Here is a 71,691-nt window from a genome sequence, read left to right as displayed (position 1 = left end):
CAATTTATTCATTCATTGATGGACATTTGTGTTTTTCCACCTTTGGTTATTATGAATAATGCTGCAATGAACATGTGTGTACTTGTTTGAGCCCCTGTTTTAATTACTTTGGGTACATACCTAGGAATTAAATTACTGGGAACCTATGATAATTCTGTTTAGATTTTTGAGGAATCACCAAATTATTTTCCATAGCACCTGGACCATTTTACACTCCCACCAGAAATGTATGAGGATTCCAATTTTGCTATATCCTCACAAATCCTTGTTATTTTTCATTTTTAAAGTTATGGACGTCCAAGTGAATAAGAGGTGGTATCTCATTGTGGGTTTGATTTGCATTTGAATAACAACTCTGTTGTTTTGTACTTGAAATGTTTATAATTACTGTATCTTCTTGATGAATTGAAAGTTTTAGCAGTATCTAATGGCCTTCTTGTCTCTTAAAACAGATTTTTACTTAAAGTCTATTTTGTTTGATATTAGTATAGCTACCCCTGCTCTCTTTGGTTACAATTTGCATGGAATCTTTTTCCATCCTTCCATTTTCAACCTATCTGTGATTTTGGATCTAAAGTCAATCTCTTGTAGACAACATGTAGTTAGATCATGCTTTCTTATCCATTCTGCCAGTCTCTGCCTTTTACATGGTGAGTTTAATCCATTTATACTCCAAGTGATTACTAAAAAGGAAGGACCTCTGCCATCTTTTGGTTTTCTACGTGCCATATATTGTTGTCCATCAGTTCCTCCAAAACTGGCTTCTTTTGTGTTTGGTTTATTTTTTCTAGTGCACCTTTTTGATTTCCACTTAATTTCCTTGTCTATATATTTTTTAGTTTTTTTTTTTAGTTACTACTGTATTTGGCATTCTAAATTTATAACAATCTAGTTTGCACTGATACCAATTTAGCTTCAATAACATACAAAAATTCTGCTCCTATACAACTCTGCTCCTCTTGGGTTGTTATTGTCACAAATTACATATTTATACATTGTGTGTCCATTAACCTCACTTTGTAAGTGTTGTTCTATGCATTTCTCTTTTAAATAATATAGGAAATAAAAAGAGGAGTCATAAGCCAAAACTTCAATAATACTGTCCTTTTATTTACCTATACATTTACCTACCAGAGATATTTTTTTATTTATATAGCTTCAAGTCTCTGTCTAGTGTCCTTTCATTTCAATCTGAAGGACTCCCTATAGCATTTCTTGTAAGACAGGGCTGGTAGCAATAAAATCTCTCAGCTTTCATCTGGGAATGTATTAATTTCTCTTTCATTCTTTAAGGATATTTTGGGGGTACAGAATTCTTTATTGACATTCTTTTTCTTTCAACATTTTAAATATGTCATCTCACTGTCTTCTAGCCTGTGGCTTCTGATGAGAAATTGGGTGTTAATCTTATAGAGAATCTTCTGTTTGTAATTAGTTGCTTCTCTCCTGCTGCTTTCAAGATTCTCTCTGCCCTTGGAATTGACAGTTTGATTATAATTATCTTGGTGCGGATCTCTTTGAGTTTATCTTAAATGGAATTCACTGAGCTTCTTGGATGTGTAGGTTCATTTCTTTCACCAAACATGTGAAGATTTTGGCCATTATCACTTCAGATATTCATCTTGCCCCTTTCTCTCTCTTTTCTCCTTCTGGGAATACCATAATGTGTATGTTGGTACACTTGATGGTGTCCCAGAAGTTGCCTACCCTTTTCATTTTTCTTCATTCTTTTTCCTTCTCTTCTGATTATGTAATTTCAATTGTTTTATCTTCAAATTTTCTAATTATCTATTCTGCCAATTCAAATCCCCTGTTGAACACTTCTAGTGAGTTTTCATTCCAGCTATTGTATTTTTCAGCTTCAGAATTTCTGTTTGGTTCTGCTTTATAATTTTCATCTTTTTATTGATAGTCTCTATTTGTTCATACATTGTTCTCCTGGCTTCCTTTAGATTTTTGGTCATTTTAAAGAGAGTTTAGTTAGAGTCTTTATCTAGTAAGTCCAATATCTGAGCCTCCTCAGTGAAAGTTTCTGTCAATTTTTTTTTTCCTATGAATGGGCCATACTTTCCTATTTCTGTGTATGCTTTGTAATTTTTTTTTTAAATCTGGACATTTTGAATAGTATAATGTGGTAACTCTGGAAATCAGATTCTCTCTCTCCCCAAGATTTGCTGTCACTGACTGCTGATAGCTGCAATTATCCATTTGTTTAGTGACTTTTCCAAACTAATATTGTAAAGATTGTGTTCTTTGTCATATGTTGTCACGAAAATCTCTGTTTCATTATCTCAGAGGTCAACCAGTGACATGACAGAGATTTCCTTAAATACTTGGAGCCCAAAAGAAAATTCTACTTCCCTGGTCTTTGCCGTGTGGCTGTGAGCTAGGACATTCCTCCAACACTGTCAGGACATCTATAATTCTTCCTCAGCCTTCACCTCTTGATTTCATGGACCCCACTGATCCACCATAGGTGCAAGCATAGGGTCCTCTCAGATCTTTTCTGAGCACACACCCAGCCCTATGCATATACGTTTCGCTCCAGCTTCCCCAGGTATATATGAGAATCCTTTCAAACCCTTATTCCCCCAAGAAATTTCCTCCTCAGTCTCTGCTTTTCTAGGCTTTTGTGTCCATCTGGTGTTTGCTCCATCCACCATCCCTTACTCCAAGTGACTATAGGTAGTATATGTCTTTTAAACTTTTTTTTTTAACTAAACATTGTGGAATTCATTCACACTGTTGCATGTAGCCAGAGTTCAATTTTTCAGCAAATTCTGCTGCTGTCCAGAAAACCACTGTAGCCCAAGGTGGACAAAACAAAGGCCAGCCTCTGTGCCAGTCCCTCAGAGAACTCCCAGACAGGTCAAAACACACAACCGCATGACTGTAAGAGCAAGTCTGCATTAGGTTCCTGGCACCAGCAAGTCACACCAGGAAAAATAGCCACTGTCCCCATGGCTGCCCCCATGCTGGGAAACAGAGGATGTTAGGCAGATGAGCAGAAACAGGACAGTGCTTTCTTACTAAAATTCAGCTGCCTTTTTCTTCATTAAACACTCCCTTGGTTGTTATAAATTTTTATCAGATTCCACAACTTTGAAAAAGTTTTTCATATGCATAAATATACTTTTTTTAAATAATAGCTTACTAAAGTAATAAACAAAACATTGACACCTCTCCTGGAGCCTCTTTATGCTAATGCAGAGCATTTGGCTTTCCTGAGCACACGTCTATAGAATTTTTTTTTAAGTGTAATTAATTGAATCTTCACCACCCACATCATTTCATGTGATTATCCAAAACATATGAATTTCTTTTGCAGGCAAAATAAGGATCTTCCAAAGATGTGGAGCCTTCTGGGACATTCTAGGTTTTCCAGTCATGGAAAAACTAGGATATTGTTATCAGACTTGGGGGGTAAACAATCATAATAAAAGATGACCCTTAATCACGTTGGAGCACATGAGCCGCTATGAACAAGTGGATTTACCTATATCTATCTACAAACATGGCTGATTTTGGAACCAAGCTGTAGGTTCTTATAGTACAAAATTCCAATCAACAAGCTTAACCTAAGTAAAGATGACAGCTCAGACAGTGGGGTTAAATGTATCTTATACTTCTGGCCAAACATGCATCAACGGTGTATTCATTTGAACAGAAACCATATTGCACTCAGGAAGATGTCAGCCTCGTGGGTGTAGGCATAGGTAGCCTGAAAATCATCACAAGAATAGCTCAGTAACTGTCCTGCTGCAAAGTGTCCTGCTGCAAAGCACAGAGCCCTCTCGGAGACACAGAAAGCTGTTTAAGAATAAGAGAGCTGCTTCTGCCCATTGTCTCAAGAATGCTGAGCTCCTGAGGAAAGGAAGGAGGAAGCCGCAGGATCAGGTGGTTTTCAAACCTGAGCCACAAACCATGAGCTTGTTCTGCCCTTGTCTGGCTCCTTTCTCTGCCCTCGGATGTTTGCTCTCGCCCAGTTGGAACTGTGTATTCCAGTTGTGGAGTACAGACCCTCGTTACGGAGACAGGGAGAAATCATCCCACCCTCGTGTCACTCTACTGGGCAACTATAAGAGGGAAAAAGATGTCCTTGGGGACGTAGACGTTTTCATGCAATACGTATTTGGAATGCTATTTATCTTCATGGTAGATTACTTGTATATCGTTTAGCAATTGGGAAAGTTGTTTTTGTTTTCATTTTCCACGTATCTTGTATCTCTATCCACAACCCAAATAAGACTTTATTTTTCCCATGCTTTTACACGCCATTCTCAGTTCATCCCCGCACATCTGGGTCACACGCCACACCGAGAAAATGTTCACTCAGTATGTCGGAAGGTGTGCAGGGGTCCCACTCACATCCCAGGCCAGGCAGGCACTGGGAAAGCTGACCCCTGGTCCCTCTGCTGACCATTTTTCTAGGAGTCAATGTTCATCTTTTGTCACCTGTGGAGACAAATACTCTGACTTTTAAACTAGAGAAAACATTTTCTAGATACACACACGTATGTACCTATGCATGGATGCATGTGTGTATGTACTTTTCCCCCACGTTGCTGAGGGTAAAGTCAGTGCCTAGGGGTTACACCATCTCTGCAGCCCTTGAACAACACCTAACTGATGTTATCGCATTTGTCCCGATCCCTGACTGCCTGCCTGCTGCTGTGAGGGGGTTGCCCGCTCTCCTGCAGTTGCTGGGACCTAAACCTGGAGACACCCTCAGCCCTTCTTTCTCTCACATGCCCATTCTTTCAGCAAGTCCTGTTGGCTCCACCTTCCAAATACACCCAAACACAATGCGTGTCCCCACCCTTGTCCACACCGCCGTCGTCACTCCCCTGAGCTGCGCTTTAACAGCCTGCAAAGCATTCTCATCGCCTCTCCCCTCCCCTCCCGCCCAGCCTATCCTGCACAGAGCCGCTGGTGCGGTTTCATTGAAACGTAGGTCAGATCATGTCACTCCTCCTCTCAAAAACCTTGCATGGACACCAATCCACAAGTAGCAAAAGCCAAAGTCCACAAAAATGTCCCACAGGTCTGTTAAGTTAGGGGGCACAGTCAAGGCTCAGCGATCACTTAGAAGGACTCAGAACCCACTGATAGCTGTTATACTCACGGTTACGGATTACTACAGTGATTCCATCAGCTGTAACACAGATTACATCAGCCAAGAGAAGAAGGGTTGGGGGGGAAGTCCAGGACAGTTACACACACGAAGCTTCCACCCACCCCCTCCCCGTGGAGTCCTGAAGAGTGTGACATCACACATCGAGTACTGTCACCCAGGGATGCTCACTCAAGACTTGGGGTCCTGAGGTGTTATTGGGGCTCAGTCACAGACATGATTGACTGCTCACATGGCTGTGCTTCATCTCCAGCCCTTCCAGAGATCAGGCTGATACCATGTGACCCAAAACTCCCATCGTAAATTACATTGCTGGACTATGGGTGTGACCCATGACCCAGGTCTAAAATGACATTCAACCCAAGGCCTTATAGATCACCTCCCAGGAGTCGGGGGCAAAGCCAGACCCCTCTTTGGGTCTTTCCTACACAGGGTCTATGATGTCAGGCTCTCACGGCCTCAAAGGCTTCCCCTTCGTCACGTCTCTCCAGCCACACGTTGCAGCGTCCAACAGGCTCAGGATGCTCCCTCAGAGCCCTTGCACCTGCTCTCCCCTCTGCCTGCTCCCCGTCCCCGAGCTGCGCTCTGCTCTGTTCCCTGCACCCTCCAGGTCTCTGCTCAGAATCCCCCTGTCAGTCAGTCCCTCCGCCATCCCGTTTAAAGTAGCAACCCCGCTCGTTCGTGCACACCAGCCTTCCCCAGCTGCCTTCAGCATCATTTTCTCCATGGCTCCACTTAGCACTGTCTGTCGGAGAAGACTTTGCTGACTGTCGCACCCTGTAGACTCCATGCTCCCCGCTGGCCAGGATCCTTGCTGCTTTGTTCACCACTGTTCCAGCATCTAGAACGGTGCCTGGCACAGAGTAGGTGCTCAGTTCAATGAACAGATGATTCTATACACCTCAGAAGCATGAACTAGGAACTCGCCAGCCACATGGGGTAAGGAAAGAGCTCCTGCAGGGGTGGCTGTTGTTTGTTTTAGACATTAATCAGATAAAATCTTTTCTAAGTGCTGAAGAAAGAACTGCTGTCTAACCCGATTTTATACTGAACCTATCTCCTGTCGGAGTCTGCCCATCCTCAGAACCTGGAAGTCTCTGGTTTGTTTTATCTTGTTCTTTCCTCTTTCATTCACCTGCTGGTGAATTTCCAGGGACTTACCAATGACGCCAGCATTTGACAGATGGGAGCGCTGGGCTGGATGATGCGTCAGCTCCTGACCAGCGTCTACAGTCCAGGTTCAAGTTCACCAACTGTTCCTCTTGTTCCTTTCCTCTCAGCCACCGTCACTCTTCTGTCTTCCCTCTCTCACTGTCCGGGCAGCCGCGGCCCCCAGGACACGGTGGCCGTGTCTAAGGGGCAGGAGGAGGGGAACGGTGCCTGACTTCTGCATCAAGTGTCAGCTTTCCCTCCCTGGGCCCTGGGCACGTCTGAGGTGGGCGCGCAGTCTGAGAACGGCTACGCCCTGTGGAAGCCGCCTCTGTGGCGCCACGGAGAAACTGACAAGGTCCCAGAGCTGCGTCTCTCCCAGACCCTTGGGCGGCCACCTACAGGCTCCTACAGCTGCCGTCCACCTCCCTTCTGAGGAGAAGTTGCCCCCTCAGCCCCTATCTCCCTAAGTCATCTGTCAGAGCAGCTGATGCCAGCCAGTCGGCAGGCCAGAGGCACAAATTAAACAAGCCACACAAGGTCGGTGTCACAGAGCCAAGCACAAGCCTGCCCAGAAGGTTCCTGCACGTTAAGAGCCCAGACGAATCTTCGGGGCTCAAGGACTTCCTCTCCACGTCCCCCCAAAGCTTCACATTAGCATCACGGGGGCAGCTTTTCTACAAACTCTGATGCCCAGGCCTGTCCCAGGGCGACAGACTCGCAGCTCAGGGGCAGAAGGGGATGGGGCGGGGCAGGGGCCCGCGGTGGTCAGGGTTCCCAGGGGAACCAGTGTGCAGCTGGCGCGGGCCCTGGGCTACGGCTACCACGGGCCCTCTGGGGCCTCCTGGGGACACGGCGTCCTCACCCCGCCAAGTCACGACCCCAGAGAGAACCGCCCACCCGTCAAACGGGCCCAGCTCTGCATTTGGCAGCTCTGCTCCGTGGACCAAGCGGCAATTTGCAGGGAAGGGCTCAGAACGACGTCCTTTCAGATACTGGCCATTACCCAAAGCCAGGAGATTCTGTTCCTTGCTCGGTCCCTTTACTGGCCCCTCACACGCCCCTCCGCTGCCACCACACCCCCCCTCACCGGGGAGAATGTCAGCCCACAGCCCTGCTTGTCAAGACACAGAAAACCGTCCCAGCAGTGACACCAGGGAACGGGGGTGTGTCTGCCCGAACATCAGTAGCGTCTTCTCAGGTGGCACCAGCAGGTGCTGTCAGCTGCATGGCCCTGTGCCCAGCCGTGCCTCTGCCGGGGACTGAAAGTTAAAGCAAGCAACCCTCAGAACTCGTAGAGACAGGGATGCGGCCCCCCAGATTAGCAAAGGGTCCTACAGCAGAGAGGGAGAGCATGTTTTGTAGCCAAACAGCTCTGGGCCCATCCACCGGGACTGATAGGGTTCTCTGCCGCCTGGCACCAAAGGTCTGACACCTGGAGTCTCCCGATGGGCCCCTGCGACACGTGTGTGTAGGAGAGAGTAGCGGAGAGCAGAAAATGGAAAGGCAGCCCAAGGTTGGCTCATTCTTTTCCTTCAGACCTGTCAGATGACGTATAGTAGATACTGATTCTCATGGGTGTCTGTATCTGTTGAACCATCAGGCATAGACTTACTCAGATTTCAGCCCCCATGCCTGCCACGGACCCACGTCTGTGCCCTTCCTCCCATTCCACTGACGGGTCCCACTTGACCACTGTGTGGCGTTTGACAGCAGTGACTACTTCTTTCTTGAAACTTGCTTCCCTGTGGCTTCTATGAGGTCACTCTTTCCTGATTCTCTCCTGGGCTCTCTGGCCGCTCCGACTCAGCCCTCTGCCTTCCGTTTCCATGTTGATGCTCTTCGCGGTCTGCCTCGAGCCCTTCTCCATTCACACACAGCCACGGCTCCACACATCCCCTCTGCCGAGGACTCGCACCATTTCTCTCTTCCCTTCTTGAGTACCAGAGGGGTGTGCCCCCAAGGTCAACCTGCCCCCAAACTGAATGCCCCCACACCCTGCGTCTTCAAGCTCAGCCAAGAGCACTCGTTCCGTCCTGTCGCTTGGGACGCCACCACCATCCTATTTAGGACCCACTCCTCATCAGGGACCTGCCTCTTCGAGCTCCGTAGTGTCTTTCAAGCCCATTCCTCCCTCGACATCCACACTGCAGCCCCCTGACCTCCAGCCTCCTCATCTGTGTCCGGACTCCTGCGATGGTCTTCAAACAAGGTTGTCTCCTCTAGACACAGCATCTACCGCCCTTCTCCGCGGGTCACCAAAGCAGCAATTCTAAGGAGCAGACTGGATGTGCTCTTCCTCAGCCCGCCTGCAAGCCCTGCACCGGGAAGCAAAGCTTGGGTCTCTATCTGTCATGATGTCGTGAGTCTTGTTGAATGCAAGCAGGAGCGGGGGTGGGGGATCAGTCAGGGTCCAGCCAAGAAAATGAAAACTATTCTAGATATTTCCAGTGGAGGGAATTTAATACAGAGAAGTGGTTACGCAAGTGTTAGGGGGTCCAGAAGACAGTGAGGCAATCAAAGGATTAGCAAAAAGGAGGCAGCGTGACCCAAGCCCAGAATCCGGGGCCACCCAGCAGAAAGCATATCTTTAGGCAGGAGCCTAGAGGAGAGAGTCACTGCTGGAGGAGTTGCCTGGAACAGAGGAAGAACAGAAAACATCCTGCTTCTCCCAACTCTTTCCCCCCAAGCTCATGCCAGCACCTCCTATTGGCCACACCAGCTGGAAGTCAGCTAAGGAAACCTGGGACATGCAGTTCACTGCAACGCAGAGCACAAGGGAAGGGTGGAAAGTAGATGTGACTATTTAAACAAGCAAAGGACTAGCATAGACATGTAGGGCATTCATACATCTGTTGGGGGGGGGGGGGGGTGGTTTCCCAGATAGAAAACTCAGTTACAGGACTGATTGCACACAGGACCTTGGGAAACCTGCCACTTCTTCAGCATCCATGGCTTGTACAAACTTACCTTTCCAAAACTGCTTCAAACCAGGCAGCTCACATATTTGTCCCCTAGACATAGAATGAATTTTTCCTGGGTCAGATCCTTTCCTCCTGCTTGGAATAACATTCTTGCCCTCCTTTCTTCCTTAAATCCAACGCACCTTTGAAATCCTAGTTTACTTTCTATCTCTTCCGCTAGCATTTCCTGACCACCACCACCAGCACAGGGTAGACGCGTGTTACCAATTCTAGTTGAACGTGGTATGGCCGCAAAGTTGCAGGATACACAATTTAAATCTACTCACTGTAACATTTGAGGGACTTCTGATGTTTCCTCCCATGTGACAGGACTTTCATGTAATTTCTGGCCTCTCTCGACCTCTTACTCTCTCTGTCCAAGAGAAGGTGGAGAGGCTTCTGAGAAGAATGTACTAGGTATGCTTGGCTCAGCTTCACCTTTTCTCTCCCGGAGTTGAACTTGACTGCAGGCGCCAGGAGTTCCCGGCTCCTCCACACTCTCTCACCTGGTCCTTGCCCACACGAATGCAGGGTAAGGATGTTGAATTTTGGAATTATTTTGCAGTCCACTTAGTTCTCCTGATGATCTACGCCTTCTAACTGAGCCTTTAATAAAGGACTATTGAGACCCCATCTGCTACTCTGTCTCTGTTTTTTCAGAACTCGAGCAGGTTAGAGGGGGCTCTTTCTCTGTCCCCCTAAGAAACTCTTACATGTGACTTTTATCTCAGACTCCTAGCCATAGATTCTTTGATATCCGCTTTTCGTTTTTTAATAAAATACATCTCAATCTCTGACCTACTTCTTTCCGGACTTGGGCTCTGACTTGGCATTTTTCTGTTTTAAAACATCAGCAAAGTAGACCTTCCTCTCTCCCTCTGCTATGATTACTCAGGTCCTGAGTAATCATATGATTACTATGATGGCTTCAGGTCCTGCTTCCTTGCTCTTTACTGGAACAACCAACCCCAGTGGGACAAGTCATTTCCAGCCCACAGGGATCTCTGGCTCTTTTGAGACCTTGGTGAGGCATCATAGTCTGGTGGTTAAGAACATGAGCTCTGGAACCAGACTGCCTGGGTGTGAACGGCTTCCCCACTAAACAGCTGTCTAGCCCAGGGCAAGACACTTAAACTCCCTATACTACGGCGTTACATAATAATTGTTCTTCATGAAGATGATGCGAACCACCAAGAAAAATTCAAAATCTGTCCAACGTGCTTTGTTTAAGAAGGTAGAAAACACATTCTAGAAACATCTATATCTACAATGGTTTTCAAACTGTTGGTGCTTAAACGACTAAGCTTTGATTATCTTGAAAAACAATTTAGAAAGGATTCATCATTTCTTGACACAATTATATAACTGAAGCTCAAAAGCTGGAACTTTGAAGAGGCAACTTAGTACAGTGGAAGAGGTCTAGATTCAAAGGCAGACCTGAAACTGAATCCCATCTCTGCCACTTAGTGTGAAAATTCAGGTAAGGTATTTTACTTTCCTAAGCTCGTACATAAAAGTGGGGATAGAAATTACTACCTTGCAAAATGGTCTTGAGGCTTAAATGAAATAATGTAGGTGCAAGAAGGCATGTGGGTGGGGAGTCGAGTGTTCTTAATGACCACACCCCCAATTCATTGAGATTTGGGCCATGAGTGCTGTTGGGTGGCTTCTGTCCATCTACCTATTTGCCCCATAGAAACAGGGAGACCCCTTGAAGAAAAAGAGATCTCTTCCCTTTATAATTCAAAACCATTAAAGTTTGTCAAATGGCCTTGAAAGCACCAAGCAAGGCCTGATTACACAGAGTACAAGATACTAATGTCCCTGAGAATGCTTCTCGAGGGTAGGAGGAGGTGATTACAAATGTAAGCCTCTCTCTTATCAAGGGTAGAGAAAGGATGATGAGCATTCACTCTGCGTCTGTGAGGCTTCAGCACCATCCTGACCCAGCCACCATGGTGACAGGCTTATGCCTAGATAAGAGGCCCTGTGCGTGAATCTGAAGAGCTTTAATGAAGCCATATGAAACCCACAGAGCGCATCCGAAGCAGGGCTCCAAGGGAAATGTATAGCCTTAAATACAAGAAAACATGAAATAAAACATTGTTTGATGCAGGGAAAAGCAGACAAAAGGAATTAGTAAAGATAAAATCAGACATAAATTTTAAAGGAAAAAATCATAGAACTAGTAAATATATCAAAGAGTTGGTCATAGGGGAAAAAAATCCCTTTTTTCTATACCTGTTGGGTATGAATGTATTATGTATTCAAAAATTAAATTATCTATCATGAAATCAAGAGAGATAGGTAGATAGATGGTATGGATAGATGATAGATAGATAGAGAGAGAGAGAGATGATAGATAGACAGACAGGATAGTTGTAGAGCTGGGACCCCAGCCTGGCTTAGCTCCCTTGAAGGAGGTCCATAATAAAAGAAGAGACAGTCCTGTCTTATTCTTAAACATGTGCTGTTATCATCTCGGCTTGCTAGCACAAACCCATTTTTTCACGGGGAATGGTCTCTTGAGGGCCCAACAAATGGGGTGGCCAGGCCAGCTTCCATCCACTTCTTTCCTTCTCTCACACCCACATCCAATCTGTCAGGAAATCATTTCTTCTGTACTTTCAGAATATTAGAGAATCCGACCACTTCCCACCACCTCCATCACAGCCTCGCTGGGCCACCGTCTTCATCTCTCACCTGGATTATCATCATCCTAACCAATCTTTCTATTTGCATCATCCACCTCTTGTTAACTGAGTATACTAATCAGGGATCTCCAGAGAAACAGAACCGATACAATAGACGCAGGTTCACAGCAGGACCAGTATCATGAGGGGTTTGGCTCAGGCCAAGATGAAGCCTGAGGAGTCTTGTGATCTTCCGTCTACACTCGGGAGGCCCAGAAAGGCAGCTGGTGTAATTCCAGTCCAAACCCAAAGAGCATCTGAGAGCCGGAGGAGATGGCCAACTCAGCTCAAGCAGGGAGAGTCAATTCACCCTCCCTCTGCCTTTCTGTTCTATTCAGGCCCTCAAGGGATTGGATGATGCCTGTCTGTATTGGTGAGAACAATCTTCTTTACTCAGGCTGCTGATTCAAATGCTCTTCTCTTCTTCAAACGCCCTCACAGACACACCCAGAAACAATGTCGTACCAGGTCTATGGGCATCCCTTAGCCAGTCAAACTGACATATAAAATTCACTGCCACACCAAGGGAATAGTAATCATAATATATTTTTCCCATAGTAGTAGATGCCAGGGAAAACCTCTCCCAATCTCTTGTCCAGTATAATAATAGGATAACATGACAAAAGAACAAATGGTCCTTTTGGTTTTTCACCCTGAAGCGTCTTTATAAGCTGATGTCAGATATGGCCTTTTTGGCCGGTAGAGGCAGGATCATTTCTGTCTTGTCTCTACAACCAGATTCTGAACAGCTTGGTAAGAGGCATCGTATCTCAGACCTTGTGCAAAACTCTAGGATTTGATATTGGGCTCAGGGCATCACAGGAGATTCAACCATGGCATTTCTTTGGATTTATAGTTGGATTGGCTTTTCTCTGAAATCTGTCCCCGGACTTCTTGCTGTAGGAGACCCCACAAGCAATACAAAGGTTATAGCCACATAATGATAATTTTTATATAAATTTCTAGGGTTTTCTGGTGTTGAAAGTCAAGAAATACGGGTTCCTGCCTCCAAAACTTTGAGAAATAAATGTTGCTGTTTAAACTTTAAAAAAAAAAAAAAAGAAGAGGACTTCCCTTGTGGTGCAGTTGTTAAGAATCCGCCTGCCAATGCAGGGGACTCGGGTTCAAGCCCTGGTCCGGGAAGATCCCACGTGCCACAGAGCAACTAAGCCCGTGAGCCACAACTACTGAGCCTGCGCACTAGAGCCTGTGAGCCACAACTACTGAGCCCACGTGCCGCAACTACTGAAGCCCGCGCACCTAGAGCCCGTGCTCTGCAACAAGAGAAGCCACCGCAGTGAGAAGCCCGCGCAGTGAGAAGCCCGCGCACTGCAACAAAGAGTAGCCCCCGTTCGCTGCAACAAAGACCCAATGCAGCCAAAAATAAAATGTAAATAAATAAATAGATTTATTTAAAAAAAAAAATTATAACAAGAAGAAAAAGGAAGGAAGAAAGGAAGGAAGAAATACGGGTTCCACTGGCTCCTTCATGTCAATGATTTATCTGCCCCCTCCCCCCATGTTAAATACAATAGAACAACCCAGATCCTAAGCTAAGTCCTCATGCTTTAAGGAGAGTCTTGAGAAGCAAGAAGGGGGCTGGAAGAGTTTGAATCGGCTTTCAAGCCTACAGAGTAAAGATCAGTTTGACCATTTGGTTTTATTCTGGGTCTGAGTCCGCTGCATAATTGAACTCTGACCCCAGGACTGGCAACCTGAGTCCCTCCCCATCCCCAGCCCTCCCCAGAATATTCCAGCACTGCTCCCCCCCACCCCCACACACAGACAACAAGGAGAAACAGCCCAGCTGGGAGGCCCTGTGCTCGGGGCACAGCTCACACCCCAGTACAAAATCCATTGTTCTCTTTAGAAGAGAAAATCATGCAAACTGGAGGAAAACTGGCCTTCAAGAGGCCTCAGGCAGGCAGCTCTTCAGAAACAATTACCTCCCACACTGTGGAGGCACCTTTTTTTCTTTCTACTCTTTGGCAAGAGAGCCTTTAAGAAAAGTGACTTACTGTTGCCTAACAGGATTAAATTCTTAACTGAAGCATTTTCGTCTAATCCATCCACTACTTTCTAATCCCCTGTGAGTCAGAATGTAAGGAAAAGTTTCTATCTTGACTCAAAACCCACATTCTTAGAAGTCCTCACACCCCGGCACGCTTCAGACCCTCCTTTCTCAACAGGGCGACCCCACCGGCCTCTCCAGCTGGAGGCCTGGGGAAGATTCACAAAGGCTCTGGCTCCTCCCAGCCTCTCTGCACTCTGTCTACCACCCGACCTTGCCTTGGGCCTTGACTTCTCTCTTTTCTTTTCGTTTTTTTTTTTTTAATGCACACACATCAGAGATATTCCTTCTTGAGGCCAATAACATTCCAGGGGTCTTTAAAGGAAAAGGCCCCCTGGAGGAGGGTACGTTCACTCCGTGTTTCATTCTGTGATACAGATTTTATTTTGAAGGTCTTAACCAGAACCATAAAGCAACACCAACTCATTCAGAATTCCCTATTATTAGAAATGTAGCCAAAATTGTATTGAAGTCGGAATTAAAACATCTGGATTTTTAAGCCCAGTTCTCCTACCTACCAGCTGAGTCACTTAATACATCTGAACCTTGGTTTTCTCAGCCATAAGAAGGGGCTAATCATACCCACCCAGGAATCTTCACAGATGGAGAAGATGATCACACTAGCTTTTGTATATGAAAGCATCTCCTAAGCTGCAAAGCACTCTGCAAATACAAGCCATCCATATTTTCCACTCTGAATTCTGCTCTTGTCTAAGTTGTGTGGCGTCCCCTTCGCTTGATGTAAACACAGACTGTTATTCTAGCGTGATCTTCTGCAGGGTCTACCCACCCACAAAAATCCCAGTTATCACGGATCCTCTGGGCCATCCTGCCGGCCTCCAAAAAAATAATATTAATGTTATTGAATCCTAGATTATCAAGCGTTTTCTGTTTGGCAGGTGTTACTGCTGTGTTGGCATAATGTTAGACTCTTAGGCAAGGTAAATGTTTTACAGAAGTATTTATTTCTCTTGCAGAGCAGAAATTTGCACAATTAATTCACTGGAGAGATTCACATTGATATACACCATGAGTCTGCCCCTTGAAATATTGCCATTGCAAAGCAAAAAAGTAAAATCGATCCCTACTAATTGAGAAGCATTTTGGAGTCCCATTGAGGCAATGGGAGGGAAGAGAAATTTGTTCTGAATTTCACAAGTGTTGCTAGAGACGGAGTTCCTGGCCTTCTCTGTGCTGTACTGAGCGCTTCTTTTCCACAGGACACCCAGGGGCCTTGGTGGTTCCCAGCCTCAGACTGAAAGCACACAGACCCGTGTGCCTTTTTGCAGCAACTTTTCACCAAGGCACTTACAGTCCTAGAGAACAAGAAAAAGCACAGTGACAAATGGCAAAAGCCAGGCCACCAGGCCAGCAGGTGGTGTGTCCTGAGGTGTTGGGGCCTGGGTATTCTTGCCCTCCTCCCTCTGGTTGGATCAGAGAACATTCTGGCTGACTTATGGGTGCATTTATCAAAGGACAAGATCCAGAACGTCCCAGCCACATTCATCACCCTCGTCCCCCTCAGCTGTGGAAAGACAGGCTTGCAAATTGTACTCATGACAGGTGGAGAGCTGTGGCCTGCGTGTGTCTTGCAGAAGTGGTTAATCCACTTATGGAAAGAAAGTGGATTCACTTTCTTTCAGATGCTTCTCTGAATTATCATCTGATAATTCAGATGCTCTGGAGAGAAGCCATTTTACAGGAAAGGCAGGTCCCACGTCCTTTCTAGAGCCTCCTATAGGTTAATAAAAGTTGCTCTGTCGAGGCCTGTGGGAAACCTGTTCTGATGTCGAGGTGACATAAATCACACGTAGCCTCGCCATCATGTGTCTGTGCTTGGTGTTTCTCAAAACCTGTGTGTTCTCTTTGATCATCCTTCCCTCAACGGTGGGCAACTCATAGTTATCTTAGCAAAGGCTGTCAAATATGCAAATGTCAGCTTCAGTCCCACGTCTTTTCAACCTGATTCATCCCCAAATCTGGCTTTGGGAGGTTTAAATTAATGAGGTTTTATCGTCTTCCAACCAGTGAGCGCCAGGAACCCCGTCTATGTGCCGAGTATTTACGGTCAGATGGTAAAGCGCCACATGAATCATTGATCCGTGTGTCCTAAGGCATGTTCTACTTTGTAGGCTACATGAAATTACTAATCCCTACATCTTTTAAAGGCATAAAATTTAAAACCCACAGATTATTAATACCAGGTTCTTGTTTATTGTTTCATTATTTCTGAAATTGTGCTCTAGAGTGAAGGTTTCCAAATATATTTGTATGACTGTGCCGCCCTGGGAAGAAAAAACAAAAGTGAAATGGTCCTCTCACGACAATATGTGGCACAAGAAAAATCATTTCCTACGGAATCGACCCCTGTAACGATTATCCCCTGATGCCTGTTTTGACTGCAGAACTGGTAACTGCCACCCTTCACCATCCTTGCCGGCATTTTCTTTGCTTGATTGCCAAAATCTTGCAAACAGTTACAGTCTACAGACGTTTCTTTTGAACTGCTTTTTATGATGGTTTCACCTGAGCCCATTTTTACCACAATATAGTCTGTTCCCTTATGCAAGAAAGATGCCAAATGCCTGTGGACCTTTCTGTGCGGAGGCAGAGAAGGGGGAAGGGGGGGGTCTGTCTTGTCCCCTCTAAAATATGCAGATGAGGAGAAAAGCCAGTCCCAGAAAACAGGGGCAAGTTTGCCTACGGAGAACTTTTATTTTTGATTCAAAGTCTACCATAAAACAGAAGGAACGTGCCTCTCCACATAGGGCCAAGCCTGATGTAGAACAGGTGACAGAAGCGTCTTTTGGTCTATTTTGTAGAATTCTCAAATGTCCAAAGTCCAAAACTCCCAATTTAATGTCTTAATCTATTTTTTTCTTACCATCATTTAAAAGCATTTTTGTTGTTCATTTTGTTTTGCGATAGGGGGAAGGGGAGAAAAAGAGTTGTACTCTATCAGTCTTAAAATTAGACATAGACATAAAATTCAATTTCAAATTTTCTGCTGTCTAGTAATCTACAAAAATTCCTTTGTTTAAATTTCTGCCTCGTCACGGGCGTTAATGCCACCACGTTCTAAGCTTAACTTTCTCTCACGCCAAGTATTTAATGACCTAATGTACAGCACCGCAAAATTCCTTCTTGGCTAGAATCTGCATCCAGCCATTAAATCTGTCATTAACAGACTGTCAATGTCCATCGATAAGAGCTCCCACTGAACAGCTGCTACAGGTCTCAGGAATAATTCAGGTTCTGGCTTGTGTCAGGGTTGGCAACACAAGTCAGTGGAGACAAACACCAAACTAGATATGATCAACAGGTAGTTTCGAACCTCATTTTCAAGCACCCAGGCAATCTCACCCATCTCTTGCCCGTGCATAAACTGGAATTAAACCCACAAAACAACTTTTTAAGAAGATTAAAGAGGAAGGTAGGAGGCTAAAATCTTAAATAAGACTTCTTCTTGCAAACCATGATACCATGTACCTACCAAAAACATTATTCCATATGGAGAAAAGTGGAAGGATTTATGTATTGCCTCATCAAAGTTGAGAATATGGATTACTGTTCCGTAGAGTCCGTTGTACCTTACAAAGAGTGCATATCACTCGTTTGGATATAAAGTTTGCTAAGTCAAAGTGGTCCCCTTAATAATTAATAACATATGAAGATGCTTTACATGGGGAAAAAAATGAATTCTTCAAGCATCAAAGGGAAAACTATAATTGTAGAAATGTGGCCAAGTTCATCAACTTGAAAAGTTAATGAACTTTTGGTGGATTGTATTGACTTCGTCTGTGCTCCTCCTCCAGAGCGAGTTATAAACATTAAAGATTCTGCAGCTAAGGAACCAATCCAGCCTCTTAGTCATCAAGAAGGTCCGGGGGATGCGAGGGCGTGTTCTTTCTTCCAAGCTACCGGAGTAAAGTGAATTCACACCCTGAAAAATCCTCCAGCATTTTGAGGGGAAATGCCTGAGCCAAAGGAAAAGAAAGACATTTTTTAATTAAGAAGTCAATGTAACCGCGAAATGCCTTTGGTCCAGCTTCTCTCCCAGTCGCTAGGCGACGAGGGGACATGCGTGAGGGCTGAGCTACCTTGAATAATAACCCGGATCCTCCAGCGAGCGAGCGCCTCCTGGGTGGGCTTGCCTAGAGCCCCTCCCCCCTCCGCAGGAATGCGCGGTGACCCCTCGCGGCTCACCTAGGGGCGTCGTCTGCAGCCGGGGACGTGCGCAGGGGCGCCTCTCACCGGGCGTAGCGGGGCGGCGCGCAGCAGGGGCTGGGAGAACGGCACCCACCCGGGGCGGGATGCCCTTGGCTGTGACGCTGGGGGAAGCCGGGCCTCGTTCCCTCTGTCACATCTCGGAGGGATCCCGCCCCGCTCCCCCGGACCCCTTTCCGCTGCTGGGATGGGACGTCTCCATCCAGCCTGGCTGGGGGCGAGGCGGGACCTCACCCAGGGCGGGGGACGCGGGGGTCGCGCCCTGGAAGGGGAGGCCCCGCTGTGTCTTCCAGATGCTGCGACGACCAGCCTGGGAAGTTTCCTTCTGAACTAGCCTTCCCCCGCCCCGCCCCCGGTACTCCGAATGAAGTGAACCCATTAATTGAAAACACAGCCCCGAGCTGCTGCCGGCCTCCGGCCCCGGCAGACGCCGCCTGGCCTTGGGAAGCCCGGCCGGCTCCGGGGCGCTGGGCCCGTTTCGGGAGCTTGTCTACACGGCTTCCAGCAGCGGCTCTCGCTGCAGGGAGAGACCCACGCAGACAGACAACCCTTTCCCTGACACACGGCAATTTGGGAGCATCTGCTCCTTTTTTTTAATCATTTGGACTGTAAGGTAATTAGAGGGAGAGACATTCCCAAAAGAAAAAGATCTGCAGCCGAGCTTTCTAATTCTACCGCAAGCACACATCTCATTTCAGGCTCTCCCAAGAACCGAGGGTAGGTACGATTTCAATAATCAAAGCGCTTTGCAGACCTTTTCTGAGGCTCACTCTGGCCCCCGGACTGTTGTTTTTGAACTTCAGAGCTCACCGGTGCCACAAAGGGTGGGCTCCATCCCCCTGCCAGCTCCAGGCTGCTTCTCTTCTGGCTCACAGCCGTGGTGTGCTCTGACCCACCCCGCCCCGTCCCCCAAAGCACTGCACGAGCAAAGGAAAACAGTGTTTTGGGGGGAAGAGTAAGGAGTGGTAATTATATTCCTAATCACATGTAATTTAAGAGAAAATGAGTAGCTGTGAGAGGCCTTGGAGCTCTTGCCTCAGTGTAATCCCACAGCCCGGGACCACAGGCACCACTGTCACCTGGGTCTCTCAAAGCAACCCTCAGCCCAGCAGCCAAACGGTTAATCACCAGAGAGGCGCTGCCCCCCAGCGTCTGCAGGCCTGACTGGGGAAACTGTCGTTAGACAACAAGGCGACCTTTCCCCAGACCGAGCCTTCCTCCCCAGGTGCGGAAGCCACCAGGGATGGAGGGAAGCACAAGAGTAGCAAACACAGATGCAGCCCCACTTTGGGCTAAGGGCCTGTTCTAAGGACCTTAGCTGTGGAACACGAGTGGTTTGCACAATCCAATCAGTGAACAAATGGATAATGCACTGAGCACCTACTCACACGGCAACACCCTGCAAAGCAGTCATCTATGCTAGTTCACCTGAGAAGCCAGTGGAGTCCCTCGGCGGGGCTGCCGGAAGGCCAGACAGGATGATGCAGGAAAACTGGGCCACCGCCCACTCCTAAGCGCCCTAGTAAGCGCTCCATGTTAACACTTCAGGGTCAGTGAGTCTTAAGTTGTGTGTCCAGTGTCTTCTACTTAGTATTTACAACAATATTATGAAGAAGATTCTATTCTTGTTCACATTTTACAGAAAAGAAAACTGAGGTTTAGAGAGATTTGAAAAGGTGCCAAGGTCCACTTAGAAGTGGGATTGGAACTCAGGAAACTTGGCTCAGCGGCCTATTATGAAATCAAAACATTATTGCAAACTATTACATATAGGATGGATAAACAGCAAGGTCCTCGTGTACAGCACAAGGGGCTGTACCCTGGGATAAACCATAATGGAAAAGAATATGAAAAAGAATATATATATATATACATAAAACAATTACTTTGCTGTACAGCAGAAATTAACACAACTTTGTAAACAACTATACCTGAATAAAATAAAATTTTTTAGGGACTTCCCTGGTGGCGCAGTGGTTGAGAATCCGCCTGACAATGCAGGGGACACGGGTTCGAGCCCTGGTCCGGGAAGATCCCACATGCCACGGCACAGCTAAGCCCCTGCGCCACAACTACTGAGCCTGCGCTCTAGAGCCCGCAAGCCACAACTAGAGAAAGGCCGCGCGCTGCAACGAAGACCCAACACAGCTAAAAATAAGTAAATAAAATTTAAAAAATAAAATAAAACAAATGTTTTGAAAAATCAAAACATTACTCTCTTGCTTCCTCTCCCTCCCTGATCCTGCCTCTTTCTTATCTTCTACGTATAAATATACGTATAATGTCAAACATCTTTAAATGAGAAACCTCACACAAACGACCCTGTTGTTATTGGAACCTAAGGGTTATTACTTTCCCTCAAAGAAATTCTCTTTTCTGAACTCACGGAGCATTTACTATCTCTCACATTATATATATATACGTGTGTGTGTGTGTGCGTATACATAGAGATTTATACAGCTATAAATCATGCATAGATTTTTTTATTACGAATCACGTTTTATTTGTATGTGTCTTAATCTCCAAAATCGTGTCTGACCCCCTGGAGCAGCGGCATGTCTGTCCCTCTTGGTACACAGCCCCACACCTGGTACTTCACGTGCAGTAGGCGTGTGCATTAATTAAATTCAAAACAAATCGATAAATACGCATCGAATGCCAATGGAAGGCACACTCACCATTTTCTTTTCATCCAAGGAATTGTAACAGACCCAGATATAAAAAATAAAGAGAACTTCCCAGCATTTTTCGCACTTGGAACCAATGCCAGATGCCCTTAAATAAATATCATTCTTTACTTAAAGGATGATAATCTTTTAGATATGGGGGGACATGTGATACAGAGGGGATCCGATAACTTCAATCACAAATATTTACCAGAACTTGCACCCATGGCCGTGCACTCTAAGTGAAATGCTAATAATCCATTGACTTCCATGGAGAAAAAAGCAGGAAGAGGTGAAAGCGGGGAGCAGTAGGCATTTGGTGTTGCCCTTGTATGTTATGGTGACTGAAAATAAAGGGACACTATAATGGTAAAAGGAAGGACCTATTTATTCAATATGTAAGTATCGATCATCAACTACGTCTTCCACATCGAAGGGGATGCAAAGACGTTTAAGACATGATTCTAGTGTTTACAAAGCCCTTTCACATTCTATTATCTGACTTCAGTACAGGAGAGTAAGCTGATCTTCCCATGGGCAGAATGAACACGGCAGCTTCCAGGGCTTTTCCTTCCTTCAATTCCAAGGAAGCTTTGAATCTGACCATGACAGTGAGGCTTTGCTCCTTGGCCATCTTCCGGCACAGAAGGCAAAACAGAGGCTGTGTGTTATTACTAGAGGCCAGTGGTCTGGAATCCTCCGCTTGAGCACGTAGATTGAAGGAAGCCCACCCAATGTCCTCCACGCATTAATTAAACAAACATTTCTTGAGCATCCGCTAAGGCAGCGATGATATCAGAAGATGGGCACATGCCATGAATAAGACACCATCCTCTGCTCAAGGAACTCAGAGTCCAATGGCAGAGACGAACAATGTCGACACAACGTGGTTGGTTGACAGAGATCGAACAGAAGGCCCTGAAAGTACAGGAGAGGGTCCCCTCTGCACTAAGAAGCTTGGCAGAGGAGGGGAAATTTTAATAGGGTCTTGAAGGCTCTATAAGAGCTGGCCTGGTAGAGCAGGAGAGAAAAGCATTCCAAACGGAGGCAACAGCATGAACACACAGGGAGAATAATACTGACGAAGCGCTCTCACGTTCATCATTTCATTGAGCGACTGCAGCAGTCAGAAGGACAAACATTATTATCCCCCATTTTACAAAGCTGGAAGTTGAGGGCCAGAGCACTTCACTTCCCTAAAAATTAGTAGCAGCAGGCCATTTAACAGCAAGTGCAGCGTTCCTTTCTCTAAGATAGACGTGAGCCTCTGATACAAAGGAGGAAACGTTGTTCCTGAGAGGACCATCTTAAATGTTTTAAAGTTGGAATCTGTCAGTGCTGGAAGGGACAGAGAATGTTCATAATTTAATGGGGCTTAATCATGTTATGGCTGCAGGTAGCGGGGGAAGGGTCTCTGGCTGGATGTGACAGCTGCCTAACTCTATACCCAGGTGTCGGAAAGGAAAGGAGGACCATTTCATCCGCTGTGCTTTCAGGATTCCCCGTTAGGGGCTACACTTTGAAACAAAAGGTGGTTTTAAGTCCATGCCTTTCTTGGTTTTGGCCTCGGTCCAGCCAATAACAAGTTGACGTTACCCGTCCCTCGCTTCCTCCTCAGCACCTGCAGGCGCTTCTTCATTTCATCATTAATCGTCCTCGTTCAATGCCTTCAAGAGCTGGATAAATAGATACAACGCACATTTTTTATCAGTCAATGCAAAAATGAATTAAGCCCTTTATCACACGCCCGTGACACTGGAGTGGGTTTGATCTGGATTCCACTAAATCAAAAGTAACTTGATAAAATGATCCTTTGGCCGTCAAACAGCGATTCCTCATTACAAAAAAAAAGCTAGCTCAAAAAAATGTTGTTCTTCTCAGTTGATACCTCAGGAGGAAAATTCCATCGCTCTTCTTCAAGTTCCAAGACTTTTTGCTTAAAATTTTACTTTCTGGGCATCAGAAAATTATAGCAAGGGTTTCTTTCATTTTAGCTTTACTGAACTGTGAAACTTGCTCCAAAGCTAAGTTTTGCCATTGAAAGATGCCATTGTCACCTGCACACAGAGTAAACAGACCCTCCCACATTGCTGGGAGGGAACCTGTCGTACAGACTTTACCTCTGTTCCAACCAAACGTCTCCAGACGGGGTCTAAGAGCTTGCTCCCAAGATTAGAGAATGAGTTGAAATAAAATGTTTAAATTGCTCATCCACCAGTGAACCCATTTTGCGATAGGCAAGCCCAATCCATTTTTTTTTAGAGGTAGAAAACCAGTATTGTGGTCCACGTGTTTCCGAGTTGTACTTCCTGCCTTCGAATTAAAAAAAAGCAATTCTTGTGTTCTTCTAGAGGAGGGTAACATCAACTTCATACAGCAGCTAGAAACGTGATAAATCCACCAGGGCCACGGTGATTCCTGCCTAAACTAACAATTCATTTCATTGCCACAGTTCACTGCTGTTGTCGTCACTTTCATGCCTCTAATTACCTTCCATCTGTTTCACGTTTGAAGTTTACAACACTTGCCCGCTTTGGCTGTGCTAGTTTACATCTAACGCCAAACACATGTTTATGTTTACCACATACCAGTTTTGCCTTCTTGGACTTAAAATTATGTCAATTTATAATCCCATTAATGGAAAACTTATGAGAAGGATTCGGCTCCTTTAATGAAACTAGAAAGAACAACCGTTTGGATGCTGTTAAGTACAAGTCCATACCGAAGGCCAAATGCTTCAATTAGATGTGCCCTGCTCAGATAAGCGGGCTCGAGAAACGCTATCTTGGCCGCTGTGTCCAGAGTCTTGGGCTGGAGAAGCCTGATGATCTTCCATTTGCCGGGACTCCATGCTCAAGCCCCCCGTCTTCTGTGGCAAGATAAGGAGTGATCAAAGTGAATCTGGGTGTGCTTTGTTCGAAATAGATCCCATTTGAATTGGCATCCTTGAACTTGGCATTTTCAAGGTCAAGTTTGTGAACAAAAAAGGTTTTCAACTTGGAGAATGGAAGGGGAGCCCAACGAGCAGTGGGTATTAGCAGCTGGCAGCAGCTTCCCCATATATAGCTCCCTAAGATGAAGCTGCATACATGTCTGGACATCTATATCTACTGCTGAATGGTTTCCAAAGAAAACTGCAGATAAGAACATTATTTGGATCTTGGACCAGTTCTAAAGGGTTTCAGCTCTAATAAAAAAAATTTTGAAAAAAAAAAAAAAAAACTTAGGGAACTCTAAGGGATTAAATTCTGCTTCCTTCCATTTAAAGGAGAAACTACACTTTCCCTTCAACCTACTTTGTGAATTTCAATCCTTTTGGTAAGGACCTGGCATCCTGCTCTCTTGCAAAGCCCCACATCTAGTAACAGGAAACCTGGTCTTCAAAACCAGTAAATAAACAAGAGGTCTGATGACCTTTTGATGATCTTTCTGAATAGCATTCCTTTAAAACAAAAAATAGCCTTCTGTCTAGAATAAACAAGTGGGTGGCTGCTGGTCTAGAAGTCTGGATGATAAGAGCAGTAGAATCCTGAGGGAAATGCACTTTGCAGTCTTCTTCAGCCTGCAAAGATGAATAAGTATTGCATCTTCTGTCACTGCCTCCCCTGGACGGGCAATGGGCCCGAGGGGCATAAGAATTTTACAATAAATATCACAGGCATCAAATGAGATCAGGGTTTGTCCACTCATATTACTCTAAGAAAGTACTGGCCGAAAAGCCACTCTGGGTCTGTCGGAATTTTATGGTCAAAAGCGTTTTCCTCTCACCTCATGGCCCACGCCACCGACACAGAATCTCAGCAGCTTCTCCACCCTGGGATGGATGGTGGGCCTGCCCATCTCCGAGAGGACTCTGCAGTTCCTCTTCTGTGGGCAGCATGCTTCTCTGGGTCCTGTTCACCTTGCCTACCTATGTAGGGCCAGCTCCCAGTCAGTCCCGAATAAAGATGTCCTGGGCAGCACAGTGCGAAAGGCTGGAGGGACGAGATGGAGGGGACAGGTCCCTCTTCATTGCACTCGGCAGCCGGGGCCATGGGAAGGGGCACCCGGGCTCGTAAATCATGCTTGCAAAGCAGTATCATTTCCTTTCATCTGGGATCCTTTCCTTACACCTTGGGGTTTTAAGTGGGAACCAGAAGATCCTTCCGGAGCCTATAGCCCTCTTAGAAATTCTGCTTAGACCTGAGAGACTAGCTTGGGCTGTGGACCACTCAACAGAATTCCAGTCCGGTACAAGTTTGAGCTTCACAATACTTTATGAGACACCGTATAGCACTGAAACCCCCTATAGCACCTCGAAAGCACCCTTCCCCACCTTCCACTCTCAGTGAAGGTGCATTCACACACACACACACACACACACACACACACACACACCAGATTCCACACCCAGCTACCTGCAGACTCCTGCCAGGGGGTGTAAACGGGTGGAGCTAGCCCTACATCGCACTCCTCTCTTAGAATGGAAAGCTACGCCTCAGCTCCAGAGAGCAGGGCCTTGCAAACTGGACCCAGAGACGGCGGGTCTTACACATTTCAAAGAAATGCTGGAAATTTGAATTTGTACATGAAATCTCCTGATTTCAAATGTTGGCTGAAAAATACCAAGCACTGTGCAAGGCAAACAAAAGGTATCAGTAAGCTGCCTCGACTGGGCCTTGGCCTGTCAGTTTTTCACTTTTGCTTTCAAACCTGGAGGCATTTTCTGGGAGAATCACACCTTTCAATCTCTCTCTCTTTCTTAATAATAACTATTGCTGTTTATAACCTACTGATGATGGATGTGATGCTTTCACATGCGTGATTTCATTTGAACCTGACAACAACCCTACAAGTCAGTTGTTTTCTTTATTATTGTCATTTTTAGATTAGAAAACTGTGGCCCTACAGGCACAGGACATAGTGGTGGCCCACAGACTCAGCCGGGCCTCGGGCAGACTTACCAGTTACTAACTGGGTCACGGTGGCCAGTGTCCTCTGTGTCCTGAGTTCTAACATGGGGCTATCGTACAAAGTAGGGATCATGTAAAAAAGAACTTAGCCAGGGGCCCAGGACAGCATGGCTCATAAATGATAATGAATGGTGGCTATGATGATGGGGACCAACCCCAAGGTCACAGAGCGGGGTCCGGTGGACCTGGGACTCCGGACTAGGTCTTCTAGCATCAAAGCCCTACCCTTCAAACGCGGGCCCACTGGCAGAGGCTGGAGAGGTGAGTAGTAACATTGCATTCTGCCAGGGTTGGTGCCAGCAGCTAACAAAATTCCTTAAGAGTGAAGACTTGCCCACTACCTTACTGTCTTAGTCTATTCTGGCTGCTATAAGAAAAGACCATAAACTAGGTGGCTTAGAAACAACAAACATTTACCTCTCACGGTTCTAGAAGCTGGGAATTCGAGATCATGGTGTCGGCAGATTTGGTGTCTGTGGAGTGCTCACTTCCCAGACTCCAGCGGTCTTTTTGCTGTAACCTCATGTGGCAGAAAGGGGCAGGGGAGCTTTCTCAGGCCTCTTTTATGAGGGTGTGAATTATGTCTGTGAGGACCCTGCCTTCATGACCTAATCACTTCCCAAAGGGCTCCCCCCTCCTAATCACCTTGAGGGTTAGGATTTCAACATATGAATTGGGGGAACACAAATCTCCTTTCCACATAATTACCAATTGTGTAAATTGAAATTTGTATCGATTTCTTCTAGATCTATTATATTTTACATAGAAAGATATGTATAATAATACACTGATCATTGAAAAACAGCTTTCCAAACAGCTTATACAACATGTAACCATGTTGCTTTTTTTACGTGTGTGTGTGTGTGTGTGTGTGTGTGTATGTGTGCATGTACCAGTGTGTACATAAAAAAGATCTGGAAGGATAAATATCAAAGTGTTAACAGCAATTGTCTCTGGGTATTGAGATTACAGTGTTTTTTTCTAATTTTCTTCTTTTTATGTATCTGTAATTCCTAACTTTGCTCAAATGCTCATGTAATACTTTTGTAATAAGAAAAAAGTTATTTTATCTATTGATAAATGTCTCTAGCATGGAATCTCTGCCCAGCGGAACGCCTCAGGTTGGAGTTGTTTACAGGCACCGTGAGATTTTTAGAGTTTGCAGAAAATTCACTGTTGGTGCCAACTAAAGCCCTATCCCATGACACTTAAAAGGAAGTGGAACACGGTACCCACTAGGAAGACTTAAAAATCCTCATTTGAGACTCCCCAAAAGATCCACTTCCAGAAGCAGATTTTGTAACGGAGGGAGCGTCTCATAGAGAAGATCTGCTGCGAGCATCTTCGTGCTCCCATCAAGCATGAAAGCAGCATGCCCACAAGACACGGTGGCCGTTCCCTTCCACGTCTGTCTCTGTGTCCCAAATGACGAAAACAGCCCCCGGAATCAGGGATCCGGGTATGGAGCTTGGCTTCTTCTGTAAGGATTCGCTCACTGGGGGCTCTGAGATTGCCTTCAGGGTGTCTTTCAATGAAAAGAACGCGTGACAATATTAACGAAGACGTGTGCTGAGCCCCCGGCTCTAAGGTGATGGGCTTGGGGTCCCTTTGGGGAAAGAACCAAGCTTCTCTGAAGGTCTCCAGCTCAGGCTTGTTGCTCAGAGATCCCCATTCTCAGGGTAGTTCCTCCTGCTGGATAAAGGTCTTCAGAAAGAGGACCAAGTTTATCCGCTGTGCTCATCTGTCCACCTGTCCAGCAAACCACCTCGCCTCTGGACACCTTCTAGCACTAGCGCCAGAGCCTTGACACCATCTCCGCCCTCCCCTCCCCACTCTGCACGTCCTAGATCTAGAGCGGCTTCCTCTTGCCCTTTCTGAACCCCCCTGGGTCTCTTTCCCCTCATCAGAATTCCAGCTCTCAGCTGACTTTCAAAGAAGAAAATAATGACCTTGTTCATTCTGAAACCGCCAATGACCAATGCGGGTTTATGGGTACATGTTCTAGGGAAATTTGCTCTTAGAGGGAGAAAAAAATGGGAAACTAGAGAGAGCCAGGCCTAACCCTAAGAAAGGGGGGCTGAGGTTGTGCGTGTGGGCATCTCGGGCGGGAAGAGGAAACTTTTGCCCACCTGCGTGGTCCAAGACCCTTGAACGCAAGCCACAGCGGGTGCCCGAGGTGCCCTGCCCTGGACACGGCCACTTCACGCTCTTGCTGCAAAGCCAGCTGCCGAGAGGACGCTGAGGACCCTCCTCGCTGCTAGGAGCTACGGGACCCTTAGCGAGGCCTCTTCCGCCCACTCTGGGGACAGCACGATGCAGGAAGAGCCACCAGGCTGCTGCTGACCCGCCTCTGCACCGAGTCCGCGACCCCGCGGAAGCGCGACGGTCTTGACCCTAGACCTCCACCGCAAAACGGAGGGACGACGCTAAAGGGTCCCCAGACTCTCGGCTTCTGTAGCAAAACTTTAAAAAGAAAGCTTTTTGGGAAAACTTTTATTTTGTGTCGAAAAAGATACTTTTAAAAAAATCATCTAATAAAAGAAGGTATTTTATACCAAAAAGAGGAAAGAACAAAATCTCAGAGTCCAGATTGGTTCTTTGAATCGAGTAAATGTAGTTGCTTGGGAAAACCCACTATGGCCTGAATTTGGCTCTTTAGTTGGGAAAGGTAGACACTCTGGCCTGGAATGACCCCCGAGGGCTTTGTATCCAAGAGAAAGGAAAATGAAAAAGAAAAAAGAGAACCTTTAGGGCAGAGGCAGAGCAGTTCCTTCAAAGCCCAGGAGGATGCTTTAGAGCTATAGAGAATTTCAGGCTCTCCGTTTCAGCAAAGGCTCTGCAATCCAGTAAGACTTTAAGAGGAAGGATTTAAACATCCATCTGTTTGCCTTCGGGGGCTCAGAGCCAGAGCACAGTTTCAAGCTGATGGGCCCATGATATTATACCGTGTTCATTAGGCAATAAAGGATAAGCTAGATGACTATATGTTTGAGGGTTACTCCAGCCTCTCATTTATACAGCTTTTAGGAAACTCACTTTATATGCCCTCAGCTGGAATGGCTCCTCCAAAGCCATCCCCCAGATTGAATAATTGTTCATTAAATGTCTGCAGGAAGGCTTCCATCTGTAGTCACGAATCCCCATGAACATCTGTGGGAAAATATCTCTGCTCTTTCATTACATCTAAAATGTGATCACCCGATATGAAAACACAAAGAATGGTTACATTTTAAAGGTGAACTACAAAACTAAATTGAGAGTTGACTTAATCCCATTTTTATGGGCTGATTAATGTCCCGAGTAACCAGGCTGGGGAAGAAAGTTAATGCCTATTTCCTTTCATGGAATGCACCAGGCTTCTTGGCTTGTGTCATGACAGCACGTCGCTGCCACTGTGAATTTGATACAAACAAGATTCAAAGCCATTGTCAGAACTTTCCTTGTGCCAAATGGAGCCCGAATGAATCACTCACCAAAATTCCTACCAGTCAAAGCTTCAATCCTTAAGGGAAAATAAAAAGTAAAATAAATCAGAGATTGAGACATCTTCGCAAGAGGCTAAACAGGTATGTTGGCTAATGTGTATCTTTGTGAGAGCTTGAAATCTGAATTATGGTGAAAAGACGAATAAATTCTGCCTCCATAGTAATAATAATAATTGCTTGTCCAGTAGCTATTCTGTTCAAGGAACTGGGCCAAGCGCTTTGTGCTTTTCCTCGTTTAACCTTCTGAGATAGTGGGTACGAGCCCTGAGGAGGGTAAGCAACTTGTCCGAGGAGCAGAGCTAAGCCTGCCAGATGCACAAGGCCACGCGGGTCCCCTCCTGCTGGCCCCTGGGCCGTGTTGTCTCCACCTACCTGGGTCAGCTTAGCTTACCTGCCCTTGAGCAGCGGTTCAAAGAAGACATCCTTTCACTCCTTCATTGATTCATCAGCCAAGAAGTAGAATTCTTCAGAGCTCCTTCCAGAGGCAACACGGCCAACAGCAACTTTCCTCCACACCCTTGTCTCCTGCCCCCAAAACTTGAAACATGGGGCTTTTCATTCCACCTTGAGGAAGCACGTCCATAACCAGCAGGCCACACTCGTGCCCATTTTGAAAAATATCAGTTATCACCGTAGTATCACCAAAACTTCTTTATAGTGCTCTACATGTCGAAGAACTCTTTCTCATCAACTATTTCATTTGATACATTACCTTGAGCAGAGGGTGGAAGCAAGGCGATGAATTATTCGGGTGGGGATGGGTTTGGGTGAGTGGCCCTCATACAGAGTGCCCAGGCACACAGGGTGTAGGAATGACTCAGCCGGGTTGTTACGGAATTCAGTATGGTCACAGGTTACTGTCACTTGACTGTATAGTATTTTGGTTTCCAGGAGCTCCTACATTAGGCTAAATTGGGAAGGACGTACCTACCATCTTCCAACACACCGGCCTTTGAACTCTGACCTTTTTTCTCCCAGGGTCAGTATCTCCAATATCCATCCCACCCCAACTCCTTCCTCTACCCTCCATTCCCCTTAAAACTCACCTTCAAGAAAGAAGAGAACCTATTTGCACTAAAGTATAATAACTGGCAATAGACCAAAATGTTAGCTCTTGCCCCAGAGTTTTTAATAGGAGTTCAATGTCTTAATCTAGAGGAGTAATTTCTAAAGATCAACAGCCAGTAGGGTAGGGGAACAGAGGGGAGAGAGCAGCAGAGCTTCTGCAATTACCAGACGCACAGCTGCTGACAGCACGGTCCAGTACCAGCCGGCAATCTGCCTCTGATCAGGGGAAGCATGTCTGGCACCATGCAGAACCGCCAGGGAAGACCTAGACAGGAGCCAGTCCACGGGCTCTGTCCACGTCTCCACCTGCCCTGGAACTGACGGGACCCAGAGAGCAGGGCTGCTTCAGGCTCACAGTGATCCAGCATCCCTGTTGACCAGGATTTGGGGCAAAAAGGGACACAGACCACTGATGCTACCTGCCATTTCCACCTCAGTTGGTTGTTTTACAACAGTGGCAAATGAGAAGAGGTTACATCAACCTTTTTTAAATCAACGGTACCCTTAAAAAGAATAATAGTCCATAATATCTAGCATGTATTTAACATTTACTATGTGCCAGGCATTGTTCTAAGCATGTGGAATTCATTTAATCCTCTCAACAGCCCTTTGGTGTAGGTGTTATTATTGTCCACATTTTATAGATGATGAAACGGAAGCTCAGAGAGGTTAGGTGACTTTCCCAAAGACACACAGAAAGTGACAGCTGAGATTCAAAGGAAACGTAACTGAGTTCCAGTCCTAGCAATTCCCCTAAGTAGCTGTGTGACCCTGCGCCAGTCACTCAACCTCTCTGGGCCTATGAGAAAAGGGCATTGGACTGGTTTACCTCTCGCCATACTTAGCTCTACAATTTGATGAATCTAAGATCCTTTGAGAAGTCCTTCACGCCACCCCTGAGAGCTGGACGGTAATTCATTCTCTTGGTAGGAGGTGTGAACCAGATCCTCCTGTTTTAAAGCCCAGTGGAATCCCAGGCATGACATGCATTCTATAAATGTCCAGTTGTTATCGCTATTACTACTGCTTTAATGGGAAACACCAGCACTAACTTCCCCTGCCCCCTGCAGGGCCCTGTCTTCCCCTGGATCCTTTCTCATTCACCACTTAGATGATATCAAGGGTAAAGATGTTATTATTTGTGTTGAGCATCTGGCTTTGGGCTCTCTCCCCTCCCCGAATGGCCTCCACCTGCCAGCTCCAGTGGTGGATGATTTATTCCCGTACTGACTGCTCTTTCCATCCTAGGCTTGTAAAGAAGAAGACGGCGCCATGCCCTTCCAGCTCACACTCAACCGTCTGATTCATTTTCTCTTTTCTAAGTGTTTCTTCTCTCTTTTTCAAGCAGCATCTCTGCTTGAAGAGTCGTACCCTTTGGCCACCCGTGAAGATCCCATGCCCAAATGTCTCTTTTATGACTTTTATATAATCCAGGTGAATCGGGGTCTAACTAAACTGAATGCGAAGCACACTGTGTCCCACGTCGGTCCGGCATTAGTCCCACTGGGGCTCTCTCTGCTGGCCTCCTGCCATTTCTGCACCAGGTCTGACCAGAATGAGGTCCCCCTTAGGAGCCCCATCCAGCAGCAGTTAGAATCTGGCATTTATTCTGCAATAGTGATGGTTAATTGCATGTGTCAATTGACTGGGTCACAGGGTGCCCAGATATTTGGTTGAACATTATTTCTGGATGTGTCTGTGAGGGTGTTTCCAGATGAGATTAGCATTTGAATTGGTGGACTGAGTAAAGTAGATCATCTTCCTCAATGTGGAAGGTGAATTTGCTCTCTCTCTGCCTGACTGCTGAGCTGGGACATTGGTCTTCTCCTGCCTTTGGATTGGCACTCACACCATCATTGCTCTTGGATCTCCAGCTTATAGACGGCAGCTTGTAGGACTTCTCAGCCTCCATAATCGTGTGAGCCGATTCCTATAATAAGTATAAATATTTTTCCTATTGGGCCTGTTTCTCTGGAGAACCCTGACCTATACATCACGCATGACCCATAGGCTGTATACATCCAGGTGTGCCCTAAGCCAGCCAACGGTGCCCAGGTGGCTCTCACACTCAAGTTAGCCGTCCATTCCTCTAAGGACTAGAAACCTGATCCCATCCCCCAAACCAAAATCATAATTTTATATTTTACTTTTTGAAGAACCACCAAACTGTTTTCCACGATGGCTGCACCATCTTACATTCCCACCAAACATGCACTAAGATTCCAGTTTCTCCACATCCTTCCCAAAAGTTACTTTCCACTTTTTTGTTGTTTTTTATTTTAATAATAGCCATCCTAATGAGTGTGAAGAGATATCTCATTACGGTTTTGATTTGCATTTCCCTGCTGGTTAGTGACATTGAGCATCTTTTCATGCGCTCATTGGCCATTGAACACTTCATTTCTCACTTACCTGAAGTGTTAAAGCACCTGAATTTGTCCTGAGAAGAAATTTTATTTTAAAGTTCAGAGTTAGAACGAATTTAATATACCATTCTCCCTGGGCCTGCATTTTTAAGTCACTAATAACAATCATTAAGAAACAAAGTAAGATATATAGAAGGACTGAGAAACTCCATAATGAGTCTTCCCTTGCCATCAATCAATGAGATCTATGTATTCATTCAACAAATATTGATCTATTGAGAATTATGTGCCAGGTAATACTGTAGGTCATAGAATGATCACAAGTGTGATCAAATTGAATAAAGTTCTGTCCTCATGGAGCTTTTGTTGTAGTAGACAAGCAATAAAGATAAAGAAAAGCATGTCAGTGACCAAGAGTGGGAAGCTAATCCAAATGCTCTTTCCTCTTTTGTGGTATGCAGCCTCCAATGTGGCCCCAGTGATCCCTGCCTCCTGAAATCCATGTCCTTGTGGAATCCCCTCCCCTTGAGTGTAGACTGGACCTAGTGACTTGCTTCTAACAAACACAATACAACAAAGTGATGGGATATCACTTCTGAGCTTAGGTTACGAAAGGACTGTGGCTTCTGTTATGGGCATCCCCTTTTGTTCTCTCAACTGGCTCACTCTGAGGGAAGCCAGCTGCCTGTTGTGAGCTGCCTGATGGGGAGGCCTGCATGGCAAGGAACTGATGTCACAGCCACTCTGGTGAACTTGGAAACAGCAACTCCCCAACTTGAACCTTGCACTGATTGCAGCCCTGGCCAACACCTGGACAGCAGACTTGGGAGAGGCTATGAACCACAGGCACCCAGCTAAGCTGTCCTCATTACTCTTCCTGACCTAGAAGAAACGGTGAGATAATACATGTTTATGGCTGTAAACTGCTAAGTTTGTGGGTAATTTGTTACGCAGCACAAGATAACTAATACACTTCTCATGCTCATCAGCTACAGGGTATCTGATGTCACCCTTGAAAACTGGGTGAAAATAAACTATATTCTTATATCCGTCTAGAAGAGGATTGGAACCACACAGAAGTAGCCAAGGAATAGTCTAATCTCCCCATGAATCCAGTACCTGGTGCCCTGCCCCAGGACTGGGAAGGAACAAAGCAAACCCACCTGCTAATACCCTCATCCTGAAGGAGACTGGTTGAGGCACAATGAACTGGGTGCTGTTACACATGAAGCTCTCATATGGAATTTCATCACAGAATAAAACTCCTTGGGGTGATGTTTCAAGGTCTGTGAGACCAAGATTCATGCCCAGCAACTTCTCTCCAACTGCCAGGTACAGGTCCCTACGGTCTCCCTCACTCCAGGGCTAGCGGCTCCCATGGGGCCTCGTGCACTGTCATTGGTGCCACACCTGACACCTGGCCACTGCCTCCTCACAGACCACTGAGTTCATCTTGGTCTCATTCTTTGCTGCCCACAACATGGGAGCAGGGTTCACAAAACCTTGCCCCAGGGAGCAGAGCTTCAGTGTCTTCTGCTTCTCCTCTAAAGCAGCTATCTCCAAATTAGGGGCTGGGGCACACAGGATGGCAGGAAGGAAAGCAGGGAGGAATAGTATGATTTCTATTTTATTTTATTTTTAGCTTCACTAATATTTACAACATATAGATTGATGGTAGTCATATGCATAATTTAGAAACAATTGGAGGATATTCAACCTTCTGGGTCCTTTGGATTCATCTTATTCAGAAACCTCTAGGCTTCCTAGATCTGCATGTCTGTTTCTTTTCCCAGTTTAGGGACGTTTTCAGCTGTCATTTTTTTCAATAAGTTCTCTGTCCCTTCCTGTGCCTCATCTCCTGTGAATATTGGTCCACTTGATGGTGTTCCATATGTCTCTTAACCTATTTCACTTTTTCACTCTTTTTTTCTTTCTGCTCCTCTGATTAGATGAATCCCACTATCCTGTCTTGAAATCCACTGATCCTTTCTTCTGCTTGATCTAGTTTGCTGTTGAACCCTTCTATTGAATTTTTCAGTTCGGTTATTATACTCTTCAGCTCCGTGATTTCTATTTGGTACTTTCTTACATTTTCTATCTCTTTGTTGAAATTCTCACTTTGTTCATGCATTGTTCTCCTGTCCTCAGTGAGCATCTTTATGACCATTATTTTGAAGTCTTTATCAGGTAAATCACTTATCACCATTTCATTAAGGTCTGTTTCTGGAGTTTTATCTTGTCCTTTTTGGGGAACATATTCCTCTGTTTCTGCATTTTCCTTGCCTCTCTGTGTTGGTTTCTGCACATTAGATAAAGCAGCCATGTCTCCCTCTCTTGACAGGGTAATCTCATGTGGGAGATGAACCTTATTGTTCAGCCCAGCCTGAGCTCTTGGTTGTCTCTCAAACCTTTGTGATTGTCCAACCTGCCTGCTTTGTTCTTAGTGGTTCCCCGTAGTTGGGGAAGTGCCAAGACCCCTTTCATTGTGGCCCTTTTCTCATTCACCTGATGTGTGCAAATCACCTAGTTTCTGGACTCCTTTCAGAGGTAATTATTCCATGGGTAGGTGTAGATTCAGTGTGTCCATAGGAAGAAGTGAGTTCAGGAGCTTCCTATGTCATCATCTTGCATTTTTTCAAGTCCACACACCCAACATTCACCAATATAGGACATATTCTGGGCCATAAAACAAATTTTAACAAATTTTTAAAATTGAAATTATACAAAATATGTTCTTAGACCATAATGGAATTAAATAAGAAATGAATTAAAATATGTACTGGTAAAAATCCCCAAATATTTGGAAATTAAATAACACATTTCTGTATAACCCATGGGTCAGTGAAGAAATCACAAGAAAAATTAGTAAATAGTCTTAATTAAATGGAAATGAAAACACAATATATAAAAATTCATGAGATACAGCTAAAGCAGCGTTTAGAGAGAAATTTATAGCATTAAATGCTTACATTAGAAAAAGAAGTCTTAAATCAATTACATAGGCTTCCACCTTAAGAAGATAGAAAAGGAGAGCAAACTAAATCCAACACAAGCAGAATGAAGGAAATAATAAAAGTTAGAGAATTAATGGAATGTAACATTTTAAATAAAGAGAAAATCAAGGAAACCAAAGCCATTTTTATATCAATAAAACTGATAAACCTCTAATCAAATTTACTGAGAGAAAAGAGAAGGAAGACACAAATTACTAATATGAAGAATAAGAGAGAACTTTACTACATATCCTACAAAAGTTAATGGGATAGTAAGGTAATGTTACAAATAACCCTATGCCCGTAAATTCAACTTGGATGAAATGGACAAATTCCTTGAAAGACATCAACTCCAAAGATTACTCAAGAAGAAATGGGTGATTTGAACAGTCCCATATCTATTTAAGCAATTGAATTCTTAGCCTTTCAATTAAAAAAAAAAACAAAAAACAGAAAATAAAAAACCTCCAAGTCCAAAACGCTTCGCTGGAATATTTTACAGAACATTCTTAAGGAAGATAAATACCAATTCTACACAAACTCTTTCAAAGCAGCACTTCCCAACTCATTCCCATCTCCCAGCATTACCCAGATACCCAAACCAGACAAAAACATTGCAAGGAAAAATAACTACATACCAATATACATTATGAACATAAATGCAAAATCCTCAACCAAATACTAGCAAATTTAATTCAGTAACGTATAAAAATGACAACGTATTTGAATAAGTGGAGTTTGTCCTGACCATGCAAAGCTGACTCAAAATTCAGAAAGCAATGTAGTTCATCATATCAGCAGACTAAAGAAGAAAAACCGCATGATTATCTCTATAGACGCAAAGAAAGCCTTGATAGAATTCAACATCAATTCAGGATAAAAACTTGCTGCAAATTAGGGATTGAAGGGACTTTCCTCAGTTTCATAAAGTACATTTTTCAAAACTACAGCTACTATCATACCTAATAGTGAAAAACTTAATGCTTTCCCCCTAAGATTGGGAACAGGGTGAGGATGTCTGCTTCCATCACTCCTACCCAACATTATAATGGAGGTCTTAGTCAGGGAAATTAGGCAAGAAAAAGAAAAAAGGTAATACAGATTATAAAAGAAGAAACAAAACCGCTTGACTCTGGGGTGACATGACTATCTCTGTAGAAAGTCACAAGAAATCTATTAAAAAAACTACTAGACCAAATATGTGAGGTTAATAAGGTCACAGAATACAAAGATAACAATTTAAAAAATCAACGGTGTTTCCGTGTATTTGTAATGAACAATTGGAAATTGCATTTTTTAAGTGTATAGGAGCCCTAAAACAAATATGTTTGAGAATCACTGCTCTAAAGAATGCCACTGGGCTTCCCTGGTGGCGCAGTGGTTGAGAGTCTGCCTGCCAATGCAGGGGACACGGGTTTGAGCCCTGGTCTGGGAAGATCCCACATGCTGCGGAGCAACTAGGCCCATGAGCCACAACTACTGAGCCTGCGCGTCTGGAGTCTGTGCTCCGCAACAAGAGAGGCCGCGATAGTGAGAGGCCCGTGCACCGCGATGAAGAGTGGCCCCCGCTCGCTGCAACTAGAGGAAGCCCTCGCACAGAAACGAAGACCCAACACAGCCAAAAATAAAATAAAAATAAGTAAATTAATTTAAAAAAAAAAAGAAAGAATGCCACTCACTAGAGGTCATCGTTGCTAATTGCACTCTTCAGGGTGAGAAATGTTTGACCCTCTTCTGCTTCATAAACTCCATCCACATTTGGAAGAGGGTGAAACCTTTTCCCAAAAAAAATTATCTCCTGGTTCTCCAGAGCAGTGACTCTCAAACCATCTGTGATATAAAGCCATTTTTTCCCCAACTTATATCACAGACTCATATTTTGTAAAATATAATCAAAATAAATTACTGGCTGAAATTAAATTAAAACCAAAGATATACAAAATGAAGCCCCATTTTTTTTATTAGATTCAACAAACACAAAATGACTCCATCAAATTGTTAAAGAAGTTTCTAGACGCTTACTCCCATTCTGTGCTCATCTCATCATGAAGATGCAAAACACTTCACGGACCAGCTCCAGCCATGGACCACACTTCAAGTCACCTGGTCCTACAGTTTTGCCAGTGGAGCCAAGGAAAATGAAAGGAGCTATAAAAAATGACGAGGAACCCAAGAGTCTAGAAGGGCCAGCGTCTAACTTTGCTGCAAATCAATACACACCCTGGGGAGAGAGTCTTTGTTGGCACCCCTGCATCTCTTTACACTGAAGTCTGATCTCTCAAAGCTCTAGACGCCAGATTTAATTGCTGCTTGGAAGCCCACGTGGGACCCTGGGGCTTGTTTTATTAAATGTTAATCTGTTCCTTTTGTTTCCTTTTTCCACGCCCAAGAAAAAAATTTAATTTCCTCCTAGTCTTCTAATATTCCTGTATGTTTTCCTTCTTCCCCCTCATTCTTTTTGTTTGTTTGTTTTCATTTCATCTCTCTCTCTCTCTCTCTCTCTCTCTCTCTCTCTCTGGATGTACATGCAACCATGGAATACAGAAAACCAAGATGAGGCAGGTCTGCGTACAGAGCACATGAAGTCTTTTTGTAAACGGTTCTTCTCATTCTCCATCCAGAGCACCTTTGAATGTGTCGATAAAACCAACCAAGAATTTTCTCTCTCTCTCTCCCTCTCTTACACATTTAATTTAAGCAAAACTGGGAAAAGTTAAACATTGACCTTTTATATGCTAGGCATGCTGGTGTCCCTTTGTCTGCTAGACTCCACGTAACCTAACGTCTTATCTTTCTGATTCTAGCCTTTTATCAGCACCTGACAACTCTTTTCATACTGCTTCACTTTAGTTCTGAAATATCAAATATTCATCTTTCTGTGAGGGGCTAAATGTCACTGGACTTTTTGATTATTCTGGCACGGAATGCTACTCTTCCATGAGTTGGATTGTATAAAAAGTTACCTATGTTGTGATCACTGACTGTAATCTGAAAGGAAATACTTTTCAGATAGCGTTATAAGTAAAGTGAATGAAGATGTCAAAGCACGACCGTGAAGAAAGCTGTTTGAGTCTCTTGCTGAAAAAGATACTGTCCAGATATAATTACAGTGTCTGAGTGCTACTGAGGCTTTAGAAATACAATTTACATGAAGTTTGACATTATATGACTTTGCAAAATATATCCTGATACTATTCACTGAAATTGTACCAGGAACCCCTTGTTCTTAGCTAAGAATTAAAAATCAAGACTAGTAATAAACTCAACACATCATTTTTTTCCTACAAGTATGTCTATGTTTCCAAGGGGGAAAAAAATCTTTCAGGAAGGTTCACTAATATAAACCACAAAGGTCACTCAAATCAATAGATTTCTGCCTCTTTTGGCTAGAAGGGTGGTTTGTAAGAGGTAACCAGAAGTAAGAGAGGGGATGAGACTTGAATTTTACTCCCTCTGTCTGCTCCTCCCAAAGGCCAGAAAAAGGCAGGTTAAGAGCGGCCTCTCCTTATCTCCAGAGTGAGGGGGTCATCAGAGAGAAGAAAGAAAATACTTTCCCCATTGCTGCCAGAACAACATATAAAACACGGGCTCTTCCCTCGAGGAATTAAACCTGGAAGGAAGAGAAGAAATTTCTCCTCATCCCCCAAACCCCAGAAATAAGCTAGGCAGACAATTCCTTCCTGGCTCCACTGGGAGGGATGAGGTGAGACTTGGCAGAAATAATGTGGTTTGGGTTTAATGTGGTTTTGCCTTCCTGAAAGGTAGAGCCCCTATTTCACACAAAGTGCCATTGTCCAGTTTCCATTCAGAAATAAAACTTTGTGAACTTGATTTTATTTTTCTCGCAATCTCTCAGGACCTATCAGGAGAATGTGGCCCAGGAATGTAGCCCTAGGCAGAAATCCCTGTTCAGGCATTTGCCTTGGGCAAGCCATTTAGTCAGTTTCTTCCAACTGTGGGGTAGGCAGAAAGACCCCAATCTGCAATATTTAAATATTAAACACTTAGGTGTAAGTGAAAAGGAAACATAAATATTTCTTCTTCTTGTTCTAACCATGACACAGTCTACTAATCTTAACATTTCAGCTAATTGTAGAAAATTTTCAAAAACAAAAGACAATTTCATCGCTATATAATATTTGCCTAAAGTAGCGGAAAAGTACAAAGGTTAAGGCGATTTTTAAGCAGAATTCTAAGGTTTTTGTTTTGTTGTGTCATCTTCTTTTTCTTTCCTTCCTTCCTTTTTTTTTTTTGGTTGTTGTTGTTGCTGAACTTGATGTTTTGTTTTGTTTCATTTTTATTCAGGACATTAAGAAAAGTCAGCATGTTTGGTTCAAACTATACTCAACAGTGCTACTACCGCTTTTGATAATTATACTGTTTGGACTTTTCTCTCTACCCACCTTGGCCCAAATTCTAAGCCTGAGGTTTTCTGTAAATGTAAATTCATTTAGAAACAATACTCCAAACAGGTAATGCTTGTATTGGTGGAAAAAAGGAAACATGGCCCTAACCTTGTAACTGCTATGTAAACCATGTTCGGTCTCCTTAAAGCAAATTTTATCGTTTCATTATAAATATTAGAGAGAGGAGAAATGATTCAAAACCGATATTGAAAGAGTAAGAGAACAAAAAGTATAAAAGAAATAAAAATACAGAAACACAAGAATCTTTCTCTTTATTTCAAAATAGTACCTTAACAGTGATTTTTATTTTATAGTGCCTTTCCCAAGGAGCTCAAAGGGCCTTGCTAGTCGTGCAGAATTCCCATAGCACACTTCTAAGGTGGGAAGGAAACAGTGTTATCGTGACTCTCGTTTTACAAATGAAAAAAAAAGAAGCCGAAAGATGGCATGATTGACTCAGTCTCACTAGTCAGTGTGGAATCTTTGAACAAATGGCTTCTTTTTCAAAAACTGAAAACAGACTTCATCATAGTTGCACCATAGTGAACAGGGGCCAAGAGAAAGATGTTAGCAGAGAAACAGCAGTGGCCGTGGTAGCTTCCATCGATCCCTGCGCTGTGCAGGGCACCGTGCTACCCGAGGAACGGGCCGGAACACGCAGGAGGGCTCTGCAGGCCCTCTCCACGGGCTGCCAAGGCTGCGGTGTGTCCTCAACGAGCCTGAGGCCAGCGCTGCCCAGACCCCACCTTGGCACAGGGCATCAAGGGGCCTGCGGCGGAAGCCCGTGGGCTTTCTGGGGTGCACATCCCCACTAGGCCGGGCCAGGGCAGGGTGCTCACCCCCTCCGACAGCCTGACCAGCTGCCTCTGTGGGCCAACAGTTCGGCCAGAAAACCTGCAACATCTCATCCAACCAGACCCCGCTGGTGATTCCTGGGCCTGTGAATTCAGGTGGCCTCCAGCCACGGGGAGCAGGAGCTCTTGGGAAGGCTCAGGTTTCTCCCTTTCTCCCAGCTCTACCAGGAGCGCCCCCTTGACTCCTTAGCGAGGCCTCCCCGGTGGGTGTGGAAGAAGACTTATTCCTCCTTCTCACGGGCAACTTAACAGGCTGGAGGGGACGGGAAATGTCACTGACCCAGTTTCATCAGAGAACCAAAGAGTGGATGAGCCTAAATTGTTCTGCCTGCAGCAAGAATTAGAGCAATTATAACAGATTTCAGTGCAAACCATCAGACCAGGGCCTGGAAAAAAGGGACACCCCCTTTTGTGATGAGCTCAGGGGCCACCAGAGAAACTGCCAGTGTGTCCTCACTCCCAATGGTGCGGGTCTCCTCCCTCAACCACTGTCTTGGCCATGAGGACTCCAGCTTACCTCTGACCCCCTAAGTCCACAGGGTCCAATCCTACACTATCATTGGGTAAGGAACGCCCACCAGGAAATGTAGGGTTAGATATGTCTTGGTGAGGTTAGTTAACATGTGATTCTTGAGTGTGAAGCCCAGTTTGTATCTAAGCAAGAGTCCAGTGTTTCCAGGTCCAGGCAGGCAGGGTGGCTCAGGCCTGGTCCAGCACTGGTTGGCCAGCTTGACATCATGGCACCAGGGCTGACACAGAGAGCAGCCCAGCTAAAGCCGAAGTCAAAGGTCTGTGTCCAATCATATTACTGGAAGACAAACAGGCTAGGCAGGAAAGCCAAACCCAGAGACATGCTCACAGGAGAAACAGGACATTAAGTCAGAGCAAAAGGGCTCGAAACAAGCTTGATGCAGAACCCAGAGAGATGGCCTGAGCTGTGGAGTGTCACAGACAAGACACCCCAAGCCTAGGGGGAGAGATGGGGGCCTGACGTTAATCATTAACAATGCAAGCCACATCCAAGGGGGTCTGAAGAAACAAGGGGCGAGACCTAGGATCGGGGGAACGGTTCCAGAGCTAAAGAGAAACGTGCTGCACCTGCCATCCGCGTCTCACACGCAGGCGGTCCAGGAAGAGGCTGGCGCTGCTTGAAGGTGCTGTGTCGATGGACGTGGGACACACAGACAGAGCCCTGGGCTGGGGAAGCCCCGCTGATCTGTCAACTTCTTAAGTGACATGCCCATGAGGCTGGCCTACAGGAACACTCAGAGACACAGAACGACAGGTGTCACCACATTCCTCATAAGGAACAATAAATGACAAATTGGTAGATTTATGATTGGTTCGCCTATTATCAAAGCTGCAGTGTGTTTTTTAAAAATAAATTTATTTATTTATTTTTGGCTGCGTTGGGTCTTCGTTGCTGCGCGTGGGCTTTCTCCAGTTGCGGCAAGTGGGGGCTACTCTTTGTTGTGGTGTGCGGGCTTCTCATTGCGGTGGCTTCTCTTGTTGCGGAGCACAGGCTCTAGGCGCGCAGGCTTCAGTAGTTGTGGCTCGTGGGCTCAGTAGTTGTGGCGCACGGGCTCTAGAGCGCAGGCTCAGTAGTCGTGGCACACGGGCTTAGTTGCTTCACCGCATGTGGGATCTTCCCGGACCAGGGCTCGAACCCGTGTCCCCTGCACTGGCAGGCGGATTCTTAACCACTGCGCCACCAGGGAAGTCCCTGCAGTGTGGTTTTAGGCCAACAGATTTCGTAGAAGCACAGATTCTCATGAGAGCAGTCCTCACTCAGCTTATGGAACCCAGGAACAGTCTGGAACAAAATCTTAATACGCCTCTCGCCTTCCCGTGGGGATGACTCTCACCAGCTCGGCGCACGGACCCCCGAGCGGCAAAACGGGGCCAGGCCACGTGCTTGCGCTACCTGGGCTCGAAGCTGTGGACTGCGGCCGGCCCCTCTGTCACTAGGTCAGCCAGGCAAAGCAGCACACTGGAGAGGTGTGTATTCATTAACAGAAAGTGCAAAAACAGGCATCTGCTGTCAGGGAGCAGACAGCATGCCCTTCCGATCGTGGGGAGCGTTACACAATCTGCTCTGTGCTGCGGAGACGTCATAATGGCTCCTAATAAGTAACCTTTTCCCACAAGGGATAGTGCAATTTCCATGTTTTTTTCAATTAAAATGAAGTACTTTCCTACTGTCTTGAGCAAACTATAAACATGGAAGGTTAACCTGGACAAATTAAAGACACACATATAAAAACGACGGCACGTCACTGGATCTTTGAATCTATCCAGTCTGCCTCTCGGTCTGTGAGGTGGGCGTGAGGACCCCCAGGCCCCTGTGCGTCTGTTCCAAGCATCGTGAGGGTTTATGAAGGAACAACACCTCGTCCTAATGGCTAACATTTACACCTCCGCAAAGGACTGAGCTAAACCTTTATTTTCGTTGTCTTAGTTAATCCTCCCAACAGCCCAAAGCGCTGAGAACATTATTATCTTCGCGTGTCAGTGAGGAAACAGTGGTTAGTTAGGCTGCGGTCCCACTACGGGTAACAAGCCAAGTCGGGATGCAAACCCAGGTCCCTCGCAAGCCAAAACCGTACCACCCATGGTCAGGAGGAGCACTTTGAGCAACTGCTTTTGACTAAAGCAAGTTCCCACAAAGACCCACCTAGGGAGAGACTTCACGGCAGATCTTCTTCAAGCCCAGGAAGGAGGGGCCTTTTCCCAGAATAGATGGGGAGAGGAAGCCAAAGGAAATGGCCAATTTATTTTTTTCCAGACACAGTATTTATGTGATGGATATTCTGAGGACAGGAGTTTTTCCCCTTTCGGTTGCCTGCTGCTTTGGTGGCTCAGGCCCAGCCGGGAGCACAGAGAGGAGCTCTGCCACCTGAGAGCTGGCAGGTCCCGGGGGCCCCTCCGTCCAGGTCAGTCCAGGGACCGGCGGCCGCTTCCACTCCTGAAGGCCAGCGTGAGCGAATGAAAAGGCCGAAGGTGTCAGTCACTGCTGGACTTCCTTCACTGCTGAGGGCCACGAATAAGAGCCCCATAAATCTTCCCCCACCAAGAAAAGGCCGGGCTTCCCACGTTGGGATAAACAAAGTGAACATTTCAAAGCCACCGGTTACGTCCTCGCCCCAATTTGCATACAAATGCCAACCAACAGCCTCCTGTGGTTAAACAAGGTGGGTGAGGATGTCAGGGGTTTATGGTCCACCTCTAGTGCTTGCCACAAACCAGCGCCTGGAAGGACTGACCTCCTAACCTGCTTCACAATCCAGTGTCAGGCCCGGGAAATGACCCTTGACATTTAGCATCCCGAAGGGATGGACAACCCCCTTCAGACGGCCCCCGACAGCAGTGCCACCTCCGTGCTTTGTCCTCCTGTGACATCGTAGCGGGACACGAAGAGTCCCAGGGGAGACCCGCAGGATCGCTGCCATGGAGGGTTTTGCAGAAAATTTGCCTTTGAAAATGTTGGCCGATAACAGTGCTGCTTTTGAAGAAACGGCGCTCCTGTTTCCCACACTTCATTCGTATTTCTAACAAACACTGCTGGAAGCGGGTTGACGTTGCTTTGAGCCAGGACTCATGGAAAATATAAATACGGGTACATATAAAATGTTTTTAAGTAAATAAAAGGAATATGGGAAACTAGAAATAAGTATTGGAAAGGCATGAACGATCACCCTCTACACATACATTTTTAAATTTACCTTTGGTTATTTAAGTTATCTATTTAAGTTATCTAAGTTTCTTAAGAGAAATAATATATATATAATATAATAAACTATATAATAATAAAAAATAATGAAATAATATAAAATATCAACTATATTATATATTATATTAATTAATACATTTATATAATATAATCTAATATTAATAAAATTAATGTTATCAATGTTATATTAATTATATCATATGTTATATTGATTATAATATTAGTATAATATATAATAGTATAATAATTATATTAAAATAATAAAAACTATATAATAATGTAATAAAAGAAAGCTATACAAAGTCTAAATTATAAAACTGTAAATGGATGCACCAGAACCACTTGACTTTTGAAGTAAAAGCATTTTCAGATGAAAATGCTAAACGCTTGAAGGGGGCAGGTAACTTATTTATAACTTTTGGTGTGTGCTTGAATAAAAAGACACAGCAGACTATTCTTTGCTGTTATTATAGCATCTGGTCAGAGGCTCATTTCCAGGAGAAGAAAAAGAATTCGCTAAAGTTGCCCCAGCGGGGCTGAGACAGGCCGTTGAAGATGAAACAGTGTATCCGCCTGCAGATTCCAGATCCTTGAGCTTTGCAAGGATCCCAGCTCTCAGGCGCTTATTCTTGACTCCTTAGAGAAACCATATTTGATGAAAATCTTGGATATTTAAAAATACTAACATGAAAGCACAGCTCTTGGTTTCATGGCGGGGGGGAGGATATACTTTTTGGTGAGAGAATCAGTTTCCTTCAATTAACCTGGAGGCCGTGCTAACGTTAAAAGATGGCTGAGCGGATTGGGCCACGCCCCAGTGGTTTCTCCCTTCACTAGCAATCTGCTTTCCTTTAGGCTTCCCATAGAAAAAAATTACACATCTGGGAAACAGTAGTTTGGGGTAGAGAAACAAACAGAAAGACAATGTTTCTTTATTTACTGACAGTCTAAATTCAGATGCCTGTTGACAAGAAGCCTTGATCTGTCCTTCATCTCACTCTCTCCCTGGATTGTGGAAACCTGCAAAGGTGACTGATGCTAGCTCCTGCCCGCTAGGAGTTCACAGTTTAATCCCTAAATCCAGGTGAGAAGTACCCCATTTGCCAAGGCACAGTGAGTCAAAGTCTATGGTATCAAAATTACATCCACTGCATTTAGTAAAAAAGGTTTCCACCTGAATGTCCAATGCTTGAAAAGGCAGAAACGGCTTGAAGTGTGGTGTTTCTCCACTGTCCTCATTAGTCCCCAGGGAGATTCCAAGGGGAAGAGACCAGGGATAAGGAGTTTTCTATATTCCTCTTGGTTTTGACTGCTAACACAATTTTTGTCCCATTAGGTTTGTAACGTGAGATCTTTCAGAGTAAATCCACACGACAGCCTCTGACTTGATTAATTCATCACAACTAACATAGTCTTCAAGTGTCTAAAAACAAATCACTGACAAATTCCAACATCTACTTACACGCCCCCCTGAAATTTGTTAAATGTAAAATCATTCCAGGATTACAAAGACCATTTGGCTGGCATGGCCTGTGTGTATACTTATGGTGTGTGATAAATAGTTATCGACTCGTCTTACCAGGGTTCTGCTCAGGCTTAGTCCAATAGCAATCTAATCTGCAAGATACAGGCAACTAAATACAATTTGAAATAGCCCCCAGAGGCCATCTGGCCGCTGGCTACTAGGTAGACGGAATCTCCCTGAAGTCTTGAGGAATCTCCTTAAATGCCTTGAGATGTTACCTAACTGCTCATTCGAAGTATCTCCAAGATTGCTCATCAATACCTATCTGGTTATCCCCGTTCATATTCACATAAAGGGGAACGTATGCAGCTGTAAGGTCGGTAGCCCTCCCCTAGTAACAAAAACTTCTAAAGGCTACAAAGCAGAACCACTGGAAAAGTGCTGCCTTGCTGCAAGTAAACCCTACTATCTGGTTAAACTCAGCTCTGTCCCCCTTCCCAATTCTATCTCCAAATTTCTGGAATGGCAGACAAGTGAACGATACCACCGCACTGCGGAACCGTGCAGTGTTAGCAGATTAACAATTAGAGGCTCTAAGGTTGTGGTTAGTCTAAAACTGTACCTCAAATAAAGAGTTGTCAAAACTTAAAAGAGCATTTAATTTCATTAGTGCATTGGATCTCAAATTCTCAGACCGAGGGTCTGTTTTTTTTGTCAGCAGAGTGAGGGCAACATCCACAGAATGAATTGGGTGGAAGGAAGGGAGTGAGTTGGTGTTGCAGCAGTTATTTTTCTCATGATGACTGTGACCCACAGGGTAACTAACTAAATTAACTTCATCCAGGGAAATTAAGTAGATTGTTTACTAAGTAGGGTGCCCCCCCCCCAAAATTCACAAAGTCCTCCAAAGCAGTGGAACCACTGTATTTTGTCGGGAACACCTATGGGGCAAATTGTAATTGATAGTAGCACTTGCTCAGAATGCATCAGACACGAACTGTTCAAGCAATTCTGACACACTCTGTCACCTAACTTGGCTTTTGTGGTTTTCTCAATGGATTAACCACCTGGAGCAGCTGAAACTCTAAGAGAACTTCCTTTTTTTTTTTTTTTTTTAATAAGAAGGTCTACTTTTTTAAAAAATTTATTTATTTTTATTTATTTTTGGCTGTGTTGGGTCTTTGTTGCTGCGCGGGCTTTCTCTAGTTGCGGCGAGCAGGGGCTACTCTTCGATGTGGTGTGCAGGCTTCTCATTGCGGTGGCTTCTCTTGTTGCGGAGCACAGGCTCTAGGCTCATGGGCTCAGGAGTTGTGGCACGCGGGCTCAGTAGTTGTGGCTCGCAGGCTCTAGAGCTCAGGCTCAGTAGTTGTGGCGCACGGGCTTAGTTGCTCCGCGGCATGTGGGATCTTCCCGGACCGGGGATCGAACCCATGTCCCCTGCATTGGCAGGCGGATTCTTAACCACGGCACCACCAAATATCCAACAGAATAGGTACACACAATGAAAATGTTCTTATCAGTAGCCATCTAGATTATTACAAAAGGAAACAATTACAAACCAACATGATTTGTAGCTAGGAGAGGCTAAAAGCAGTCAATTGAAAGTGAATATTTAAAAAGTTAAATCCAGTCTGCAGGCAACTGAAGGGCTTGCAAACCTCAAATATGCAAAGATCTGAAATACTAAAGAGTAAAATAAAAATATCCACTGTATAAATAATAGGTACCAGTCCTCCAATTTTGAGGATTTGGCGGGGGGGGGGTGGGTGGGACTTGAGTTCATCCAAGACTCTTGTATTAGCAGGAATACCACCTCCCACACCTCCTCACAACAATCACATAAAGTGTAATTACTGCCCCCATTGTGTGGGTAACCGAACTGAGTATCCAAAGAGCCTAAGTAATGTGCCCAAGTTCACACGTCTAGTGGAAACAGAGGAGCATAGGAACCCAGGCTGCGAGACCCCCAAGTGCTCTTGGCTGCTACCTTGGACGAGTTCAACCTCATCACACCACGTAGCTTTTGTATGTTTAAAGTTATCTGGGCTAAGAGACACAGAAGAGGAACAATTAGAGGCTCTAAGGAAAAAAAGCTGTCCTGGCCCCAAAAAGGCTAGTTCCAGACTCACGATACTAGATGCCACTGCTTTCAAGCTTTTAGTCTATAATCAAGCCATATTGAAACCAGATTTACAAGCTCTTCAGAGGAGAGCTTTGTGATTTTCTAAAGCAGACATGTTTGGTATTTTAGGAGGGAGGTCAAACCCCCTATGGTGCAGTGTTTTTAATAAAATCAGTTCAGCAGAAATTAGAGACACACCAGTCAATTTCTAGGAAGCCTCTGAGACATTCAAAATAAGGGAGGAAAAATCACGTAAAAGATGTAACCACGGACAGATCGATTTTTTCAAAAGGGGCAGAATGTTTAAGGGGTGTACATACAGAAACATCATGGCAAATTTGGTCCCATTTGTCTCTGGTTTGGGCAAATTTCCACTTAGAAAGGGAAAATTACTTTTGGGGGGAGTTCTATGTCAATATTAAACAAGGACCGTTCCCAGTAAGGCCAGCCGTGTCCTGACACCTCAGAGTAATGGCAAACATCTCTATGAGGGAAAGACAAACAAATCCATCACCATCCTTACATCACCGAATCAGCTAGGTCATTATTTCATGAAGGGTCCTTTATCTCTGCTCTTGGCAACCTCTACACTCTCGTAGGGAACCAAAAGTAGACACTATATTTAGTTCTTAGAAAAATCAAAGTGGAGAAACCTGCAATATTTTCGTCAGAAGTCCAAGTTATGTGCAGATCCGACTTTAAAACTGGTGGCAAGAACGTGTACAAATACTAAATAAGGAGATAGCAAAGGGAGAGGGTTTGTTATTACGGAAAGAGACAGGCCCCGCCTATTACGTCGCTACAACTTGAGGACACCCTGAACACAGAGCCACCGTCCCATCAACAGGGAGGTGTAAACAGCCTCCTTTCCGGAAGAACGAACAGGAAGCAGCTCAGCCCAAACAGAACCACGTGGAGACACTTTGTATTCACCTGCCACTAAACTTCCGTGATCTTAGCACCAGCCCAGACACAGGCCTTCCTGGAGGATGGAATTCACTGATTTCAAAGTGTTTCCAAGAGTATAAATTTCAATCCTTCACTGTTCTTTTTATTTCCTAATGAACTCCTGAGTTCCTAGTTAACTGGTATTTGGAAGAAATGGGGTTTATAAAGAATAAGAGCAGGGCAAGCCAGGGAAGAGGCCACTTCAGAATCATGGGACTTGCACGACGCGCTCCCTGACATGAGAATGCAGAAGGGGCAAGAAGTCTTTCAACCTTCAGGCTACAAAATTACTGTAATTTGATCTAAAGCTTGGAAGAGGCGGTGAGGGTGGAAATTTCACCCACTGGCCATTTTGATCCATTCTCTTCTCTTAGGTTTGGAGAGTTAGGCCCCAAAATTCTTTGGCTCCCTCAAAAATTGACACACATAAAACTTAATACCTTTTATAAATTGTAAGTCATGCGTGCAAGAATTGTCAATCTCAAAAAGCACAATACGAATGCCATTTATTAAAACGCATATTTATTCCATAGCCTAATTTGTTTGGGGCTGTGGTCCATTAGTTACTAAATAACCTAGGTATTCATTTTTAGACTAGTCATTTCAACTCAGATTCTTCCATCAACTGAGCGACTGCACCTGTCTTCTTAAGGGACCCAAATTATACTGATCATAAAATATCCCAGAAAAAAATGCAAAAAATCCTTTAACATTTGTGAAAGAAAACCCCACATGTACTCAAATATGCAGGCTATATGTTAATTTTTAAGCAAAAGTTTCAAATATACAAAAGAATTGAGAAAAGAACCTACAAATTATTCTCACATTTAAGATAACAAAGACCCATCTGGGGGGAAAAAGTAAACAAATGTGGCATGGGTTTAAATTCAGGCTGGGCTATATTGCCGAAGTCCTCCAGGAGTGGAAACACTGTTATATAGTGTGTTAGTGGCTAAAATCAAAGTCTATTTGATTATATTAATAAAAGAATCATTTGGGGAGGAAATTGTTATTTAAATCTCGATATATATAACGTTCACTCTTGAAAATCTTTCTAAAGATTGAGAAGTAAAAAAAAAATAATAACACTGTGTGGAAGGAAGGCTTAAAAACTAGGAACATGGTACAATCATGTTTGGCTAATTTGGGGTCCAAAATATTTAATTAGGTTTGAGACAGAATAAACTGATGAATTAAGAAGTAAAAGTAGACAGTGACTAACTTTACCAAAAAAAAAAGTTTCATTTAGTAAGCTTTTTTCCTTTTTTGATTGGAGGTAGACACATTTAAAAACGTATTCCAGAGCACGGAGATCAAGTTGATAAATACCACTCTTTGCTAAGGCAACTTCAGAAATTGATCAGTGATATCTGACCTGGTATAAGTAAGTTTCTGATTTCATTTAGATGAAAGTTAAAAACCAGCATTATCTTAATAACAAATTGTGGGTAAGACACTGACACACGTGCCATGTAAGAACAAACGAGATCTTGGTCTTGTTTAAAAAAAATAAAAATAAAAAAGTTAAGCCAAAATCTATAGTTGAGATCCTACTCTGGGCAATGATAGGTCTTCATTTGTAATAATTAACATGTAGTTCCTTACCTTTCCCGCTTAGTTTTTAATTTATAACAAGACACCGCTAAATTTCAGACAAAAAAAAAAGTATATATATATATATATTTTTTTTACTCTCTATGATAAATCAAGATGTAGGAGCTTACATAGAGCACATTTTCTTTTATTTAAGTACTCGATTCCAGCTCCCTCTGGATGCAAATAACCCTGGTAACAGTGTACAGAGTCTTCTCTTTGCTTTTTATACTTTTAAAGCAAATAATACATTTTGTCTGTATTTAAGTCTGTGCAAATAATCCTTCAGAAGAAATATCCAAGATTCTGTTTGCAGAGGTCATTCTATCTCTCGAAGGTCGTGACGCGAGTTTGTTTCTCTTCAGATAAAGTGCTCCCGTCCAGCAGAACTCAAAGGGTCCCAGAAGTCGAGTTCCGTGAGACCCCGTCATACGAACTCCAGCTTCCCGTGCCCACTGTACATGCCCCAGTGCACAAGCGACAGGATCCGGTCATGGCTGAGATCAGCCTGTCTCATCTTGTCGCAGGTCAGACAGCAGTTCTCGTGGCCGGTCACGGGCACCATGCGCTCCAAGTCCAGCTTTGCCACCTGCCCCGTTTTGGAGCGGTGTCCGTGAAGGCTGTGGTGCAGACGGGACAGCATCTGCTGCCGCTGGTCCTGCAGCCTCCTGCTCTCGCTCTGCAGCATCCTCAAGGCCAGCATAACCAGCAACACCAGGATGAGCCCCCCAGCGATGGGAACGGCAATCACCGCCGCCCGGAACCACAGCTCTTTGGAGGACGTCAGCTCCTGCACTTTGGTCATGAGGTTTCTGCTCCCGTCGTGCTGGTGCCTGTTCCCTTGTCCTAAAGGGACACAAGCAAAATGGTCAAGGCCTCCTGGAGATATTCGTGAGTTTTCAACGGGGCACCCCATTAAAGAGAAGCTTACAATTCGATCAACACTTAGAACAGGAATGCCGCCGGTGTGGCAGAGAAGCTTCCAAAAACATTTGTTGGCGAACTGTCATTACTGATTAGTAATGGTCTCTTAGTGGCTTCAAAATGTTGGAAAAACAGGCAAAACCTATTATGCAGACAGACATGTAACGCTCACGCAGACACGAAAGCTACCCAGTAGAGATGCCCCTTTGCACCCAGCCACGCTTCTCCCTCTGCTATCCCTAATTACATTAACAACAAGATCAGCAGCACGCAGGCCAAGTCATGGCTGTCACAAGCCTAGAGACCAGGCAAGGGTTCGGTCAGAGGGCTTCTCCCTACCTGAGGCCTCCCCCCTGGGAGGGGCGAGGACGTCCTGCAGCCCCCTGTAATTGCACATGTCCTCGTGGCAGCACTCCAGCACGGGCGCAGTGCTGCCAGAGCGGTTGTGGCCCTGTCCGGCTTGGCAGGCGCCTGCTGGGCTCGCGAGAGAGTCCAGGCAGCCATGCGTGAGAGGGGAGTTTGTGTTCTGAGGATCAAGAAGTCTGGAGAAGCAGGCGCTCAGCTCAGATTTGCACATATAACCAGTGGCCACGCAGTGGGCGGCGTCGCAGTAGCACCTGATCTCACCTGAAAACAAGGGGAGACGGCGTCAGCCTGCTTCAGAGACCAGACGAGGCGTCCACTCAAGCAACTGCTGAACCCGCAACCTCGAAGACACTCACTTTAGAGAACATGCAGCTGAGGGCTTCGAAGGGCAGTCCACGTGGACGGGGAAAGCCCTTTGTGCAAGCCGGTGCTTGAATCCCAAGCCAGGGAAATATCATCTTAGAAATGTATTAATCCACGTAGCAGAGGAAAGTTCAATTTAGGATATAAGTTAGCACATAATGAAAAATAACACTTTTGTTTCTGAAGCAAAATAATCATCACCATAATTTCTCCTACCGTAAGGTAAATTACATTATTTACTCATTTAATCCTACGTGACCGTACAACATGAAATGCTAGGCTTTTAGATTCTGTCAGTTAAGTATTTGATCGCAGCTGCTGAATTGGTTACTACCTCAAAGGGCTGCACCGAGATGTAAGAGCTTTAGCTAACACCTCATAAAGCTACTAACTAGAAACACAGCAATCTAGAAGTTGCTCTGGTCAGGGGGTCTGAAAACTATGAAACTGGGTAGCTATTTGCAACCTCTCTAGAAAAGGCAAACTTTGCCTATAAAGATCTACGCGTGCGGGGGAGCTTTTAGTCAGTATATTGTAAAACAGGAACTAGGCAGTTTACAATTAGTGGTTTGCTTGCCAAAGTCAATTTCTTTCAGCCCAAATGGAAAGGCATAAAACTGAGAGCAGGGAGGAGGGGGTAAAACTGCAAGGCTCACTACCCCCCCTACCCCACCCCCACCCCAGACTCCCCAGTTTTATGTGTAATTCAACATGGGATCTACAAGGGGAAACATTGAAACTGAAAAGCCTCTGCTGGTTGAATGAAAAATCCTTAAGGAAACCTCAAATTTTTCTACAGGAAGTGATTAAAAGTTTCCTTTCTAAAACTTAGTTTGTGAGTTGCAAGTCACAGCGCAAGAGCTGAGGCTTCCACGTCAACTTCTCGTTGAACTAATCTGGCTCTGGGAGCGCTCGCTCACACGCTATCTGACCCGGTGGACCGCGGCCACTGTCACCTGCCACGGCCGAAGCTGCTGTGAACTGAACCCGGGTACACACCTCTCCCCAGCTTCCTCATCTGAAGTTCCGCCTGGTTACAGAAACCGCCGCCCTGAAATTGAACGCCAACACCAACACGGGGCACTACCGCTTTACAAACGTCTTCCCAGCCTCGCCTTTCTTCCTCCCTCCTCCCGTGAATGCCTGAGTAAGAGGTCTCATTTAACTATCTGTCCAAATTCCAGGCCACCGGACCAAACGCTCAGCTTTCAGCAGCGTCTGCTAATGCTTCAGGTCTAAAAAACCAGCCAACTAAACACAGATCTTTGGCAACCTGAGTGCCACCACGCAAAGCCGGAGGTCTTGCTCCTGTCCTGTCTTGCTGCTTTCCTGGTCTGGGCCCAGGTCCCTTCTCCAGTAAGTAGGACCTTCCAGTCAGAAGCCTGCTTTGCAGAAGTTCTTTTACTCCTCTTTCCAAGCTTGCTCGCTCTTTCGCATAAAGCTCACCGGTCTTAAGTGGTGATGACTGCAGATCCCTAAGTCTGACAATTTCCACATACAGATTGAAAGTAGACATAAAACAGATTAAAAGTCAGTTTTGATCCCAGTCACTTCAGACCTCGTGCAGAAAAAAAGAAAGCTGAATACAGCAGAATGCTGCTTCAATGTTTACGAGAGCCTATTTGAAAGACTGTATTTTCAGTGACCTAAAACAGTCTAATAAAATTTTGACAGGTAACTAGGAAAGCTCTAACAACTTTTTTTTTTTAATTGGAGCCACATTTGAGCAAGTTGAATGGACTTTTGTGTTACTGTATTAAAGCTCTATTTCTGCCGTTTCATAAAGTTTCTTCCTGTGGCACGTGGAAGGCCAGGAGGGGACTGGTATTTTGAAAGAGGGAACAATGCTCTTCTGTCTGCCCCCCTTTCTAGTTACTGTATGCGGTGATTAAACAAAAATGTCTGCTTCAGTCCGGACGGCTACAGGAGAGACTGCGGGCTTCTTCCAAAGCTTTTGAAGTCCGCAGCAGTCAGAAACCTCTGATCCCCTAATTATATCATTATCAGGCACATAGTTTCGGTATCTGCGACTTATGTCAGCCGCAGTCCGGCCCCGTTCGGCCGGCCTTTGATAGGGCCAGGAAGCTCCCCTCTGCACGCCGCGAGGGCTGTTATTTACGGCTGATTACAGCCTTCCTCGCAAAGTAAATAAATACTGTAGCACATCATCCTCGCTGGCCTGGCTTATCCTTCAACCTCATGCCTGCTACATGGCAATTAGAGGAAAGGGGGCGTGGGATGCGGGGTGGAAAAAGCTAAAAATGCTTCCTATTTTCTAAAAAAGTATCTGTTCGCAGAGTAAACACCAGGGAGAGTTCCTGGCGAGGGAGGCTCAGGGACCTTGAAACCCAGAGGCAAGTTGTTTGGGTTATTTTGACCAAAACGGCGAAAACCTGCAGGAAAAAAAAGAAACTGACCGCTGCTTTTTTTTTTTTTTTTTGAGTAGCGTTTATAAAATATGAGGTGAGTGGGAAACACGACCGCTGACAGAGCCCACACCTCCCAGCCCCTGAGAAGCAACACAGCCCACACTCCTGCACACACGCACGCCCCTCGTACGGCACACACGCCCGCGGGCTCACAAGCACCCTCGCTCGGAGACACACACACACACACACACAGTCACGGACAGAGACACTGCAATACCGACACGCACTCGCAGCAGAGACAAACACACTCAAATACAGAGCCGCGCAGACCACCGAGACACACACTCACGACGGAGACGCGCACACGCGGGCACAGAGCGACGGGGGCGGGGTCCGCCGTCCCTCCCGGCCGCCTCCGCCCCACACTCGGGCCCCGCTCCCCGGCTGCAGCGCTCGGAAGTTCACGACGGGCCGACCTGCACAAACACTCTGACAACCACTCGCCCGCAGGCTGTCACTCCACCTCCGCGCGTCGGGCCCGGGATACCCGGGGGCGGCCGCGAAGCCACCGCCGCGACTTCTAAGGACGGGCAACTTGTCGCGACCTGCGGGCCCCGAGCGGGAGGCCACCTCCCCCGCCGCTAACAAAGCCCTGGCGGCGGGCGCTCCGGGACCCCGCGCGCCTCCCCGGGGAGCGCGCGCCCCGCCGGCTGGCCGGCGGGCACCCACCTTTGGTGAGCAGCACGGCCATGGCGCAGAGTTCGAGCTGCAGCCAGATGAAGATGTAGCTGGAGTGGCGATCCATGGACGCCCCCCACGGCCGCGGCGCCCCGCCGGCTCCCGGAGCCGCGGCGCAGCTGCAGCCTACGGCTCCCGGCGCGCGCAGGGCATTGGTGCTGCCCGGGGCGCGGGGCCGGGCCGCGGCCGGAGCATGGAGCGCGGCTGGAGGGCGCGCGAGGCAGGGTCCGACTCCGCAGGGCGCGTTCCTCCGCTCCGCCCGCTCGGCGCGGCGATCGGGGTGGGCGCCCGGCTCCGCTCCCCGCTTTCGGCCGGCCACTCGGCGAAAGCGCGAGCGCCGGAGCGCGCAGACACCGCCCGCCGCGAGCTGCCGCCTACACCCGCCCGGATCAGGCCGGCTCCTCGCCGTAAATAGCGCCCCGCGCTGGGAGCCGGCCGGCGCCGCCCTGCCCCGCCCCGGCCCCGCCCCGGCCCCGCCCCGGCCGCGCCGGCGCCGTCCGATTGGCCGCCGGGCTCCAGCCGCTCCTCCCGCAGCCGGGGGGCGGGGCCGGGCGCGGGCGGAGGGCGCTGCCCCGCGGCTCCGAGTGGCGCCGGCGTCTGGTCTGCGGAGGGCGCCGGCCGTCTCCCGCGCTCCCCCTCGCGGAGGCCGCGCGCCCGTGACCTTCGGGAGCGGCGGGTTGAGCCGGGCCTCAGGCCCTGCCTCGGGCCCCCTCCTCCGTGACCCTCACCGCCCTGCCTCGGGCCGGCGTGCGCCAGTGCGTGGCTTCCTTTTCGTTCTCCGAAACTCGCGAGGGACCCGCGTGGCCGCCTTCGGACCCCTCCCGCCGCGCGGCGCGCCTCGGGAGCCCGGGGGAGCGGGGGCGGCCCCCGGCGTGGGCCCCGCGGGCCGGCGCGCGCCCGGGGAGGGCGTCCGGGCGGCGGGGCGGGAAGGGGGCGCGTTCAGCCCTGCCCCCGCCCGCTCCGCGCGTCCGCCCCGCCGAGTGATCAATAAGGCCCAGACAGACAGGCTGTTGATGAGCGGGAGCCGCCGAGTTCTCCCGGGTAGACGGGCCGAGTAGCCGGCCACAGACACTTAACGAAAATTAGCAAATCCAAAAGCGCCCGGCGCCAGCGAGACGACACTGGCCGAGACTGGCACTCAATTAACCACCCCCCGAACAGTCGCAGGCAAACACACCGGCTGACCCTGATCAGTACCAGCCCCGCGGGGAGCGCCCTTCTGAGATGCTAATTCACTTACTAGGACTTGGGGGGCTGCCCGCCACTAAGTGCCCAAAGGCGGTCCTGGGAGGGTTGCTGTTGTTTTTCTATTTTTGTGGAGAGGAAATTCAGTTTAAAACTCTTATCTGAGGAAAGCTCTTTTCTCTCCCCCCCCCCCCAAACCTGGGGTTAACAAAAGTCAACCATTTGCAAAATTTCCTTTTAGGATCAGCCAACTTTTTGCGACCTGATAAAATGCCAAGGGGTGGGGCGAGGGGGAAAGGCGCATTTAATGCTAAGGCAGGAGGAGCAGTCAAACCCTTGAGGACTCAAGAGTGCAGAAATTAAGACTAAGAAAAGAAATATATATATCTATATATATTTTTTGTATACATATATTTTTGTGTGTGTATATAGATACACACACATACATATATATGTCTCGACTGAAAATCAAAGCCAACCTTGTAAATGAATGTTGTTGAAAGTCCACAGAGCTGCAGGATGTAGTTAATGAAATTGCCTTTGAAAAATAACGTGTATATGCAGAAAAAATAAAATAATTTCATAAACTGCTGTTCTGCCCATTACCTCACTGGATCAAAATTGCATCTAAAAGGAGAGGAGCGCCAGCCCAGCAGAAGTTTTAAAAGGCGGTTAAACTGGTTAGGGCACCAGGTAAGCAGCAGCGGGCGTTTCTTAATGGGGGGCTTCGCAGCAGGTCCTGAGGGGCGGTTTAGTTGGTACTTCCTGACATGTGAGTATTTGACAAGTTAACAGCTCTGAGGGGTTTATGCAGACAATACTTGTCTTGTAATGACACACTCTCTTTTAACTCTAGAGAGTCCATTATTAGCCAACAGGAAACTTTTCGAGCATATTCATTCAACTATTTTGGAGCACCCACTGTAGGCCAGGCTCACAGCTTGCGGGGTCCAAAAGATGCCAGAACCTAAATAGTAAATCACAAACAAGGGATGATAGAGATTATGTGCACAGCTATGATGCATAAAGACAGCAGAGATAACTAGCCCAGGAAGGGAAACAAGTCCAGAAGGTCTGCTGGAAGCAGTGACATCCGCCATGACGCCTAAAGAATGAAAGAATTGGGAGGGGACCATTACAAGCACAGAGGACCACAGGAACTTAGGCGTGAAATTCGTTGATCGCACGGGGGCATATGGGTGGTAAGTAGGAGGTGGGTACTTGGGTCTACAAGCAATTCTTTGTTGCTGGATCATAGACGTGAAGCAAGGAGTGGGCAGAGATGCACCAGAAAATAACCACATCTACCTGTGATGCAGATAAAAATGCCTGTTTCACGGAAGAGGGTCTGGGGCACGCGTTGATGAAAGTCGTATTGTAGTAAACACTGTGAATGCCTTCCCAGCCCCCTTCAGAGGACGTCCCCTTTAGTCCCCTAGGCACGTCCCCTAGGGCACTGTGCCCCTCTGGCCATTACTAGTCACATGACCCCAGTTGGACCAATTAGGTTCTCTGTTCGGGGTCTTTAGACTGAGGTGCTCTCAGGTGGTCAATCTCTAGAGGTCACTTCACGAGAGACAGACAAATTCAGAGTCCCCCTGTCTGCAAAGCAAGAAAAAAAGGAGAGAGATGTGCAGGGTGGCAAAGATGTAAGTCCAAATGGATTCCCGGTCCTTGGCTTAACTTCCGGTCCTTAAGTTCCATCTCAGGGTTAACTCGGGCTCCTCGATAAGGTCCTCTTGTTACTTAAGGTTCTTTTACTTTCAACCCAAAGGGGTCATACTCTGATACTTAACATTTTACTGAATTAACATCAGTTGTTATTCCAGGATGTGCACTTTTTTTGTTCCAAATACAATTCAGAATAAGAACACCGTGATCAGACAGTGATTCCGCCTCTCTTGTTTTCATTATTCGTTTAATGGGCAGGCTTTTTAAATGGCTAAAAATTCATTTTAAGAGAAATAAGTCTGCACTTTATCTAAGGGTTTTGGAGCAGACATGGACTTTTCAACTAAGTGAACAAGAGTGTTTGAATCAATATGGAAAATCAAAATTGGTTTAGGGATAATATGTCAACTATGAGGCCATATCAATAGTTGAAAGAATAAGCAACCATTTTAATTCAATTTAAGGCTCAAGGAAAATTGCTTCTGTACAGAATTTTACTTGTGTTTTGTATGTAATTTGGTTATTACTTTCCCACAGGTAGGTTGATAAGTAGAGGGGAAAATAGTACAATCTAGTGGGATTTTTTTTTTTTTAATCAACAAATGAAATCAATGACCAAATTCTTTTTATTCTTATGAAGGAAATTGTGAAAATATAAGCTGGGAACCAGCTATCTATACCCAAGAACAGAAAGCTGATTTTAGACCTAAAACCCGAAATAATTAAACATTATAATAGTTTTATTTTATTACCTTTAAACAGTGTTCTAGATATGATGTATATGAACATATATATACTATATAATCACAACATGCCACTACGATGTATTTTCATGGTTGTCCTATACACAGAAAAACTCTAAATTTTATTTTTCTTATAAATAGGGAAAAAAAATACTTCAAGGGTTTTTATGTCCCAAGTCATTTTGTTAACAAAGTTGTAAATACTCTAGCAATCTCTGCTTACCCAAATAATGCCATTGTTCCCCAAAATTATATGTGATACCCCATTTCAGCAATTCCTCTCTCCACGATACAGATGAAAAATAACTCGGTACATTTTGTTCAGAAGCAGTTGTGTTCAAGTTCCCGGCTAGCATACAAACTATTGCAGTCTAGAGATAGAATCTAACATTTCTCCCTGTTATACAAATCTTCTACCAACCAACAATACACAGAGGTTAGATAACACTTTGAATTCCCAGGAGCAGTTTTGTTTTTTGTTTTTGTTTTTTTTAAAGTCATTTGTTCTCAGAAGTTAGGAGTGCAGAGCTAAAATTTACTTTCTTTGGAATATGGTCAAAGGTGAGAGATTAGCCCAGCCCAAAGGAATGAGTGTCTAGTGAAGTTTTTTCTCTTCTTTTTTCCTCCAAAATGGAAAAGGAGATAAAGGACAGAGTGCAGAGTCCAGGACATAGTGTGATAGGACCTAGAAAACAAGGGAAAGACTGAAGCCCACATTCCCAAATGCCCATCCTCCTACAGACTAGCAAAAATGCTATTGAGTTTTACAAATACCACAGTGTATCTGTTGTGTTGAGAATTTTTAAAGCAACTAAGTTTAGAATACAGTAAGAAACGGATTAAAAGAACATCATGAACTTAACAATGGACATTATTTATAATCAAATAGTATCAGATATATTCTGTGTGATCCTTGATATAGCCTTTGTTCTATTGACTTATATTAATGTAATCTCCAATTAAGCTAGTAGAACTTTTAGAAATTATTCAATAATTTCTGCTAGTTTTGCCTACCTGGTGTCAAATAACAAGGTTGATTCCTTTTGTTCTTTTAACTAAAATGGTAAATTAATCTTTTAAAGCAGAGAAATTATCTTAAATTCCTGCTTAAAGGAACATCCTTGACCCAGAACGCTGTTCAGATTCAAGCAACGAATAGTATTTGGCGTTCTATCTCCTTAGCTGGCAACACTTGTCTTTTTTTGGATTTTTTTTTTAATGTTCATGTACAAACCATTAAAATTAAAAGCTTTGATATTTTCATTAGACAGTCAAATATTTAGGCTCTTGCTTGACGTTGGCTGAAACCTTGCATCCTGGCCCACCGCCCAAAACCGGCCTGTGTTTCCACTGCTCTACCTTTCTCCAGGCTTCCCTGGGGGTGGGGGGGGTCTATGTTCCAAGACCTTCAGTGAATGCCCGAGACCTCAGATAGCACTGAACCCAGTATAGACTATGGGTTTTCTTCCTATTCATACATACCTACAAAAAGGTTTAATGTATAATTTAGGCACAGTAAGAGAATACCGGAATTGCCAGCATCACTCTTCTTGCCCTTTGGGGCCTTTATTAAGTAAACTAAGGGTCACCTGAACACAAGCACTGCGGCCGCGACAGCCCGTCTGATAACTGAGAGGGCTACTAAGTAACTAAGGGATAGGACACAGGGAACAAGAGGATGATTCACATCCCGGGCGGGACGGCGCTGGACACCACGAGATTTCATCACACTGCTCAGAATGGCATGCAATGTAAAACTTATGAATTGCTTATTTCTGGAATTTTCCATTTAATATTTTTGGACAATTCATCAGGTAACTGAAACCTCAGATATCAGAATTGCAGAAAAGGGGGGACTGCTGTAATGACTTCTCCTCAATCCATTCTATTCTAACACTGCATCTTCCAAACTGAAATCTCATTAACAGAACAGAATGAGGTCTTTTGCAGTGGAACTTTGAAATTACTGATATTTGCCATCATGTTTCTATCCCTGCCACTGTTTTTATTTCGCAACAGTGTCTGAGGCAATAATTAGCTATACAGTATTTGTTTTGCCATTTACAAAGTATCAAGATGCACATTAAATTTGATGTATGTGTCCAACCCATGAAATGAAATGCCGTCCAAATGAGCATATCTTCTAATATTTAATGCATTTCAGTGAAATGTTTCCTGCCAGCAGAAGTCATGAAGAGAGCTGCAGGGTTGCACTGAGATCATCACTGAACAATCCTTGTTTTTATCCTTGATATTAAGAGAAGAACTTACAGTGCATTTCCCCCCATATTCGATAATCTTCCTTTGTTCCATTTGGTCACCTAACACATAAGCTCCTATTCTGCTGTGCATTTGTTTAAACACGAGTAACCCTTCAGTGGCCCATTCATAGTTTGGTGTCACTTACCTATATTTTTAGCCTATCATTTCAAAGATATCATTTAAAAATATGCACATTTATAGCTCAGTCAAGCTTGTTTAATTAAAAGGATGAGAGACCCACTTGAGATGACTTAATTTAGGAGGGGTTTCTTGGGAGGATACAATAGGCTTATTGTAAGGATACAGCCAGTTGGTAATTTACAAGCATTACTTATCTTCCCGCGAAGCCAGTATCCCTGAAACCAGAAACTAGAACACTTGGGTCTCATTTTCCCAGGGTTCTCTTTGCTTCTCACCTCTCTACCAAACAGCTGGCATCCTTTCCCTACTTCTAGTTTTTGCTCTTCATAACTTCTGCTTGCTTTTATACAATCATAAGCCCCCGTTACACAGGTTGCTGTTCAGCTTAGGGAGAGATCATCTCAAAATGCTCAGTTTATGGTCCGATCAGCTAGGGCAGGGTCCTGGCTGATATAAAACACGACTGCTGCCCATCATCAAGGTCGTGGACCAGGAAGACCAGAAGATGTGGGCAGGGCAGCACCATAAGGCATTTATATATATATATATATATATATATGGCATATATATGATACACACATAAAACAAGGTTATCATTTAACTCGCCTTTTTATTTTTTATCTTTATTTTTTGTTATTGTTAGAATTAGGCTTGAAAAAAAGATTCACACATTGTAATTGATTGATATGTCCTTATAACTCTTTACATTTATCAGTTCCACCTCCCCTCTGTCTTTTCTTTTTTCTTTGCTGGTTACTTATGGAAACAATCAGATCATTTGTCCTATAGGGTTTTCTGTGGTCTAAAATTTGCTGATTGCATCTCCATGGTGTCACTTAACACGTTCCCCCTTCCTGCTATTATTTCCTGTGAATTGGTTGTTAGATCAAAAGTCTCCATCAGATTCAGACTCAGTTGGTAAGACTACCTCCCAGATGATGATTGTACCTCTCTCAGAAGTTCATTCTGTCTCTTTGCCTCTATTTGTGTGATGTGAAGTTATAGATAATCATTGCCTACATCCATTATTTCAGTGGGGAATGCAAAACCGTGATATTCTATTATTTTATGTTCATTTATTGGCTGGAACACTTCTATAAAGAGAAACTTTCCCCTCATCATTAACTCGCCTTTTGAATAAGAAAAGTATTAGTGAATGGAATTAAGATCATTCCTTTAAAGTATTAATTTAGTGTGAGTTTATCACTTGAGTGTTTGCTGTCATCAGGATTTTAGTTCCTAGACCAGGGGCTGAACCCGGGCCCCAGCAGTGAAAGCGCTGAGTCCTAACTGCTGGACCACCAGGGAATTCCCTTATCAAAAATAAACTTAAGGGACTTCCCTGGCGGTCCAGTGGTTAAGACTCTGCCCTGCCACTGCAGGGGGCATGGGTTCGATCCCCGGTCAGGGAACGAAGATCCCACATGCTGCACGGCACGGCCAAAAGAAAAAAGAACAGAGACTCAGTGCCCCTGTGGCTACTGTCAAGTGGTCTAACATACCTGTAATTGAAATTCCAGGAGAGGGGCTCAGAGAAAATATTTAAAGAAATGAAAGTTGAAAAATGTCCAAATTTTAAAAATAAAAAACTTAATGTAACCAAATGAAGGTGGCCTGTCTTACGTGGACTAAAGACTCAGAACATTTCCAGAATCCAGGACTGAAAAACCACTTTGCACTTGGATTATTTTTAATAGACAACCATCTTGAATATCCTGTCTTTTCAGTTGACTGCGGCAACTAAAAGAGCTTTTTTACCAGTTTCCTGAGCGAGATGGGTATTTGGGGTAAATAATCATCTGGCTTTCTCCACACATGCGCTTTGGATACTGGAGGCCAAGGTGCCTGCCAGTCTGTAAGTAACACGTGAGCCAAATCCATCAGCTTTACAACCAAAAACCCAAAGTAGTCACTTGCTTCCTTAGAGTTCCACCCGCTCTGCCCTACCCCATGCCACTTAGCTGTTCCTCATAAAATCACAGGAGTATGAAGACAGCGCTCTAAAGAAGCAGCATTGTTTTCTTCATTACTAAATTTTCCTTTTCTACCTGGCTCCTCAAGGAGTTTATAAACCCTGAAAGACCAGAAAACCCATCTATCACTCCTTTATTCCCTTTGATGCCTTTCACAGTATGGTCCTGAATACATCGTTTTTTTGTTTGTTTGTTTTTTTAATTAATAGCTACTTTATTTATTTATGGCTGTGTTGGGTCTTCGTTTCTGTGCGAGGGCTTTCTCTAGTTGCGGCAAGCGGGGACCACTCTTCATCGCTGTGCGCAGGCCTTTCACTATCACGGCCCCTCCCGTTGCGGGGCACAGGCTCCAGATGCGCAGGCTCAGTAGTTGTGGCTCACGGGCCCAGTTGTTCTGCGGCATGTGGGATCTTCCCAGACCAGGGCTCGAACCCGTGTCCCCTGCATTGGCAGGCAGATTCTCAACCACTGCGCCACCAGGGAAGCCCTACATCTTATTTTTAAGAAGTAGATGCCAATGAGTGCATTTCCAGTGGAAAGGATGTAACTTTGTAGATGAGGAAACATCACTAACCAGGAGACTGAAGACCTGAAATTGCACCTAGGCTCCATCATTCAGTGTGTGATCACGGGAGATGAATTGTCCCCTTTGTGCCTCACCTCCCCCTTCCCGTGAGGGACAGCAGTGGTGCGTGGCCTAGCTGCCTCTGATATTCCTGCAAGAAGAACATGAGACCATCTCATGAAGTTTTAAGTGTGAAACCCTATAGAAATGTTACATGATTTTCCTTAAAATCAAAGGCTTTATTCAAATCCACTTTTTAATCATCTGGATACACTGATGATTGCTTCAGGGCTTTCCAGCTGGTTTTAGGATTTTCTTCTCCCTGGAGCTGAGGATCGGAGGTACGAACGATGCCACGGCCAAGCCAGGCTGGCAGGGTGATGTCCCTCTAAACACAGCAAGACTCTTGCCAACAAAGTTTACCTCCCAAGAATGTAGGTAGTCCAAGAATCAGCCGAGACAAATTGGTGGGCTAACTTATCATTACACAAGAAATATAGCTGCTCCCAGGAGCCATAATTCATGCCTCTGGTCTTCTGGGAAAGACAAGAAGAATCTTCCACCTTAGCACAGGACTCCTTTGGATTACCCATCTCCAGTTCAACAGCATTTTTCAAAAAAGTCTGATGCTGCTTACGCACTGTCAGAAGGAAGCATTTCCCAATAAAACCCTGACTGATTACGGATGTACTTGCCACGAACGACTCATGAGCCACGCTCTTCTTTATGGAAGATCAATAAGATTACTGAAGAGCCTCCTGCCCTCAAAACGCTTTCAACCCTGCCATCCTTCTTTTAGGTGACTGTCTAACAAATGTTTGGAGAAACTGGGGGGTGGAGGGGGGGCTGACATGCGGACGTTACTTTTTCCCTAATCCTTCAAGCCATCCCCGGAAGCCCTGCAACTTTTCTGGAAATAGGTGAGTTCAGGCCCTTGATAGATGCAGATGATGCAGAGAAAAGAACCTATGTTTTCATACTTTTGTCTCGAGGTGTAATCAAAGCCCTTTCAGGTCTAAAATCTTTTCGTTTCCATCACGCAGCCAAGAGTCCAGCAAGACAAGGGAGATAAGGGGGCGGGGGGCGGGGGATGGGTGGTTAGCCGCGGAGGGGGCGGGGGGCATCTTCCATCTTGACAGGTCCAGGAAGGTTCGGGAGCGTTAACCCCAGGCTCTGCACGTTTGTACTGGTTCCCGGTTTACTGGAAGCAGAGGAGTACCTGGAGATATCAGTGTGAGCAGAAAATAAATGCTAATGCAGGTTTCTCTGAGTTGCCGTGGCAAATAGAAAAAAGTAGCAGCAGAATCGCCGTGTGGGCCAGTCGGTGGGATGCTAGCGTCTGTTCTAGGGAGGCCTCGGGCCGCAGAGGGTCGGACAGGAAAAGATGGAGGAGGGGAGGGCGCGTGGGCCCCGGGGAGGGAGCGGGAGGCGGGCCAGAGGGGAGGGAGCGAGATCCCTGGGGGCAGCGAACGCGGAGAGCCCCGCGTCCTCATCGAAGGTACCGGCGCCGAGGCCGCAAGCAGCTCCGCCGCTTCGCGTGGCTCTGCAGGGACCCGGCGCACCGCACCAGCGCCGGTCCTCCCGCGCCGGGCCCTCGCGGCCTCGAGGTCAGGGCCCCTGCGCCCCCGCTGCCCGCTCACCTGCCCGCTCACCTGCCGGCTCCTCCCAGCTGTTCTCTGACGCCCCGCCCTCCCCGCCGCCGCCTCCCGGACTTTTCCCAAAGTAAACAAGGGGCGGGCAGACTCTCCTGGTCTGGACAGATCCCCCCAGGCTAGAGTCTGCAGGGATTGGCGATGAGACCCTTGTGCCATCGCGCCCCATCAGGCTGGAGTTCTCAGTCCTACCCGCACCAAAACCTCCTTCCCTTTCCCCTTTAACGCAGGGAACAGAGGTGGGTCTTCAGAACAAGCCCGGTGAAGCGGGGGAGTGAGGAGGGTGGTGGATGGGATGGGAAAGGGCTTTATTGTTGTCTAACTCTTGGGCAAAATGGGATCCGGGAATCATTTAATTATTGCAAGCAGTCGAGGGTGATGGAATAGACGTTCCTGACTGGCACCCTGCGGCTGTAGAGACGAGGCCAGGGGAGTTTACACGTGTGTTTGGAAAAACCAGTTTTATATAAATATATTTATAAAATATATATTTTTTCCTGATTGCAAAAGTTATGCATCATTGAAGAAAACTTGGAAAACACAGAAAAGAAGTGTGAAACTTCTGTGGCCAGGGCAGGTGGCGGGGCACTGTCCCTGGTCCACATCCCTCAGGAGCTCCCAACTCAGAGAAGAGGAGGGAGGTGTTCCCTGCCCCTGGGGCTCTGCATAGGGCTCCGGCCAGCAGTGTGTGGTTTTGGCCAAACATGGACAACCCTCCCCAGGCCTGTTTTGTCATGCATCAGGTATGACCAGTAGAATGATCTCTAAGATCATTTCCAGATTCTGTGGAAGAGCCTCAAAAGTGAAATCAGGGTTCAAAACAGCAAGGGCCACCTTCTCTATCAAGTCAAATAAAGTGGAATTACTACTTTTCAAGAAATGCTTTATGAAGGCCTCCAAAAAGCAGCCATCTGACCCTATCTATCATTTAGGAGCTCTGTCCCTTCAAAACAGATGCAGATCATAGCACAGGTATTTGACAAGGCAACTTGGTGCCAGTGCCAGTTTAAAAAAGTCCACCACCAAATTATGACTGTCCTACTGGAAACTGCACTGATCAGACCATTGTAGAACGTGAGCTTAATGCAGACGGAGCACCTTAAAAGGTCTTTGAGAAGTGATCAAGTTGGTAAAGGCACTCAGTGCCATGCTTAACAATAAATGTGAAGGGAAAACTTTCAATGATAAAAAAGGAGACTTGCTTGTATAACTGCAGAGGGCGCACCAAGGACCAGTGGGCGCCAGCACTAAGCTGTCAGGAGCACGTAAAAGTAAGGAAGACCTTGCTAGCATGATTGCTCTCGGGAGTCGGGAGGGGCCGTGGTGCCCCAGCACCAGAGGAAGTCTGGTGAAGGACGTGTGAACCAGTGGTTGGAGCAAGAGACCCTTTAAAATCTCTTCCAACACTAAGATGCTAGAGTTACAGCCACAGGTTCTGGTTATAGATGAAACGCTGTGTCATTTTCCAGAAGTAGGGAAAATGCTGGGCCCTGGAACTCATGAAGGACTAAGGACTGAAGAGCCAACTCAGACTGTGCCAAGCTGTTTCAGACCAAGGACGTCCCGCCGAGGGGATGAGTGAGGGCTGAGGTTCAGCTCCCACCCCCAGAACCACCGTGCACCCTGGGGTTTGCCCTGACTGCCTGAGAGGAGGTGCCTTTTTCTAATTCACAAAAAAAGCATAGTATGACCCAGCCCTTACTAACCTGGCAGGTCTAGTTCATCGGCAGGGAATCACAGCGTGGGCTGCAAAGGGCAGATGGACCACAGGAAGGCAGCCAATAACTGGGCTGTTGAGTCAAGTTTGGGATCCACACAAGACCAAGGAGAAAATCTCAAGACCACTTCAAACTCATAGACATTCTCCCAAACCTGCATTGCTGTTACCGAAAACCACTTCCTTTCTCTCTGTCCTGACAGCGTCCATCTTCTTTCACTTGACAAGTGGACAGATTTAACTTTCTATGGGGATAAAGACTCAGCAGACCTTAACAAGCTTCCTCCAAAATCATCTCATATCCATAGCATAATTCGAGACACCGCCCCCCCCCCAAAAAAAAGGCAGAGGAGGGCAGAAGGAGAGATGGGGGAAGAGGAGGCAAGCTGGGGATCCCACATCCTTCTTCACGGTGGTGCTGTAGTTTATTTTCCCAGCTTTTGCTAACACCTGATTTTTTTTCCATTCTTTTTTTTAAATTGAAGTAGAGTTAATTTACAATGTTGTGTTAATTTCTGCTGTACAGCATAGTGATTCACTTACACATATACATACATTCTTTTTTTATATTCTTTTCCATGATGGTTTATCACAGAATATTGACTATAGCTCCCTGTGCTCTACAGTAGGACCTTGCTGTTTATCCATTCTCTATATATAATAGTTTGCATCTGCTAATCCCACATTCCCACTCCTTCCCTCCCCCACTCAGCCTCCCCCTTGGCAGCCACAGGTCTGTTCTCTGTGTCTGTGAGTCTGATTATGTTCCCTAGACAGGTTCATTTGGAACATGTTATTTTAAATTCTTGATAAGTCGGCCTTGAGGTGCTCCTGGGACCGGGCCCTGCAGAACCAGGAACAGAACCGCCAAGCCCAGGCTGTGCCCTTCCTGCTGTTGAAAGTTCTGACCTCCCAGCGTCCTCCCTGTGTGTCACGGGCCCCTGAGGCCAGAGTAGCAGCGCCGGGAACAGGGCCTCTGCCCCAAACCACCAGCTGCTCTTTTATCACGCGTTTGGGTTCTTAACTGTGCATCATTCAAGTTATTTAATTGTGTTCACTCTCTAGAGCACGTAAAAAATGTTTAAAAATGAAAAAGCAAGTGGAAAACCCACCAAGGTAACCCCTTATTCCTAAGCCAACACTGGAATGTACACAGCCATTATCAGTTTTATTTTCCAGAGAATAAAGACGCACTGTCTTTGCAGCCCAGAGCGTTCTCCTCTTGGAGGGGACACACCTTCTGGCCAGAGGGTCCGGCCTGGGCTTGGGTCTTTCTCGCCCTCTAGTGACCAGAGGGAAGCAGCACCCAGCTGGGAGGACAGCGGCTGCCCTTTGCTGTTGACACAGAAAGCGAGGTCCTTCTAGGGGAAACGGAGACTCAGTGTTTCAACGAACGTGTCTCAGTGTCAGGCGGTGACCTCAGTAAGAGGGCTGTGAGCCCTGTTCCCAGAAGCTTCCTAAGGCCTCGGACAGTAACGGATAAGCTCCTCTGGGCCCGAGGCCGGGGAAGCTGGTGGCAGCAGGCACGGCACAGCTGCGACCGCCGTTCTGAACATAGCACCCTTCCCCGTGAGGGCCTGTGTCACCCGCCAGCAGGCCAGGGCGCCTCCCAAGGAGGAGGTCATATTCTGGGCCACCCTGGTTCATTCCTTGGTTTTTTGTCTTTCTGATGGAAATGTGTTTACTGAACAGAACCCCCGAGGGGCACTGCCCTAAACCTCTGAGCCCTAAATGTGTGCGTCGTTCCTACAAATCCACAAACTCCGGCCAACTTCAACTTTCAAAAGCAAACAGAAAACCTCCAAACACATGAATCAGACAGAGATCCCCTCCTCTCCCGATCCACGCAACACCGAAGGAAGGTGACTGACCTTCCCGGGCACTGAGGGCGGAAGGTGACTGACCTTCCCGGGCACTGAGGGTGGCATCGCGCTGCGGACGCGGCCTGGGGCCCCACACCCCGCCCTCACGCGACCTGAGGACCTGACCCCCATTTGGGTCGAGATCAAAGCCAAGAGGCTAAGAGGATAATTCAGCCTCCAACTCCACATGAGTTGCCAGTCTGGACTGATCAAATTAATCAAACAGTTCCTCTGGTACTAAGTAAGAGCTACGTGAGGCCACGTCAGCCTCTTTTAAATGAAATCATGGAAATGATCACGTCTGTCTCTGACTTCAGAGCTGAGGAAGCCGAGAAGAGGTTCACCCCCCACCCCGGGGTCACGGCAGCTGAGGCTCCCACGGAGACTCTAGGCTCAGGGAATCACCGTCCGGCCCGTCTCAAAGGTAGAAGCTGTGACGGGCCACCACGTTCACTGTCGCTTTCTCCTTGAGCCAGGGTATGGGTAGAAATTGTGAGCGTTTCTGAAAGTCCATGGCAACATTCTGGTGATATTGAAAGGCCAAATTACCTCTTGACAAAAGGAGTAATTTGAGGGAGGGGGAAAAGGAGAAGAGAGAACTTTTGCTGCTCAGAATCGGGCTGTTTACAAGTTGATTGAACCACCGTCACACCCAGACCTCACTCACCTCCCACGAGCCTGAAGTGAGGATTTCTGGGAATGGGTTTGGGGTCGTTCTTGGATTTCACCTTTCGTTGCAGGAACCAGCCTGCCTAGGTAGCTGTCAGTGACCGTTTTCCCTGATGCTTGATTTCATTTGCAATCTCCCTCTGCTCCGACCTTGGCCTTTTCCTGTCGAAAATGTTCCCTGACCCTGACCCTGACCTCGGGATCATTAGGTACATAAACCAAAGCAACGAGAATCATAGCCTTCACACCATCCAGGATGCCCACGCCCACCAGGGAAGTGGTTTCCAGGGAAGGGACCCCTCAGGGCTCCTGACTGAGGTCCATACCTGATTTCCCTCTTGAGGAGGATGGTGGGAGCCCCACCAATCACTCCTGGAGATGACGTCTCTTCCAGGCCACCAGGAAGGTAGCCATGACCTCCCCTGGGGCCCTGCCCTCGGGGGACCCAGCTTCCCACCTGACCTTGCTGCTCCGCGGGGTCCTTCCTCCTCTGAGTAGCAAGTACTTGGAACTTTGTGATCTGGATGCAAGAAAGGCAGTGGGAGAAGAGCCCTGGGCTGAGCGTCACCTTGACCCCAGCTCTGGGTTTGGATCAGCTCTCAATGAGCCCCTTGGGGTTGCAGAATCCTCAGCTACAAAATGAGCCAACCTGAAAACTGGCTTCTCGAGTCCCGTGAGGCTCTAGAATCCAGAGCCTCCCTTGTGATGCCCGTTCATGTGGCGGAGGGTTAGTAACAGGCCGGCAAGGTGGGGTCCTGCAGGCCGAGAAAGACAGGTATCACAGGGTAGCGCTCACGCGGGGAGTCTAATTTAAAAATGATACAAATGAGCTTACTTACAAGACAGAAACAGACTCGCAGATTTTGAAAACAAACTTACGGTTACCAAAGGGGAAACACGGCGGGAGGGATGAATTAGGAGCTTGGGATGAACATACACACACCACTATGTATAAGATAGGACCTGCTGTAGAGCCCAGGGAACTCTACTCAATCATCTGTGATGACCTATATGAGAAAAGAAAAAAAGAGTGGATATATGTGTATGTATAACTGAATCACTTTGCTGTACACCTGAAACTAACACAACATTGTAAATCAACTAGACTCCAATAAAATTAAAAAAAAAAAAAAGCGGGGCCCTTGTTCTTGGTTTCTGCAAAGGTTCCAAGACCTAGTTCATGGTTCTCAAACGTGAGCAAGTGTCGGAATCATTTGGAGGGCTTGTTAAAACAGACTGATGGGGGACTCCCCTGGTGGCGCAGTAGTTAAGAATCCGCCTGCCAATGCAGGGGACACGGGTTCGAGCCCTGGTCCGGGAAGATGCCACATGCCGCGGAGCAACTAAGCCCGTGCGCCACAGCTACTGAGCCCACACACCACAACTACTGAAGCCCACACGCCTAGAGCCCGTGCTCCGCAACAAGAGAAGCCACCTTAATGAGAAGCCCGTGCACTTCAATGAAGAGTAGCCCCCGCTCACCGCACCTAGAGAAAGCCCGCGCGCAGCAATGAAGACCCAACAAATAAATAAATTCATTTTTTTTTAAATTTTTTTAAAAACCAGATTGACGGGCCCCAAGCCCAGGGCCTCTGATTCAGTAGGT

General features: G+C 45.9%; 2 protein-coding genes across 3 annotated transcripts; one reads left to right on the top strand and one right to left on the bottom strand.

The window, feature by feature from the left end:
• Positions 1–49,797: 49,797 nt before the first annotated feature.
• BAMBI (BMP and activin membrane bound inhibitor) lies at positions 49,798–56,041 on the bottom strand. 2 transcript variants are annotated; one of them, XM_059909224.1, is made up of 4 exons: positions 55,637–55,709; positions 52,532–52,633; positions 52,149–52,436; positions 49,798–51,731 (listed from the first exon to the last, which is right to left on the bottom strand). In XM_059909224.1, the coding sequence occupies exons 3-4, from the start codon at positions 52,384–52,386 to the stop codon at positions 51,313–51,315; spliced, it is 657 nt and encodes a 218-aa protein (XP_059765207.1). In that variant the 5' UTR covers positions 52,387–52,436; positions 52,532–52,633; positions 55,637–55,709; the 3' UTR covers positions 49,798–51,312. The 2 variants fall into 2 exon arrangements, with proteins under 2 accessions (XP_059765207.1, XP_059765199.1); XM_059909216.1 differs by lacking the exon at positions 52,532–52,633 and having other exon boundaries at positions 55,637–56,041.
• On the top strand, positions 55,711–56,703 carry LOC132360854 (skin secretory protein xP2-like). The gene has a single exon (XM_059915918.1). It carries the CDS (start codon positions 55,711–55,713, stop codon positions 56,701–56,703), a length of 993 nt encoding a protein of 330 aa, XP_059771901.1.
• The last annotated feature ends 14,988 nt before the right edge of the window (positions 56,704–71,691 follow it).

This window comes from Balaenoptera ricei, chromosome 2 (genome assembly GCF_028023285.1).
Source record: "Balaenoptera ricei isolate mBalRic1 chromosome 2, mBalRic1.hap2, whole genome shotgun sequence".
Classification (NCBI taxonomy): Eukaryota; Metazoa; Chordata; class Mammalia; order Artiodactyla; family Balaenopteridae; genus Balaenoptera; species Balaenoptera ricei.
The sequence above is the reverse complement of the archived record's forward strand: the minus strand, read 5'-3'. Positions and strand labels throughout refer to the sequence as shown.

Excerpts from the sequence above, each read along its gene's own strand:
- LOC132360854 (XM_059915918.1), top strand. The coding sequence starts at position 55,711 with ATGGACGCCCCCCACGGCCGCGGCGCCCCGCCGGCTCCCGGAGCCGCG.
- BAMBI (XM_059909216.1), bottom strand. The coding sequence starts at position 55,712 with ATGGATCGCCACTCCAGCTACATCTTCATCTGGCTGCAGCTCGAACTC. Across the intron at positions 52,437-55,636 it reads GGCCGTGCTGCTCACCAAAG|GTGAGATCAGGTGCTACTGC; the intron begins GTGGGTGCCCGC and ends CCTTGTTTTCAG. Across the intron at positions 51,732-52,148 it reads TCCCAGGGGGGAGGCCTCAG|GACAAGGGAACAGGCACCAG; the intron begins GTAGGGAGAAGC and ends GTGTCCCTTTAG.